General features: G+C 48.4%; 1 long non-coding RNA gene and 2 pseudogenes across 1 annotated transcript; all 3 read left to right on the top strand.

Moving 5' to 3' along the window:
- Positions 1 to 27,693: 27,693 nt before the first annotated feature.
- Positions 27,694 to 35,516, top strand: LOC148390191 (uncharacterized). Its single transcript, XR_015861614.1, has 3 exons — positions 27,694 to 27,768; positions 35,187 to 35,216; positions 35,407 to 35,516. It is a non-coding gene; the product is annotated as an uncharacterized LOC148390191 (long non-coding RNA).
- A 722-nt stretch (positions 35,517 to 36,238) lies between these two features.
- Positions 36,239 to 43,989, top strand: LOC148390192 (janus kinase and microtubule-interacting protein 3-like; annotated as a pseudogene).
- A 21,961-nt stretch (positions 43,990 to 65,950) lies between these two features.
- On the top strand, positions 65,951 to 68,268 carry LOC148390193 (janus kinase and microtubule-interacting protein 3-like; annotated as a pseudogene).
- Positions 68,269 to 72,089: the final 3,821 nt, after the last annotated feature.

A 72,089-nucleotide genomic window follows, 5' to 3' on the forward strand; every position in this document is an offset into this window, starting at 1 on the left:
ACTGAACAACACCATGCCGCACTGAACAACACCATGCCGCACTGAACAACACCATTCCGCACTGAACAACACCATGCCGCACTGAACAACACCATCCTGCACTGAACAACACCATCCCGCACTGAACAACACCATGCCGCATTAAACAACACCATGCCGCACTGAACAACACCATCCTGCACTGAACAACACCATGCCGCACTGAACAACACCATGCCGCACTGAACAACACCATGCCGCACTGAACAACATTATGCCGCACTGAACATTATGCCGCACTAAACAACATTATGTCGCACTGAACAACACCATGCCGCACTGAACAACACCATGCTGCACTGAACAACATTATGCCGCACTGAACAACACGATCCCGCATTGAACAACACCATCCCGCAGTGAACAACACCATGCCGCATTGAACAACACCATGCCGCACTGAACAACACCATGCTGCACTGAACAACATTATGCTGCACTGAACAACACGATCCTGCATTGAACACCATGCCGCACTGAACAACACCATCCTGCACTGAACAACACCATGCCGCACTGAACAACACCATGCCGCACTGAACAACATTATGCCGCACTGAAAAACACCATGCCGCACTGAACAACACCATCCCGCACTGAACAACACCATGCCGCATTGAACAACACCATGCCGCACTGAACAACACCATGCTGCACTGAACAACATTATGCTGCACTGAACAACACGATCCTGCATTGAACAACACCATGCCGCACTGAACAACACCATCCTGCACTGAACAACACCATCCTGCACTGAACAACACCACCCCGCACTGAACAACACGATCCCGCATTGAACAACACCATCCCGCACTGAACAACACCATGCCGCACTGAACAACACCATTCCGCACTGAACAACACCATGCCGCACTGAACAACACCATGCCGCACTGAACAACACCATGCCGCACTGAACAACACCATGCCGCACTGAACAACATTATGCCACACTGAACAACACCATGCCGCACTGAACAACACCATCCCGCACTGAACAACACCATGCTGCATTGAACAACACCATGCCGCACTGAACAACACCATCCTGCACTGAACAACACCATCCCGCACTAAACAACACCATGCCGCACTGAACAACATTATGGCGCACTGGACAACATTATGCCGCACTGAACAACACCATGCCGCACTGAACAACACCATGCCGCACTGAACAACACCATGCCGCACTGAACAACACCATGCCGCACTGAACAACATTATGCCGCACTGAACAACACCATCCCGCACTGAACAACACCATGCCGCACTGAACAACACGATCCCGCATTGAACAACACCATCCTGCACTGAACAACACCATGCCGCACTGAACAACACCATGCCGCACTGAACAACACCATTCCGCACTGAACAACACCATGCCGCACTGAACAACACCATCCTGCACTGAACAACACCATCCCGCACTGAACAACACCATGCCGCATTGAACAACACCATGCCGCACTGAACAACACCATCCTGCACTGAACAACACCATGCCGCACTGAACAACACCATGCCGCACTGAACAACACCATGCCGCACTGAACAACATTATGCCGCACTGAACAACATTACGCCGCACTAAACAACATTATGTCGCACTGAACAACACCATGCCGCACTGAACAACACCATGCTGCACTGAACAACATTATGCCGCACTGAACAACACGATCCCGCATTGAACAACACCATCCCGCAGTGAACAACACCATGCCGCATTGAACAACACCATGCCGCACTGAACAACACCATGCTGCACTGAACAACATTATGCTGCACTGAACAACACGATCCTGCATTGAACAACACCATGCCGCACTGAACAACACCATCCTGCACTGAACAACACCTTTCCACACTGAACAACACCATGCCGCACTGAACAACATTATGCCGCACTGAACAACACCATGCCGCACTGAACAACACCATGCCGCACTGAACAACACCATGCCGCACTGAACAACACCATGCCGCAATGAACAACACCATCCCGCACTGAACAACACCATGCCGCATTGAACAACACCATGCCGCACTGAACAACACCATCCCGCACTGAACAACACCACCCCGCACTGAACAACACGATCCCGCATTGAACAACACCATCCCGGACTGAACAACACCATGCCGCACTGAACAACACCATTCCGCACTGAACAACACCATGCCGCACTGAACAACACCATGCCGCACTGAACAACACCATGCCGCACTGAACAACACCATGCCGCACTGAACAACATTATGCCGCACTGAACAACACCATGCCGCACTGAACAACACCATCCCGCACTGAACAACACCATGCCGCATTGAACAACACCATGCCGCACTGAACAACACCATCCTGCACTGAACAACACCATCCCGCACTGAACAACACCATGCCGCACTGAACAACATTATGGCGCACTGAACAACATTATGCCGCACTGAACAACACCATGCCGCACTGAACAACACCATGCCGCACTGAACAACACCATGCCGCACTGAACAACACCATGCCGCACTGAACAACACCATGCCGCACTGAACAACACGACGTCGCACTGAACAACACGACGCCGCACAGAACAACACGACGCCGCACAGAATAACACAATACCGCACAGAACAACACAATACCGCACAAACAGTTTTAGATAATATTACGACGCAGTCATGTGACGCGGACATGACGTCAATAGGCGGAACTCACGGCAAAATTATAATCCGTGGGCGTGGCTTGCAACAGGAAGTAGGAAAGCGGCAGTTCTGGCAAACAAGACACAGCGGTTAGTAACACGATGACTAACAAGGCAAATATTTTTGTTTTCAGCTTGCAACTTGACCGTCTAGAGCGTACAAGGTAATTACAACTGTTTTTTTTTAGCCCTGAAAAGCGAGGGAGTGTGGCGTTTGGGAGGAATGTCGAACTCGGCGTCTGCTTCCAGCCACAGACGCCAAATTTCGACGATTATTTCGACTGGTCAACGGTTGTAAATTATTGCGTTGACTAAAAACTTTATTTAACTCTACTCTTAACTTTGCCGTTTCAGATATGCGGGTATTACACCGCGGAAATGACGTCAATAGGCTGAACTCTCGCCAAAATTCAAATCTGTGGGCGCAATGGCCTTGAGCGAGACACCGGATACAAACACGACGATTATCAACAGAAATATCTTTATTTTCTGCTTGCAAGTGGACCGTCTAGAGCGTACACGGTAAGTACAACTCATTGTGTTTAAAAAGATTTACGTTTGTGTAGTTTGCGTTGCGTTGTATCTGTGAATGTTGGTTGAGGCTAAATGTTAATGTTTAATTTCATTCCTTTAGGTTCCACGGTGTTTGTTGGCTGTATGTTTTCCACTGCAAGAAGAGGCTCGTATCATTGACCAGCAGGAGCTACAATGGTGAGTACCCCTTTCGTCTTCCATTTATGTTAAACACTTCCTATTTCATGTCTAACAGTACTCGATTTAACAAATAACCATAAATAAATACAGTGTGGGCAGTCACGTTAACATATGTGATTATCCTGCCTAATATGTTTATCACAAATATGTCACTAATCACTAATATGTTTATTTGTTTATCACAACACCTTTGGACCTTCAGCAATCGATTATTTACCTTCATCTACATAGAGACAGAACGATGGTGTCTTAAACATCTCATTCATTTCACCAAATAACTTCACGCAGGTGGATAACGGCCGTCTCGGTCACGCTATGTTGCGTGATGCAGTTTTGAAGAACCAAATGCATTTATTCAATGAATAAGTCAAGCTAGTTCTATGTTTATGATGTTGTAAGTTACGGTACCGATTGAAGTTGAGTTCGAAGCCAGTGGAAAACAGCGCTGCGTTTGTGCTCTCCAGGTACAAATGTTGTGATCTCTGACTGACGACCGGGCGAGACTCGAGTAAGAGATGTCCAAACGAGCTCCGGCAGGGCGGGCCAAGGCGGAGCGAACGGACGCCCTTCAGGCCGCCAATGACGAGCTGAGAACCAAACTGATGGACGTCCAGTTAGAACTTCAGCAGGAGAAGAACAAGGTGAAAACCTCAACAGACAGACACTGCCTGCCTCCCTGCCTGCCTCCCTGCCTGCCTCCCTGCCTGCCTCCCTCCCTCCCAGTTTTCCCGATGTAGATTAGACATGCGTGTGCCATGACTGTGTCAGCCTACATCAACAAATGCACCGAGGACGTCAGCACCACTAAGAATATCATCACCCGGGGCAACCAACGACCCTGGATGACTGAGGAGGTACGTCAAACGCTACGAGCGCGGAACTCTGCCTTCAAGTCTGGCGACAAGGAGACACTGAGGACAGCGAGAGCCAACTTGAACCGTGCCATCAGGATAGCGAAGCGAGACCGCAGTCGAAAATTTCAGGATCGTTTCCACGACGTCAAAAACATCAGGAGTATGTGGCAAGGCATACGGGCGATTACAGACTACAACTCACCCTCCCCCCCCCCCCGGTGGGTGTAGTTGATGCTGACTTTCTAAATGGTCTAAATAACTTCTTTGGGAGGTTCGAGGCACTAAACGGCACTCCAGCAGTTAAAACTGTCCCCCATCAGGAAGAGGAGGTACTCTGCCTTGACTCCGCCGATGTGTTGAAGACCCTGAGGAGAGTCAACCCCTGTAAGGCCCCTGGCCCCGACAACATTCCTGGGCGTGTGTTCAGGGAATGTGCAAGTCATCTGGCTGGGGTCATCACAGACATTTTTAACACCTCGCTGGGCCAAGCCACAGTGCCGGCGTGCTTTAAGACTGCCTCCATCATTCCGGTGCCGAAGAAACCTCAAATCACCTCATTTAATGATTACCGGCCTGTTGCACTGACTCCGGTTATGATGAAGTGCTTCGAAAGGCTGCTTAAAGGTCACATCGTTTCCAGACTCCCCCTATTATTTGACCCGTTCCAGTTTGCCGACCGGCAAAACCGCTCCACTCAGGACGCCATCTCCTCCGTTCTTCACCTGAGCCTGGCTCACCTGGAGGAGAAGAACACCCATGTGCGGAGGCTGTTCCTGGACTTCAGCTCAGCGTTTAACACCATCATCCCACAGCATCTGGTAGGAAAATTGGAACACCTGGGCTTCAACACCCCCCTTCGCAACTGGCTGCTAGACTTCCTCACCAACAGACCTCAGTCAGTCCGGGTCGGACAGAACACCTCTGATGTCATCACCCTCAGCACAGGCTCCCTTCAGGGCTGCGTCCTGAGCCCCCTGCTGTGCACCCTGATGACACACGACTGCGTCCTCAGGTTCACCACCAATCACATCGTGAAGTCAGCAGACGACACAACGGTGGTGGGGCTCATCAGAGACAACAACGACCTGGACTACAGAGAGGAGGTGGAGCAGCTGGTGGGCTGGTGCAGAGAAAACAGCCTGATCCTGAATGAGGAGAAGATGAAGGAGATCATCGTCGACTTCAGGAAAAAACAGCCTCACCACGCTCCACTGATCATCAACAGCTCAGCTGTGGAGGTGGTCAGCACCACCAAATTCCTGGGGGTCCACATCACAGAAGACCTCACCTGGACTATGAACACTACGGCACTGGTCAAGAGGGCACAGAAGCGCTTGTACTTCCTGCGGAGGATGAGGAGAGCCCACCTGCCCCCACCCATCATGAGGACGTTCTACAGGAGCACCATAGAGAGCATTCTGACAAGCTGTCTCTCTGTGTGGTGTGGAGGCTGCAATGACGCAATGAAGAGGATTGCTAGTAGCGGCGTTGACCCCACTTCCAGGGTAGTTTAGGCCCGCCCTTTGGGAATCCCTCAGGGCAGCGATCTGCTGCTCGGCAGCCTGAGTCTGCAGCTGAAGGCGGTGGACGTGGCCGGCCCCAGGGCTTCATCCAAAACACTAACCGCTCTGTCTTTCAGCTTGATCTCATCCGTCTGGATGTACAAACGGGGAGCGCTCAGGCAGGCGGGCAAACTCATTTGCCAGAATTGTGACAAAAGCGAAGCGAGCAACCGGACATTTTCTTCTTGTGAAATAGAATAGAATAGAATGCCTTAGGTGTCATTGCACTGCAGGTATACAACGAAATTGGGAACATAGCCACGCACCGCGCATCTGATCAGTCCTACCAGTCGGCGGATCTCCCTCTCGCAGTCTCTCTTGGTTCGGCTCAGCTCCTCCCGATGCTGGTGATGAGCCGATCGGAGCTCGGCCGCTCGGGACTGCCAGGCCTGCTGGGCCGCTGCCAGGGCTTCTTCCGCGCTCCTGGTGGAGGCGACACCGCTCGGTCTCCCGACACCGCCGCGTCTCCTCCACCTCCGCCAGCAAAGCGCCCCCCCTCCTCACCTGAGCAGACATTGCGCCACACCGGGCCGTTGAGACCGCAACGGAGCGCCGCGACGCTTACTGGGGACAAGCTACACAATACGGTAGCGGCCGCATCGAAGCCCGACGTGGCGTGCGGATAGTCAGACACGGATAGAGCGGATCACCTTGTCCATGGAGCCGTCCCTCAGGCTGAGGACCAAGGCATTCAGTCGCTGGATCTCTCCATCTTTGATTTTGATCACTCTCATCAGCTCCATTTCATGCTGCCGCAGTAATGTCTCCCTGGTAATGGCTAACTCTTTCTGCTTCTCCTCATGGAGTTTGCTTTTGAGTTCCGTCATGGCGGCGGTGGCACGGTGGTGCTCCGCCCGCAGGTCCTGACTTCTCTCTCTCTCCAGACAGCTGACCTGACATGACTTAGACTTAGACAAACTTTATTGTCATCTTGTCTGCACATGGTGCATACAAAACGAAATTCCGTTGCATACGTCTTACAACAAAGTAGTGATATTGCAGTTGAATAGAAGTAACATATCCTATGAAAATATATATATATACATATATACTATATATATATATATATATATTAAAAATAAGTATAAAGTGCAGCAGTGATAATTATGCAATAGTGCAAGTAGGCAAAACAGTATTCAAGAGTGTGCAGAGGAATGCTAAACCATGTATTAAACTTCTATTTAAAGGGTTTATACAAGTTCAGTAAAGTTGGTAGTGCGAGATAGTGCAAGATAGAGGTCCGTAGTGTCATAAAGTACAGTTCTGTGAATGTGTGATGCAGAGTTCAGTTTAGAGCTCAACAGTTCTAGTGTTCAACAGTCTGATGACAGCAGGGAAAAAGCTGTTGCAGAACCTGGTGGACCTGCAGCGGATGCTGCAAACCTCTTCCCAGAGGGCAGCAGGGAGAACAGTCCATGGTGGGGGTGTGATGGGTCATTGATGATGTTACGGGCACGGGACATGCAGCGCTGAGATGAAATGTCCTGAATGGAGGGAAGAGGAGCCCCTATGATCCTCTCTGCTGTCCTCACCACTCTCCTCACGTTCTTCCAATCGGAGGCGGTGCAGCCTCCACACCACACAGAGAGACAGCTTGTCAGAATGCTCTCTATGGTGCTCCTGTAGAACGTCCTCATGATGGGTGGGGGCAGGTGGGCTCTCCTCATCCTCCGCAGGAAGTACAAGCGCTTCTGTGCCCTCTTGACCAGTGCCGTAGTGTTCATAGTCCAGGTGAGGTCTTCTGTGATGTGGACCCCCAGGAATTTGGTGGTGCTGACCACCTCCACAGCTGAGCTGTTGATGATCAGTGGAGCGTGGTGAGGCTGTTTTTTCCTGAAGTCGACGATGATCTCCTTCATCTTCTCCTCATTCAGGATCAGGCTATTTTCTCTGCACCAGCCCACCAGCTGCTCCACCTCCTCTCTGTAGTCCAGGTCGTTGTTGTCTCTGATGAGCCCCACCACCGTTGTGTCGTCTGCTGACTTCACGATGTGATTGGTGGTGAACCTGAGGACGCAGTCGTGTGTCATCAGGGTGCACAGCAGGGGGCTCAGGACGCAGCCCTGAAGGGAGCCTGTGCTGAGGGTGATGACATCAGAGGTGTTCTGTCCGACCCGGACTGACTGAGGTCTGTTGGTGAGGAAGTCTAGCAGCCAGTTGCGAAGGGGGGTGTTGAAGCCCAGGTGTTCCAATTTTCCTACCAGATGCTGTGGGATGATGGTGTTAAACGCTGAGCTGAAGTCCAGGAACAGCCTCCGCACATGGGTGTTCTTCTCCTCCAGGTGAGCCAGGCTCAGGTGAAGAACGGAGGAGATGGCGTCCTGAGTGGAGCGGTTTTGCCGGTCGGCAAACTGGAACGGGTCAAATAATAGGGGGAGTCTGGAAACGATGTGACCTTTAAGCAGCCTTTCGAAGCACTTCATCATAACCGGAGTCAGTGCAACAGGCCGGTAATCATTAAATGAGGTGATTTGAGGTTTCTTCGGCACCGGAATGATGGAGGCAGTCTTAAAGCACGCCGGCACTGTGGCTTGGCCCAGCGAGGTGTTAAAAATGTCTGTGATGACCCCAGCCAGATGACTTGCACATTCCCTGAACACACGCCCAGGAATGTTGTCGGGGCCAGGGGCCTTACAGGGGTTGACTCTCCTCAGGGTCTTCAACACATCGGCGGAGTCAAGGCAGAGTACCTCCTCTTCCTGATGGGGGACAGTTTTAACTGCTGGAGTGCCGTTTAGTGCCTCGAACCTCCCAAAGAAGTTATTTAGACCATTTAGAAAGTCAGCATCAACTACACCCACCGGGGGGGGGGAGGGTGAGTTGTAGTCTGTAATCGCCCGTATGCCTTGCCACATACTCCTGATGTTTTTGACGTCGTGGAAACGATCCTGAAATTTTCGACTGCGGTCTCGCTTCGCTATCCTGATGGCACGGTTCAAGTTGGCTCTCGCTGTCCTCAGTGTCTCCTTGTCGCCAGACTTGAAGGCAGAGTTCCGCGCTCGTAGCGTTTGACGTACCTCCTCAGTCATCCAGGGTCGTTGGTTGCCCCGGGTGATGATATTCTTAGTGGTGCTGACGTCCTCGGTGCATTTGTTGATGTAGGCTGACACAGTCATGGCACACGCATGTCTAATCTACATCGGGAAAACTGGGAGGGAGGGAGGCAGGCAGGGAGGCAGGCAGGGAGGCAGGCAGGGAGGCAGGCAGTGTCTGTCTGTTGAGGTTTTCACCTTGTTCTTCTCCTGCTGAAGTTCTAACTGGACGTCCATCAGTTTGGTTCTCAGCTCGTCATTGGCGGCCTGAAGGGCGTCCGTTCGCTCCGCCTTGGCCCGCCCTGCCGGAGCTCGTTTGGACATCTCTTACTCGAGTCTCGCCCGGTCGTCAGTCAGAGATCACAACATTTGTACCTGGAGAGCACAAACGCAGCGCTGTTTTCCACTGGCTTCGAACTCAACTTCAATCGGTACCGTAACTTACAACATCATAAACATAGAACTAGCTTGACTTATTCATTGAATAAATGCATTTGGTTCTTCAAAACTGCATCACGCAACATAGCGTGACCGAGACGGCCGTTATCCACCTGCGTGAAGTTATTTGGTGAAATGAATGAGATGTTTAAGACACCATCGTTCTGTCTCTATGTAGATGAAGGTAAATAATCGATTGCTGAAGGTCCAAAGGTGTTGTGATAAACAAATAAACATATTAGTGATTAGTGACATATTTGTGATAAACATATTAGGCAGGATAATCACATATGTTAACGTGACTGCCCACACTGTATTTATTTATGGTTATTTGTTAAATCGAGTACTGTTAGACATGAAATAGGAAGTGTTTAACATAAATGGAAGACGAAAGGGGTACTCACCATTGTAGCTCCTGCTGGTCAATGATACGAGCCTCTTCTTGCAGTGGAAAACATACAGCCAACAAACACCGTGGAACCTAAAGGAATGAAATTAAACATTAACATTTAGCCTCAACCAACATTCACAGATACAACGCAACGCAAACTACACAAACGTAAATCTTTTTAAACACAATGAGTTGTACTTACCGTGTACGCTCTAGACGGTCCACTTGCAAGCAGAAAATAAAGATATTTCTGTTGATAATCGTCGTGTTTGTATCCGGTGTCTCGCTCAAGGCCATTGCGCCCACAGATTTGAATTTTGGCGAGAGTTCAGCCTATTGACGTCATTTCCGCGGTGTAATACCCGCATATCTGAAACGGCAAAGTTAAGAGTAGAGTTAAATAAAGTTTTTAGTCAACGCAATAATTTACAACCGTTGACCAGTCGAAATAATCGTCGAAATTTGGCGTCTGTGGCTGGAAGCAGACGCCGAGTTCGACATTCCTCCCAAACGCCACACTCCCTCGCTTTTCAGGGCTAAAAAAAAACAGTTGTAATTACCTTGTACGCTCTAGACGGTCAAGTTGCAAGCTGAAAACAAAAATATTTGCCTTGTTAGTCATCGTGTTACTAACCGCTGTGTCTTGTTTGCCAGAACTGCCGCTTTCCTACTTCCTGTTGCAAGCCACGCCCACGGATTATAATTTTGCCGTGAGTTCCGCCTAATGACGTCATGTCCGCGTCACATGACTGCGACGTAATATTATCTAAAACTGTTTGTGCGGTATTGTGTTGTTCTGTGCGGTATTGTGTTATTCTGTGCGGCGTCGTGTTGTTCTGTGCGGCGTCGTGTTGTTCAGTGCGACGTCGTGTTGTTCAGTGCGGCATGGTGTTGTTCAGTGCGGCATGGTGTTGTTCAGTGCGGCATGGTGTTGTTCAGTGCGGCATAATGTTGTTCAGTGCGGCATAATGTTGTTCAGTGCGGCATGGTGTTGTTCAGTGCGGCATGGTGTTGTTCAGTGCGGCATGGTGTTGTACAGTGCGGCATAATGTTGTTCAGTGCGCCATAATGTTGTTCAGTGCGGCATGGTGTTGTTCAGTGCGGGATGGTGTTGTTCAGTGCAGGATGGTGTTGTTCAGTGCGGCATGGTGTTGTTCAATGCGGCATGGTGTTGTTCAGTGCGGGATGGTGTTGTTCAGTGCGGCATGGTGTTGTTCAGTGCGGCATAATGTTGTTCAGTGCGGCATGGTGTTGTTCAGTGCGGCATGGTGTTGTTCAGTGCGGCATGGTGTTGTTCAGTGCGGCATGGTGTTGTTCAGTGCGGAATGGTGTTGTTCAGTGCGGCATGGTGTTGTTCAGTCCGGGATGGTGTTGTTCAATGCGGGATCGTGTTGTTCAGTGCGGGGTGGTGTTGTTCAGTGCGGGATGGTGTTGTTCAGTGCGGCATGGTGTTGTTCAATGCGGCATGGTGTTGTTCAGTGCGGGATGGTGTTGTTCATTGCGGCATGGTGTTGTTCTTGTTTAAATTGGGCACCATCATGTGGTGAAATTTGGAATTGCATCACATCCAATTTTGCCTGGGAACAAACAGATTAAATAAATCTTAGTTTTGAATAAGCCACTCCTTCTCAAACAAGTAAACTCTGCCCATTTCGCGCAGTAGATGTTCTGTTAATATCTAGTATTTATACAAAGTCATAATTTAAATTGCTTTCAACCTTCATTCATCGGTTCAACCAACATTACTCGCTCTTATTACCAACTTGTATTGATTTAACTAAGCGTTTAATACTTCCTATCAGGTCTCAAGGCAAGATTTGGCAAAATACAATTTCAGCAAATCCAATTTTGCCAGGGAACAAAAATAGATTAAATAAATTAAATAAGTCTTCTTCCCATTAAATAAATCAGAAAAGTCTGTCTTGCAACCAGTCCTCTTCAAACAAGTAAAGTCTGCCCATTTTGTGCCGTAGATTTTGTGTCTATGCCTAGTATTTAAACAAAATCATAATTTAAACGACTTCTTTCCTTCATTCACTTTGGAAATTTGGAATTGCAGCAAATCGAATTTTGCCAGGGAACAAAAATAGATCAATTAAACTAAATAAGTCTTCTTCCCATTAAATAAATTAAAAAAGTCTGTCTTGTAACCAGTCCTTTTCAAACAAGTAAAGTCTGCCCATTTTGTGCCGTCGATTTTGTGTTAATGCCTAGTATTTATACAAAATCATAATTTAAAGGACTTCATTCCTTCATTCACTTTGGAAATTTGGAATTGCAGCACATCAAATTTTGCCTGGGAAGAAAAGTAGATTAAATAAATTTAATAAGTCTTACTACTTCCCATTAAATAAATTAAATACGTCTTACTTGTTCCCACTCCTTTTCAAAAAAGTAGTTTAAAACGAGGTCCCTTCACTCAACCTTTAACCCTATTTATTCACCTTCTAGGCTAAGTGTTAAAGGCTAAGTGTTAAAGGCTAAGTGTTAAAGGCTAAGTGTTAGAGGCTAAGTGCCAGAGGCTAGGCGCCAGAGGCGAGTTTTTGTGGGCTGAAGTTTTAGTGGGGTTAGTGTGAATACAATCCAAAAGAATACAACAGAATACAATACAATAGAATATAATACATAGATTAAATTCAATAGCTCTTACTACTTCCCATTAAATAAATTAAATACGTCTTACTTGTTCCCAATCCTTTTCAAAAAAGTAGTTTAAAACGAGGGCCCTTCACTCAACCTTTAACCTCAACCCCGCACGTCACATTGTGTTGTATCTGTGAATGTTGGTTGTGGCCAAATGATAGTTTTCTTTCATTCGTTTAGGTTCCACGGTGTTTGTTGGCTATGTTTTCCACTGTCAGAAGGATGAAAATACAAAGTACAACGCTTGGACGTGGGCGAAGACGTCACCGGTGAGTCCTTCCTTCCTATTTATTTACCTTCTAGATGCTAGAGGCTAAGTGTTAGAGGCTAAGTGTTAGAGGCTAAGTGTTAAACACAATACGAACAACACAACGGTACTGCACTGAACAACACGATACCGCACTGAGAAACACGATACCGCACTGAACAACACGATACCGCACTGAACAACACCATGCCGCACTGAACACCATGCCACACTGAACAACACCATCCCGCACTGAACAACACCATGCCGCACTAAACACCATGCCGCACTGAACAACACCATGCCTCACTGAACGACACCATGCCGCACTGAAAGACACCATGCCGCACTGAACGACACCATGCCGCACTGAAAGACACCATCCCGCACTGAACACCATGCCGCACTGAACAACACCATCCTGCACTGAACAACACCATCCCGCACTGAACAACACCATGCCGCACTGAACAACATTATGCCGCACTGAACATTATGCCGCACTGAACAACACCATGCCGCACTGAACAACACCATGCCGCACTAAACATTATGCCGCACTGAACAACACCATGCCGCACTGAACAACACCATGCCGCACTGAACAACACCATGCCGCACTGAACAACATTATGCCGCACTGAACAACACCATGCCGCACTGAACAACACCATCCTGCACTGAACAACACCATTCCGCATTGAACACCATGCCGCACTGAACAACACCATCCCGCACTGAACAACACCATCCCGCACTGAACAACACCATGCCGCACTGAACAACATTATGCCGCACTGAACAACATTATGCCGCACTGAACAACACCATGCCGCACTGAACAACACCATGCCGCACTGAACAACACCATGCCGCACTGAACAACATTATAACGCACTGAACAACACCATCCCGCACTGAACAACACCATGCCGCACTAAACAACATTATGCCGCACTGAACAACATTATGCCGAAATGAACAACACCATGCCGCACTGAACAACACCATGCCGCACTGAACAACACCATCCTGCACTGAACAACACCATCCCGCACTGAACAACACCATGCCGCACTGAACAACACCATGCCGCACTGAACAACACCATGCCGCAATGAACAACACCATCCCGCACTGAACAACATTATGCCGCACTGAACAACATTATGCCGCACTGAACAACATTATGCCGCACTGAACAACATTATGCCGCACTGAACAACATTATGCCGCACTGAACAACACCATGCCGCACTGAACAACACCATGCCGCACTGAACAACACCATGCCGCACTGAACAACACCATGCCGCACTGAACAACACGATCCCGCATTGAACAACACCATGCCGCACTGAACAACACCATCCTGCACTGAACAACACCATCCCGCACTGAACAACACCATGCCGCACTGAACAACATTATGGCGCACTGAACAACATTATGCCGCACTGAACAACACCATGCCGCACTGAACAACACCATGCCGCACTGAACAACACCATGCCGCAATGAAAAACACCATCCCGCACTGAACAACACCATGCCGCACTGAGCAACACCATGCCGCACTGAACAACACCATCCCGCACTGAACAAAACCATGCCGCACTGAACAACACCATTCCGCACTGAACAACACCATGCCGCACTGAACAACATTACGCTGCACTGAACAACACCATGCCGCACTGAACAACACCATGCCGCAATGAACAACACCATCCCGCACTGAACAACACCATGCCGCACTGAGCAACACCATGCCGCACTGAACAACACCATCCCGCACTGAACAACACCATGCCGCACTGAACAACACCATTCCGCACTGAACAACACCATGCCGCACTGAACAACATTACGCTGCACTGAACAACACCATGCCGCACTGAACAACACCATGCCGCACTGAACAACACCATGCCGCATTGAACAACACCATGCCGCATTGAACAACACCATGCCGCACTGAACAACATTATGCCGCACTGAACAACATTATGCCGCACTGAACAACACCATGCCGCACTGAACAACACCATGCCGCACTGAACAACACCATGCCGCACTGAACAACATTATAACGCACTGAACAACACCATCCCGCACTGAACAACACCATGCCGCACTAAACAACATTATGCCGCACTGAACAACACCATGCCGCACTGAACAACACCATCCTGCACTGAACAACACCATTCTGCATTGAACACCATGCCGCACTGAACAACACCATCCCGCACTGAACAACACCATCCCGCACTGAACAACACCATGCCGCACTGAACAACATTATGCCGCACTGAACAACATTATGCCGCACTGAACAACACCATGCCGCACTGAACAACACCATGCCGCACTGAACAACACCATGCCGCACTGAACAACATTATAACGCACTGAACAACACCATCCCGCACTGAACAACACCATGCCGCACTAAACAACATTATGCCGCACTGAACAACATTATGCCGAAATGAACAACACCATGCCGCACTGAACAACACCATGCCGCACTGAACAACACCATCCTGCACTGAACAACACCATCCCGCACTGAACAACACCATGCCGCACTGAACAACACCATGCCGCACTGAACAACACCATGACGCAATGAACAACACCATCCCGCACTGAACAACATTATGCCGCACTAAACAACATTATGTCGCACTGAACAACACCATGCCGCACTGAACAACACCATGCTGCACTGAACAACATTATGCCGCACTGAACAACACGATCCCGCATTGAACAACACCATCCCGCAGTGAACAACACCATGCCGCATTGAACAACACCATGCCGCACTGAACAACACCATGCTGCACTGAACAACATTATGCTGCACTGAACAACACGATCCTGCATTGAACACCATGCCGCACTGAACAACACCATCCTGCACTGAACAACACCATGCCGCACTGAACAACACCATGCCGCACTGAACAACATTATGCCGCACTGAAAAACACCATGCCGCACTGAACAACACCATCCCGCACTGAACAACACCATGCCGCATTGAACAACACCATGCCGCACTGAACAACACCATGCTGCACTGAACAACATTATGCTGCACTGAACAACACGATCCTGCATTGAACAACACCATGCCGCACTGAACAACACCATCCTGCACTGAACAACACCATCCTGCACTGAACAACACCACCCCGCACTGAACAACACGATCCCGCATTGAACAACACCATCCCGCACTGAACAACACCATGCCGCACTGAACAACACCATTCCGCACTGAACAACACCATGCCGCACTGAACAACACCATGCCGCACTGAACAACACCATGCCGCACTGAACAACACCATGCCGCACTGAACAACATTATGCCACACTGAACAACACCATGCCGCACTGAACAACACCATCCCGCACTGAACAACACCATGCTGCATTGAACAACACCATGCCGCACTGAACAACACCATCCTGCACTGAACAACACCATCCCGCACTAAACAACACCATGCCGCACTGAACAACATTATGGCGCACTGGACAACATTATGCCGCACTGAACAACACCATGCCGCACTGAACAACACCATGCCGCACTGAACAACACCATGCCGCACTGAACAACACCATGCCGCACTGAACAACATTATGCCGCACTGAACAACACCATCCCGCACTGAACAACACCATGCCGCACTGAACAACACGATCCCGCATTGAACAACACCATCCTGCACTGAACAACACCATGCCGCACTGAACAACACCATGCCGCACTGAACAACACCATTCCGCACTGAACAACACCATGCCGCACTGAACAACACCATCCTGCACTGAACAACACCATCCCGCACTGAACAACACCATGCCGCATTGAACAACACCATGCCGCACTGAACAACACCATCCTGCACTGAACAACACCATGCCGCACTGAAGAACACCATGCCGCACTGAACAACACCATGCCGCACTGAACAACATTATGCCGCACTGAACAACATTACGCCGCACTAAACAACATTATGTCGCACTGAACAACACCATGCCGCACTGAACAACACCATGCTGCACTGAACAACATTATGCCGCACTGAACAACACGATCCCGCATTGAACAACACCATCCCGCAGTGAACAACACCATGCCGCATTGAACAACACCATGCCGCACTGAACAACACCATGCTGCACTGAACAACATTATGCTGCACTGAACAACACGATCCTGCATTGAACAACACCATGCCGCACTGAACAACACCATCCTGCACTGAACAACACCTTTCCACACTGAACAACACCATGCCGCACTGAACAACATTATGCCGCACTGAACAACACCATGCCGCACTGAACAACACCATGCCGCACTGAACAACACCATGCCGCACTGAACAACACCATGCCGCAATGAACAACACCATCCCGCACTGAACAACACCATGCCGCATTGAACAACACCATGCCGCACTGAACAACACCATCCCGCACTGAACAACACCACCCCGCACTGAACAACACGATCCCGCATTGAACAACACCATCCCGGACTGAACAACACCATGCCGCACTGAACAACACCATTCCGCACTGAACAACACCATGCCGCACTGAACAACACCATGCCGCACTGAACAACACCATGCCGCACTGAACAACACCATGCCGCACTGAACAACATTATGCCGCACTGAACAACACCATGCCGCACTGAACAACACCATCCCGCACTGAACAACACCATGCCGCATTGAACAACACCATGCCGCACTGAACAACACCATCCTGCACTGAACAACACCATCCCGCACTGAACAACACCATGCCGCACTGAACAACATTATGGCGCACTGAACAACATTATGCCGCACTGAACAACACCATGCCGCACTGAACAACACCATGCCGCACTGAACAACACCATGCCGCACTGAACAACACCATGCCGCACTGAACAACACCATGCCGCACTGAACAACACCATGCCGCACTGAACAACACGACGTCGCACTGAACAACACGACGCCGCACAGAACAACACGACGCCGCACAGAATAACACAATACCGCACAGAACAACACAATACCGCACAAACAGTTTTAGATAATATTACGACGCAGTCATGTGACGCGGACATGACGTCAATAGGCGGAACTCACGGCAAAATTATAATCCGTGGGCGTGGCTTGCAACAGGAAGTAGGAAAGCGGCAGTTCTGGCAAACAAGACACAGCGGTTAGTAACACGATGACTAACAAGGCAAATATTTTTGTTTTCAGCTTGCAACTTGACCGTCTAGAGCGTACAAGGTAATTACAACTGTTTTTTTTTAGCCCTGAAAAGCGAGGGAGTGTGGCGTTTGGGAGGAATGTCGAACTCGGCGTCTGCTTCCAGCCACAGACGCCAAATTTCGACGATTATTTCGACTGGTCAACGGTTGTAAATTATTGCGTTGACTAAAAACTTTATTTAACTCTACTCTTAACTTTGCCGTTTCAGATATGCGGGTATTACACCGCGGAAATGACGTCAATAGGCTGAACTCTCGCCAAAATTCAAATCTGTGGGCGCAATGGCCTTGAGCGAGACACCGGATACAAACACGACGATTATCAACAGAAATATCTTTATTTTCTGCTTGCAAGTGGACCGTCTAGAGCGTACACGGTAAGTACAACTCATTGTGTTTAAAAAGATTTACGTTTGTGTAGTTTGCGTTGCGTTGTATCTGTGAATGTTGGTTGAGGCTAAATGTTAATGTTTAATTTCATTCCTTTAGGTTCCACGGTGTTTGTTGGCTGTATGTTTTCCACTGCAAGAAGAGGCTCGTATCATTGACCAGCAGGAGCTACAATGGTGAGTACCCCTTTCGTCTTCCATTTATGTTAAACACTTCCTATTTCATGTCTAACAGTACTCGATTTAACAAATAACCATAAATAAATACAGTGTGGGCAGTCACGTTAACATATGTGATTATCCTGCCTAATATGTTTATCACAAATATGTCACTAATCACTAATATGTTTATTTGTTTATCACAACACCTTTGGACCTTCAGCAATCGATTATTTACCTTCATCTACATAGAGACAGAACGATGGTGTCTTAAACATCTCATTCATTTCACCAAATAACTTCACGCAGGTGGATAACGGCCGTCTCGGTCACGCTATGTTGCGTGATGCAGTTTTGAAGAACCAAATGCATTTATTCAATGAATAAGTCAAGCTAGTTCTATGTTTATGATGTTGTAAGTTACGGTACCGATTGAAGTTGAGTTCGAAGCCAGTGGAAAACAGCGCTGCGTTTGTGCTCTCCAGGTACAAATGTTGTGATCTCTGACTGACGACCGGGCGAGACTCGAGTAAGAGATGTCCAAACGAGCTCCGGCAGGGCGGGCCAAGGCGGAGCGAACGGACGCCCTTCAGGCCGCCAATGACGAGCTGAGAACCAAACTGATGGACGTCCAGTTAGAACTTCAGCAGGAGAAGAACAAGGTGAAAACCTCAACAGACAGACACTGCCTGCCTCCCTGCCTGCCTCCCTGCCTGCCTCCCTGCCTGCCTCCCTCCCTCCCAGTTTTCCCGATGTAGATTAGACATGCGTGTGCCATGACTGTGTCAGCCTACATCAACAAATGCACCGAGGACGTCAGCACCACTAAGAATATCATCACCCGGGGCAACCAACGACCCTGGATGACTGAGGAGGTACGTCAAACGCTACGAGCGCGGAACTCTGCCTTCAAGTCTGGCGACAAGGAGACACTGAGGACAGCGAGAGCCAACTTGAACCGTGCCATCAGGATAGCGAAGCGAGACCGCAGTCGAAAATTTCAGGATCGTTTCCACGACGTCAAAAACATCAGGAGTATGTGGCAAGGCATACGGGCGATTACAGACTACAACTCACCCTCCCCCCCCCCCCCGGTGGGTGTAGTTGATGCTGACTTTCTAAATGGTCTAAATAACTTCTTTGGGAGGTTCGAGGCACTAAACGGCACTCCAGCAGTTAAAACTGTCCCCCATCAGGAAGAGGAGGTACTCTGCCTTGACTCCGCCGATGTGTTGAAGACCCTGAGGAGAGTCAACCCCTGTAAGGCCCCTGGCCCCGACAACATTCCTGGGCGTGTGTTCAGGGAATGTGCAAGTCATCTGGCTGGGGTCATCACAGACATTTTTAACACCTCGCTGGGCCAAGCCACAGTGCCGGCGTGCTTTAAGACTGCCTCCATCATTCCGGTGCCGAAGAAACCTCAAATCACCTCATTTAATGATTACCGGCCTGTTGCACTGACTCCGGTTATGATGAAGTGCTTCGAAAGGCTGCTTAAAGGTCACATCGTTTCCAGACTCCCCCTATTATTTGACCCGTTCCAGTTTGCCGACCGGCAAAACCGCTCCACTCAGGACGCCATCTCCTCCGTTCTTCACCTGAGCCTGGCTCACCTGGAGGAGAAGAACACCCATGTGCGGAGGCTGTTCCTGGACTTCAGCTCAGCGTTTAACACCATCATCCCACAGCATCTGGTAGGAAAATTGGAACACCTGGGCTTCAACACCCCCCTTCGCAACTGGCTGCTAGACTTCCTCACCAACAGACCTCAGTCAGTCCGGGTCGGACAGAACACCTCTGATGTCATCACCCTCAGCACAGGCTCCCTTCAGGGCTGCGTCCTGAGCCCCCTGCTGTGCACCCTGATGACACACGACTGCGTCCTCAGGTTCACCACCAATCACATCGTGAAGTCAGCAGACGACACAACGGTGGTGGGGCTCATCAGAGACAACAACGACCTGGACTACAGAGAGGAGGTGGAGCAGCTGGTGGGCTGGTGCAGAGAAAACAGCCTGATCCTGAATGAGGAGAAGATGAAGGAGATCATCGTCGACTTCAGGAAAAAACAGCCTCACCACGCTCCACTGATCATCAACAGCTCAGCTGTGGAGGTGGTCAGCACCACCAAATTCCTGGGGGTCCACATCACAGAAGACCTCACCTGGACTATGAACACTACGGCACTGGTCAAGAGGGCACAGAAGCGCTTGTACTTCCTGCGGAGGATGAGGAGAGCCCACCTGCCCCCACCCATCATGAGGACGTTCTACAGGAGCACCATAGAGAGCATTCTGACAAGCTGTCTCTCTGTGTGGTGTGGAGGCTGCAATGACGCAATGAAGAGGATTGCTAGTAGCGGCGTTGACCCCACTTCCAGGGTAGTTTAGGCCCGCCCTTTGGGAATCCCTCAGGGCAGCGATCTGCTGCTCGGCAGCCTGAGTCTGCAGCTGAAGGCGGTGGACGTGGCCGGCCCCAGGGCTTCATCCAAAACACTAACCGCTCTGTCTTTCAGCTTGATCTCATCCGTCTGGATGTACAAACGGGGAGCGCTCAGGCAGGCGGGCAAACTCATTTGCCAGAATTGTGACAAAAACAAAGAGAGCAACCGGCCAATTTTGTTCTTGAATCGACTAGAACACCTTTGCTGTGACAAAAGCGAAGCGAGCAACCGGACATTTTCTTCTTGTGAAATAGAATAGAATAGAATGCCTTAGGTGTCATTGCACTGCAGGTATACAACGAAATTGGGAACATAGCCACGCACCGCGCATCTGATCAGTCCTACCAGTCGGCGGATCTCCCTCTCGCAGTCTCTCTTGGTTCGGCTCAGCTCCTCCCGATGCTGGTGATGAGCCGATCGGAGCTCGGCCGCTCGGGACTGCCAGGCCTGCTGGGCCGCTGCCAGGGCTTCTTCCGCGCTCCTGGTGGAGGCGACACCGCTCGGTCTCCCGACACCGCCGCGTCTCCTCCACCTCCGCCAGCAAAGCGCCCCCCCTCCTCACCTGAGCAGACATTGCGCCACACCGGGCCGTTGAGACCGCAACGGAGCGCCGCGACGCTTACTGGGGACAAGCTACACAATACGGTAGCGGCCGCATCGAAGCCCGACGTGGCGTGCGGATAGTCAGACACGGATAGAGCGGATCACCTTGTCCATGGAGCCGTCCCTCAGGCTGAGGACCAAGGCATTCAGTCGCTGGATCTCTCCATCTTTGATTTTGATCACTCTCATCAGCTCCATTTCATGCTGCCGCAGTAATGTCTCCCTGGTAATGGCTAACTCTTTCTGCTTCTCCTCATGGAGTTTGCTTTTGAGTTCCGTCATGGCGGCGGTGGCACGGTGGTGCTCCGCCCGCAGGTCCTGACTTCTCTCTCTCTCCAGACAGCTGACCTGACATGACTTAGACTTAGACAAACTTTATTGTCATCTTGTCTGCACATGGTGCATACAAAACGAAATTCCGTTGCATACGTCTTACAACAAAGTAGTGATATTGCAGTTGAATAGAAGTAACATATCCTATGAAAATATATATATATACATATATACTATATATATATATATATATATTAAAAATAAGTATAAAGTGCAGCAGTGATAATTATGCAATAGTGCAAGTAGGCAAAACAGTATTCAAGAGTGTGCAGAGGAATGCTAAACCATGTATTAAACTTCTATTTAAAGGGTTTATACAAGTTCAGTAAAGTTGGTAGTGCGAGATAGTGCAAGATAGAGGTCCGTAGTGTCATAAAGTACAGTTCTGTGAATGTGTGATGCAGAGTTCAGTTTAGAGCTCAACAGTTCTAGTGTTCAACAGTCTGATGACAGCAGGGAAAAAGCTGTTGCAGAACCTGGTGGACCTGCAGCGGATGCTGCAAACCTCTTCCCAGAGGGCAGCAGGGAGAACAGTCCATGGTGGGGGTGTGATGGGTCATTGATGATGTTACGGGCACGGGACATGCAGCGCTGAGATGAAATGTCCTGAATGGAGGGAAGAGGAGCCCCTATGATCCTCTCTGCTGTCCTCACCACTCTCCTCACGTTCTTCCAATCGGAGGCGGTGCAGCCTCCACACCACACAGAGAGACAGCTTGTCAGAATGCTCTCTATGGTGCTCCTGTAGAACGTCCTCATGATGGGTGGGGGCAGGTGGGCTCTCCTCATCCTCCGCAGGAAGTACAAGCGCTTCTGTGCCCTCTTGACCAGTGCCGTAGTGTTCATAGTCCAGGTGAGGTCTTCTGTGATGTGGACCCCCAGGAATTTGGTGGTGCTGACCACCTCCACAGCTGAGCTGTTGATGATCAGTGGAGCGTGGTGAGGCTGTTTTTTCCTGAAGTCGACGATGATCTCCTTCATCTTCTCCTCATTCAGGATCAGGCTGTTTTCTCTGCACCAGCCCACCAGCTGCTCCACCTCCTCTCTGTAGTCCAGGTCGTTGTTGTCTCTGATGAGCCCCACCACCGTTGTGTCGTCTGCTGACTTCACGATGTGATTGGTGGTGAACCTGAGGACGCAGTCGTGTGTCATCAGGGTGCACAGCAGGGGGCTCAGGACGCAGCCCTGAAGGGAGCCTGTGCTGAGGGTGATGACATCAGAGGTGTTCTGTCCGACCCGGACTGACTGAGGTCTGTTGGTGAGGAAGTCTAGCAGCCAGTTGCGAAGGGGGGTGTTGAAGCCCAGGTGTTCCAATTTTCCTACCAGATGCTGTGGGATGATGGTGTTAAACGCTGAGCTGAAGTCCAGGAACAGCCTCCGCACATGGGTGTTCTTCTCCTCCAGGTGAGCCAGGCTCAGGTGAAGAACGGAGGAGATGGCGTCCTGAGTGGAGCGGTTTTGCCGGTCGGCAAACTGGAACGGGTCAAATAATAGGGGGAGTCTGGAAACGATGTGACCTTTAAGCAGCCTTTCGAAGCACTTCATCATAACCGGAGTCAGTGCAACAGGCCGGTAATCATTAAATGAGGTGATTTGAGGTTTCTTCGGCACCGGAATGATGGAGGCAGTCTTAAAGCACGCCGGCACTGTGGCTTGGCCCAGCGAGGTGTTAAAAATGTCTGTGATGACCCCAGCCAGATGACTTGCACATTCCCTGAACACACGCCCAGGAATGTTGTCGGGGCCAGGGGCCTTACAGGGGTTGACTCTCCTCAGGGTCTTCAACACATCGGCGGAGTCAAGGCAGAGTACCTCCTCTTCCTGATGGGGGACAGTTTTAACTGCTGGAGTGCCGTTTAGTGCCTCGAACCTCCCAAAGAAGTTATTTAGACCATTTAGAAAGTCAGCATCAACTACACCCACCGGGGGGGGGGAGGGTGAGTTGTAGTCTGTAATCGCCCGTATGCCTTGCCACATACTCCTGATGTTTTTGACGTCGTGGAAACGATCCTGAAATTTTCGACTGCGGTCTCGCTTCGCTATCCTGATGGCACGGTTCAAGTTGGCTCTCGCTGTCCTCAGTGTCTCCTTGTCGCCAGACTTGAAGGCAGAGTTCCGCGCTCGTAGCGTTTGACGTACCTCCTCAGTCATCCAGGGTCGTTGGTTGCCCCGGGTGATGATATTCTTAGTGGTGCTGACGTCCTCGGTGCATTTGTTGATGTAGGCTGACACAGTCATGGCACACGCATGTCTAATCTACATCGGGAAAACTGGGAGGGAGGGAGGCAGGCAGGGAGGCAGGCAGGGAGGCAGGCAGGCAGGGAGGCAGGCAGTGTCTGTCTGTTGAGGTTTTCACCTTGTTCTTCTCCTGCTGAAGTTCTAACTGGACGTCCATCAGTTTGGTTCTCAGCTCGTCATTGGCGGCCTGAAGGGCGTCCGTTCGCTCCGCCTTGGCCCGCCCTGCCGGAGCTCGTTTGGACATCTCTTACTCGAGTCTCGCCCGGTCGTCAGTCAGAGATCACAACATTTGTACCTGGAGAGCACAAACGCAGCGCTGTTTTCCACTGGCTTCGAACTCAACTTCAATCGGTACCGTAACTTACAACATCATAAACATAGAACTAGCTTGACTTATTCATTGAATAAATGCATTTGGTTCTTCAAAACTGCATCACGCAACATAGCGTGACCGAGACGGCCGTTATCCACCTGCGTGAAGTTATTTGGTGAAATGAATGAGATGTTTAAGACACCATCGTTCTGTCTCTATGTAGATGAAGGTAAATAATCGATTGCTGAAGGTCCAAAGGTGTTGTGATAAACAAATAAACATATTAGTGATTAGTGACATATTTGTGATAAACATATTAGGCAGGATAATCACATATGTTAACGTGACTGCCCACACTGTATTTATTTATGGTTATTTGTTAAATCGAGTACTGTTAGACATGAAATAGGAAGTGTTTAACATAAATGGAAGACGAAAGGGGTACTCACCATTGTAGCTCCTGCTGGTCAATGATACGAGCCTCTTCTTGCAGTGGAAAACATACAGCCAACAAACACCGTGGAACCTAAAGGAATGAAATTAAACATTAACATTTAGCCTCAACCAACATTCACAGATACAACGCAACGCAAACTACACAAACGTAAATCTTTTTAAACACAATGAGTTGTACTTACCGTGTACGCTCTAGACGGTCCACTTGCAAGCAGAAAATAAAGATATTTCTGTTGATAATCGTCGTGTTTGTATCCGGTGTCTCGCTCAAGGCCATTGCGCCCACAGATTTGAATTTTGGCGAGAGTTCAGCCTATTGACGTCATTTCCGCGGTGTAATACCCGCATATCTGAAACGGCAAAGTTAAGAGTAGAGTTAAATAAAGTTTTTAGTCAACGCAATAATTTACAACCGTTGACCAGTCGAAATAATCGTCGAAATTTGGCGTCTGTGGCTGGAAGCAGACGCCGAGTTCGACATTCCTCCCAAACGCCACACTCCCTCGCTTTTCAGGGCTAAAAAAAAACAGTTGTAATTACCTTGTACGCTCTAGACGGTCAAGTTGCAAGCTGAAAACAAAAATATTTGCCTTGTTAGTCATCGTGTTACTAACCGCTGTGTCTTGTTTGCCAGAACTGCCGCTTTCCTACTTCCTGTTGCAAGCCACGCCCACGGATTATAATTTTGCCGTGAGTTCCGCCTAATGACGTCATGTCCGCGTCACATGACTGCGACGTAATATTATCTAAAACTGTTTGTGCGGTATTGTGTTGTTCTGTGCGGTATTGTGTTATTCTGTGCGGCGTCGTGTTGTTCTGTGCGGCGTCGTGTTGTTCAGTGCGACGTCGTGTTGTTCAGTGCGGCATGGTGTTGTTCAGTGCGGCATGGTGTTGTTCAGTGCGGCATGGTGTTGTTCAGTGCGGCATAATGTTGTTCAGTGCGGCATAATGTTGTTCAGTGCGGCATGGTGTTGTTCAGTGCGGCATGGTGTTGTTCAGTGCGGCATGGTGTTGTACAGTGCGGCATAATGTTGTTCAGTGCGCCATAATGTTGTTCAGTGCGGCATGGTGTTGTTCAGTGCGGGATGGTGTTGTTCAGTGCAGGATGGTGTTGTTCAGTGCGGCATGGTGTTGTTCAATGCGGCATGGTGTTGTTCAGTGCGGGATGGTGTTGTTCAGTGCGGCATGGTGTTGTTCAGTGCGGCATAATGTTGTTCAGTGCGGCATGGTGTTGTTCAGTGCGGCATGGTGTTGTTCAGTGCGGCATGGTGTTGTTCAGTGCGGCATGGTGTTGTTCAGTGCGGAATGGTGTTGTTCAGTGCGGCATGGTGTTGTTCAGTCCGGGATGGTGTTGTTCAATGCGGGATCGTGTTGTTCAGTGCGGGGTGGTGTTGTTCAGTGCGGGATGGTGTTGTTCAGTGCGGCATGGTGTTGTTCAATGCGGCATGGTGTTGTTCAGTGCGGGATGGTGTTGTTCATTGCGGCATGGTGTTGTTCTTGTTTAAATTGGGCACCATCATGTGGTGAAATTTGGAATTGCATCACATCCAATTTTGCCTGGGAACAAACAGATTAAATAAATCTTAGTTTTGAATAAGCCACTCCTTCTCAAACAAGTAAACTCTGCCCATTTCGCGCAGTAGATGTTCTGTTAATATCTAGTATTTATACAAAGTCATAATTTAAATTGCTTTCAACCTTCATTCATCGGTTCAACCAACATTACTCGCTCTTATTACCAACTTGTATTGATTTAACTAAGCGTTTAATACTTCCTATCAGGTCTCAAGGCAAGATTTGGCAAAATACAATTTCAGCAAATCCAATTTTGCCAGGGAACAAAAATAGATTAAATAAATTAAATAAGTCTTCTTCCCATTAAATAAATCAGAAAAGTCTGTCTTGCAACCAGTCCTCTTCAAACAAGTAAAGTCTGCCCATTTTGTGCCGTAGATTTTGTGTCTATGCCTAGTATTTAAACAAAATCATAATTTAAACGACTTCTTTCCTTCATTCACTTTGGAAATTTGGAATTGCAGCAAATCGAATTTTGCCAGGGAACAAAAATAGATCAATTAAACTAAATAAGTCTTCTTCCCATTAAATAAATTAAAAAAGTCTGTCTTGTAACCAGTCCTTTTCAAACAAGTAAAGTCTGCCCATTTTGTGCCGTCGATTTTGTGTTAATGCCTAGTATTTATACAAAATCATAATTTAAAGGACTTCATTCCTTCATTCACTTTGGAAATTTGGAATTGCAGCACATCAAATTTTGCCTGGGAAGAAAAGTAGATTAAATAAATTTAATAAGTCTTACTACTTCCCATTAAATAAATTAAATACGTCTTACTTGTTCCCACTCCTTTTCAAAAAAGTAGTTTAAAACGAGGTCCCTTCACTCAACCTTTAACCCTATTTATTCACCTTCTAGGCTAAGTGTTAAAGGCTAAGTGTTAAAGGCTAAGTGTTAAAGGCTAAGTGTTAGAGGCTAAGTGCCAGAGGCTAGGCGCCAGAGGCGAGTTTTTGTGGGCTGAAGTTTTAGTGGGGTTAGTGTGAATACAATCCAAAAGAATACAACAGAATACAATACAATAGAATATAATACATAGATTAAATTCAATAGCTCTTACTACTTCCCATTAAATAAATTAAATACGTCTTACTTGTTCCCAATCCTTTTCAAAAAAGTAGTTTAAAACGAGGGCCCTTCACTCAACCTTTAACCTCAACCCCGCACGTCACATTGTGTTGTATCTGTGAATGTTGGTTGTGGCCAAATGATAGTTTTCTTTCATTCGTTTAGGTTCCACGGTGTTTGTTGGCTATGTTTTCCACTGTCAGAAGGATGAAAATACAAAGTACAACGCTTGGACGTGGGCGAAGACGTCACCGGTGAGTCCTTCCTTCCTATTTATTTACCTTCTAGATGCTAGAGGCTAAGTGTTAGAGGCTAAGTGTTAGAGGCTAAGTGTTAAACACAATACGAACAACACAACGGTACTGCACTGAACAACACGATACCGCACTGAGAAACACGATACCGCACTGAACAACACGATACCGCACTGAACAACACCATGCCGCACTGAACACCATGCCACACTGAACAACACCATCCCGCACTGAACAACACCATGCCGCACTAAACACCATGCCGCACTGAACAACACCATGCCTCACTGAACGACACCATGCCGCACTGAAAGACACCATGCCGCACTGAACGACACCATGCCGCACTGAAAGACACCATCCCGCACTGAACACCATGCCGCACTGAACAACACCATCCTGCACTGAACAACACCATCCCGCACTGAACAACACCATGCCGCACTGAACAACATTATGCCGCACTGAACATTATGCCGCACTGAACAACACCATGCCGCACTGAACAACACCATGCCGCACTGAACATTATGCCGCACTGAACAACACCATGCCGCACTGAACAACACCATGCCGCACTGAACAACACCATGCCGCACTGAACAACATTATGCCGCACTGAACAACACCATGCCGCACTGAACAACACCATCCTGCACTGAACAACACCATTCCGCATTGAACACCATGCCGCACTGAACAACACCATCCCGCACTGAACAACACCATCCCGCACTGAACAACACCATGCCGCACTGAACAACATTATGCCGCACTGAACAACATTATGCCGCACTGAACAACACCATGCCGCACTGAACAACACCATGCCGCACTGAACAACACCATGCCGCACTGAACAACATTATAACGCACTGAACAACACCATCCCGCACTGAACAACACCATGCCGCACTAAACAACATTATGCCGCACTGAACAACATTATGCCGAAATGAACAACACCATGCCGCACTGAACAACACCATGCCGCACTGAACAACACCATCCTGCACTGAACAACACCATCCCGCACTGAACAACACCATGCCGCACTGAACAACACCATGCCGCACTGAACAACACCATGCCGCAATGAACAACACCATCCCGCACTGAACAACATTATGCCGCACTGAACAACATTATGCCGCACTGAACAACATTATGCCGCACTGAACAACATTATGCCGCACTGAACAACATTATGCCGCACTGAACAACACCATGCCGCACTGAACAACACCATGCCGCACTGAACAACACCATGCCGCACTGAACAACACCATGCCGCACTGAACAACACGATCCCGCATTGAACAACACCATGCCGCACTGAACAACACCATCCTGCACTGAACAACACCATCCCGCACTGAACAACACCATGCCGCACTGAACAACATTATGGCGCACTGAACAACATTATGCCGCACTGAACAACACCATGCCGCACTGAACAACACCATGCCGCACTGAACAACACCATGCCGCAATGAAAAACACCATCCCGCACTGAACAACACCATGCCGCACTGAGCAACACCATGCCGCACTGAACAACACCATCCCGCACTGAACAAAACCATGCCGCACTGAACAACACCATTCCGCACTGAACAACACCATGCCGCACTGAACAACATTACGCTGCACTGAACAACACCATGCCGCACTGAACAACACCATGCCGCAATGAACAACACCATCCCGCACTGAACAACACCATGCCGCACTGAGCAACACCATGCCGCACTGAACAACACCATCCCGCACTGAACAACACCATGCCGCACTGAACAACACCATTCCGCACTGAACAACACCATGCCGCACTGAACAACATTACGCTGCACTGAACAACACCATGCCGCACTGAACAACACCATGCCGCACTGAACAACACCATGCCGCATTGAACAACACCATGCCGCATTGAACAACACCATGCCGCACTGAACAACATTATGCCGCACTGAACAACATTATGCCGCACTGAACAACACCATGCCGCACTGAACAACACCATGCCGCACTGAACAACACCATGCCGCACTGAACAACATTATAACGCACTGAACAACACCATCCCGCACTGAACAACACCATGCCGCACTAAACAACATTATGCCGCACTGAACAACACCATGCCGCACTGAACAACACCATCCTGCACTGAACAACACCATTCTGCATTGAACACCATGCCGCACTGAACAACACCATCCCGCACTGAACAACACCATCCCGCACTGAACAACACCATGCCGCACTGAACAACATTATGCCGCACTGAACAACATTATGCCGCACTGAACAACACCATGCCGCACTGAACAACACCATGCCGCACTGAACAACACCATGCCGCACTGAACAACATTATAACGCACTGAACAACACCATCCCGCACTGAACAACACCATGCCGCACTAAACAACATTATGCCGCACTGAACAACATTATGCCGAAATGAACAACACCATGCCGCACTGAACAACACCATGCCGCACTGAACAACACCATCCTGCACTGAACAACACCATCCCGCACTGAACAACACCATGCCGCACTGAACAACACCATGCCGCACTGAACAACACCATGACGCAATGAACAACACCATCCCGCACTGAACAACATTATGCCGCACTGAACAACATTATGCCGCACTGAACAACATTATGCCGCACTGAACAACATTATGCCGCACTGAACAACATTATGCCGCACTGAACAACACCATGCCGCACTGAACAACACCATGCCGCACTGAACAACACCATGCCGCACTGAACAACACGATCCCGCATTGAACAACACCATGCCGCACTGAACAACACCATCCTGCACTGAACAACACCATCCCGCACTGAACAACACCATGCCGCACTGAACAACATTATGGCGCACTGAACAACATTATGCCGCACTGAACAACACCATGCCGCACTGAACAACACCATGCCGCACTGAACAACACCATGCCGCAATGAACAACACCATCCCGCACTGAACAACACCATGCCGCACTGAGCAACACCATGCCGCACTGAACAACACCATCCCGCACTGAACAACACCATGCCGCACTGAACAACACCATTCCGCACTGAACAACACCATGCCGCACTGAACAACATTACGCTGCACTGAACAACACCATGCCGCACTGAACAACACCATGCCGCACTGAACAACACCATGCCGCATTGAACAACACCATGCCGCATTGAACAACACCATGCCGCACTGAACAACACCATCCTGCACTGAACAACACCATGCCGCATTGAACAACACAATGCCGCACTGAACAACACCATCCTGCACTGAACAACACCATCCCGCACTGAACAACACCATCCCGCATTGAACAACACCATCCTGCACGGAACAACACCATGCCGCACTGAACAACACCATGCCGCACTGAACAACACCATTCCGCACTGAACAACACCATGCCGCACTGAACAACACCATCCTGCACTGAACAACACCATCCCGCACTGAACAACACCATGCCGCATTGAACAACACCATCCTGCACTGAACAACACCATCCTGCACTGAACAACACCATGCCGCACTGAACAACACCATGCCGCACTGAACAACACCATGCCGCACTGAACAACACCATGCCGCACTGAACAACATTATGCCGCACTGAACAACATTATGTCGCACTGAACAACACCATGCCGCACTGAACAACACCATGCCGCACTGAACAACATTATGCCGCACTGAAAAACACCATGCCGCACTGAAACACACCATCCCGCACTGAACAACACCATGCCGCATTGAACAACACCATGCCGCACTGAACAACACCATGCTGCACTGAACAACATTATGCTGCACTGAACAACACGATCCTGCATTGAACAACACCATGCCGCACTGAACAACACCATCCTGCACTGAACAACACCATCCTGCACTGAACAACACCACCCCGCACTGAACAACACGATCCCGCATTGAACAACACCATCCCGCACTGAACAACACCATGCCGCACTGAACAACACCATTCCGCACTGAACAACACCATGCCGCACTGAACAACACCATGCCGCACTGAACAACACCATGCCGCACTGAACAACACCATGCCGCACTGAACAACATTATGCCGCACTGAACAACACCATGCCGCACTGAACAACACCATCCCGCACTGAACAACACCATGCCGCATTGAACAACACCATGCCGCACTGAACAACACCATCCTGCACTGAACAACACCATCCCGCACTAAACAACACCATGCCGCACTGAACAACATTATGGCGCACTGGACAACATTATGCCGCACTGAACAACACCATGCCGCACTGAACAACACCATGCCGCACTGAACAACACCATGCCGCACTGAACAACACCATGCCGCACTGAACAACATTATGCCGCACTGAACAACACCATGCCGCACTGAACAACACCATGCCGCACTGAACAACACGATCCCGCATTGAACAACACCATCCTGCACTGAACAACACCATGCCGCACTGAACAACACCATGCCGCACTGAACAACACCATTCCGCACTGAACAACACCATGCCGCACTGAACAACACCATCCTGCACTGAACAACACCATCCCGCACTGAACAACACCATGCCGCATTAAACAACACCATGCCGCACTGAACAACACCATCCTGCACTGAACAACACCATGCCGCACTGAACAACACCATGCCGCACTGAACAACACCATGCCGCACTGAACAACATTATGCCGCACTGAACAACATTATGCCGCACTAAACAACATTATGTCGCACTGAACAACACCATGCCGCACTGAACAACACCATGCTGCACTGAACAACATTATGCCGCACTGAACAACACGATCCCGCATTGAACAACACCATCCCGCAGTGAACAACACCATGCCGCATTGAACAACACCATGCCGCACTGAACAACACCATGCTGCACTGAACAACATTATGCTGCACTGAACAACACGATCCTGCATTGAACACCATGCCGCACTGAACAACACCATCCTGCACTGAACAACACCATGCCGCACTGAACAACACCATGCCGCACTGAACAACATTATGCCGCACTGAAAAACACCATGCCGCACTGAACAACACCATCCCGCACTGAACAACACCATGCCGCATTGAACAACACCATGCCGCACTGAACAACACCATGCTGCACTGAACAACATTATGCTGCACTGAACAACACGATCCTGCATTGAACAACACCATGCCGCACTGAACAACACCATCCTGCACTGAACAACACCATCCTGCACTGAACAACACCACCCCGCACTGAACAACACGATCCCGCATTGAACAACACCATCCCGCACTGAACAACACCATGCCGCACTGAACAACACCATTCCGCACTGAACAACACCATGCCGCACTGAACAACACCATGCCGCACTGAACAACACCATGCCGCACTGAACAACACCATGCCGCACTGAACAACATTATGCCACACTGAACAACACCATGCCGCACTGAACAACACCATCCCGCACTGAACAACACCATGCTGCATTGAACAACACCATGCCGCACTGAACAACACCATCCTGCACTGAACAACACCATCCCGCACTAAACAACACCATGCCGCACTGAACAACATTATGGCGCACTGGACAACATTATGCCGCACTGAACAACACCATGCCGCACTGAACAACACCATGCCGCACTGAACAACACCATGCCGCACTGAACAACACCATGCCGCACTGAACAACATTATGCCGCACTGAACAACACCATCCCGCACTGAACAACACCATGCCGCACTGAAAAACACGATCCCGCATTGAACAACACCATCCTGCACTGAACAACACCATGCCGCACTGAACAACACCATGCCGCACTGAACAACACCATTCCGCACTGAACAACACCATGCCGCACTGAACAACACCATCCTGCACTGAACAACACCATCCCGCACTGAACAACACCATGCCGCATTGAACAACACCATGCCGCACTGAACAACACCATCCTGCACTGAACAACACCATGCCGCACTGAACAACACCATGCCGCACTGAACAACACCATGCCGCACTGAACAACATTATGCCGCACTGAACAACATTACGCCGCACTAAACAACATTATGTCGCACTGAACAACACCATGCCGCACTGAACAACACCATGCTGCACTGAACAACATTATGCCGCACTGAACAACACGATCCCGCATTGAACAACACCATCCCGCAGTGAACAACACCATGCCGCATTGAACAACACCATGCCGCACTGAACAACACCATGCTGCACTGAACAACATTATGCTGCACTGAACAACACGATCCTGCATTGAACAACACCATGCCGCACTGAACAACACCATCCTGCACTGAACAACACCTTTCCACACTGAACAACACCATGCCGCACTGAACAACATTATGCCGCACTGAACAACACCATGCCGCACTGAACAACACCATGCCGCACTGAACAACACCATGCCGCACTGAACAACACCATGCCGCAATGAACAACACCATCCCGCACTGAACAACACCATGCCGCATTGAACAACACCATGCCGCACTGAACAACACCATCCCGCACTGAACAACACCACCCCGCACTGAACAACACGATCCCGCATTGAACAACACCATCCCGGACTGAACAACACCATGCCGCACTGAACAACACCATTCCGCACTGAACAACACCATGCCGCACTGAACAACACCATGCCGCACTGAACAACACCATGCCGCACTGAACAACACCATGCCGCACTGAACAACATTATGCCGCACTGAACAACACCATGCCGCACTGAACAACACCATCCCGCACTGAACAACACCATGCCGCATTGAACAACACCATGCCGCACTGAACAACACCATCCTGCACTGAACAACACCATCCCGCACTGAACAACACCATGCCGCACTGAACAACATTATGGCGCACTGAACAACATTATGCCGCACTGAACAACACCATGCCGCACTGAACAACACCATGCCGCACTGAACAACACCATGCCGCACTGAACAACACCATGCCGCACTGAACAACACCATGCCGCACTGAACAACACCATGCCGCACTGAACAACACGACGTCGCACTGAACAACACGACGCCGCACAGAACAACACGACGCCGCACAGAATAACACAATACCGCACAGAACAACACAATACCGCACAAACAGTTTTAGATAATATTACGACGCAGTCATGTGACGCGGACATGACGTCAATAGGCGGAACTCACGGCAAAATTATAATCCGTGGGCGTGGCTTGCAACAGGAAGTAGGAAAGCGGCAGTTCTGGCAAACAAGACACAGCGGTTAGTAACACGATGACTAACAAGGCAAATATTTTTGTTTTCAGCTTGCAACTTGACCGTCTAGAGCGTACAAGGTAATTACAACTGTTTTTTTTTAGCCCTGAAAAGCGAGGGAGTGTGGCGTTTGGGAGGAATGTCGAACTCGGCGTCTGCTTCCAGCCACAGACGCCAAATTTCGACGATTATTTCGACTGGTCAACGGTTGTAAATTATTGCGTTGACTAAAAACTTTATTTAACTCTACTCTTAACTTTGCCGTTTCAGATATGCGGGTATTACACCGCGGAAATGACGTTAATAGGCTGAACTCTCGCCAAAATTCAAATCTGTGGGCGCAATGGCCTTGAGCGAGACACCGGATACAAACACGACGATTATCAACAGAAATATCTTTATTTTCTGCTTGCAAGTGGACCGTCTAGAGCGTACACGGTAAGTACAACTCATTGTGTTTAAAAAGATTTACGTTTGTGTAGTTTGCGTTGCGTTGTATCTGTGAATGTTGGTTGAGGCTAAATGTTAATGTTTAATTTCATTCCTTTAGGTTCCACGGTGTTTGTTGGCTGTATGTTTTCCACTGCAAGAAGAGGCTCGTATCATTGACCAGCAGGAGCTACAATGGTGAGTACCCCTTTCGTCTTCCATTTATGTTAAACACTTCCTATTTCATGTCTAACAGTACTCGATTTAACAAATAACCATAAATAAATACAGTGTGGGCAGTCACGTTAACATATGTGATTATCCTGCCTAATATGTTTATCACAAATATGTCACTAATCACTAATATGTTTATTTGTTTATCACAACACCTTTGGACCTTCAGCAATCGATTATTTACCTTCATCTACATAGAGACAGAACGATGGTGTCTTAAACATCTCATTCATTTCACCAAATAACTTCACGCAGGTGGATAACGGCCGTCTCGGTCACGCTATGTTGCGTGATGCAGTTTTGAAGAACCAAATGCATTTATTCAATGAATAAGTCAAGCTAGTTCTATGTTTATGATGTTGTAAGTTACGGTACCGATTGAAGTTGAGTTCGAAGCCAGTGGAAAACAGCGCTGCGTTTGTGCTCTCCAGGTACAAATGTTGTGATCTCTGACTGACGACCGGGCGAGACTCGAGTAAGAGATGTCCAAACGAGCTCCGGCAGGGCGGGCCAAGGCGGAGCGAACGGACGCCCTTCAGGCCGCCAATGACGAGCTGAGAACCAAACTGATGGACGTCCAGTTAGAACTTCAGCAGGAGAAGAACAAGGTGAAAACCTCAACAGACAGACACTGCCTGCCTCCCTGCCTGCCTCCCTGCCTGCCTCCCTGCCTGCCTCCCTCCCTCCCAGTTTTCCCGATGTAGATTAGACATGCGTGTGCCATGACTGTGTCAGCCTACATCAACAAATGCACCGAGGACGTCAGCACCACTAAGAATATCATCACCCGGGGCAACCAACGACCCTGGATGACTGAGGAGGTACGTCAAACGCTACGAGCGCGGAACTCTGCCTTCAAGTCTGGCGACAAGGAGACACTGAGGACAGCGAGAGCCAACTTGAACCGTGCCATCAGGATAGCGAAGCGAGACCGCAGTCGAAAATTTCAGGATCGTTTCCACGACGTCAAAAACATCAGGAGTATGTGGCAAGGCATACGGGCGATTACAGACTACAACTCACCCTCCCCCCCCCCGGTGGGTGTAGTTGATGCTGACTTTCTAAATGGTCTAAATAACTTCTTTGGGAGGTTCGAGGCACTAAACGGCACTCCAGCAGTTAAAACTGTCCCCCATCAGGAAGAGGAGGTACTCTGCCTTGACTCCGCCGATGTGTTGAAGACCCTGAGGAGAGTCAACCCCTGTAAGGCCCCTGGCCCCGACAACATTCCTGGGCGTGTGTTCAGGGAATGTGCAAGTCATCTGGCTGGGGTCATCACAGACATTTTTAACACCTCGCTGGGCCAAGCCACAGTGCCGGCGTGCTTTAAGACTGCCTCCATCATTCCGGTGCCGAAGAAACCTCAAATCACCTCATTTAATGATTACCGGCCTGTTGCACTGACTCCGGTTATGATGAAGTGCTTCGAAAGGCTGCTTAAAGGTCACATCGTTTCCAGACTCCCCCTATTATTTGACCCGTTCCAGTTTGCCGACCGGCAAAACCGCTCCACTCAGGACGCCATCTCCTCCGTTCTTCACCTGAGCCTGGCTCACCTGGAGGAGAAGAACACCCATGTGCGGAGGCTGTTCCTGGACTTCAGCTCAGCGTTTAACACCATCATCCCACAGCATCTGGTAGGAAAATTGGAACACCTGGGCTTCAACACCCCCCTTCGCAACTGGCTGCTAGACTTCCTCACCAACAGACCTCAGTCAGTCCGGGTCGGACAGAACACCTCTGATGTCATCACCCTCAGCACAGGCTCCCTTCAGGGCTGCGTCCTGAGCCCCCTGCTGTGCACCCTGATGACACACGACTGCGTCCTCAGGTTCACCACCAATCACATCGTGAAGTCAGCAGACGACACAACGGTGGTGGGGCTCATCAGAGACAACAACGACCTGGACTACAGAGAGGAGGTGGAGCAGCTGGTGGGCTGGTGCAGAGAAAACAGCCTGATCCTGAATGAGGAGAAGATGAAGGAGATCATCGTCGACTTCAGGAAAAAACAGCCTCACCACGCTCCACTGATCATCAACAGCTCAGCTGTGGAGGTGGTCAGCACCACCAAATTCCTGGGGGTCCACATCACAGAAGACCTCACCTGGACTATGAACACTACGGCACTGGTCAAGAGGGCACAGAAGCGCTTGTACTTCCTGCGGAGGATGAGGAGAGCCCACCTGCCCCCACCCATCATGAGGACGTTCTACAGGAGCACCATAGAGAGCATTCTGACAAGCTGTCTCTCTGTGTGGTGTGGAGGCTGCACCGCCTCCGATTGGAAGAACGTGAGGAGAGTGGTGAGGACAGCAGAGAGGATCATAGGGGCTCCTCTTCCCTCCATTCAGGACATTTCATCTCAGCGCTGCATGTCCCGTGCCCGTAACATCATCAATGACCCATCACACCCCCACCATGGACTGTTCTCCCTGCTGCCCTCTGGGAAGAGGTTTGCAGCATCCGCTGCAGGTCCACCAGGTTCTGCAACAGCTTTTTCCCTGCTGTCATCAGACTGTTGAACACTAGAACTGTTGAGCTCTAAACTGAACTCTGCATCACACATTCACAGAACTGTACTTTATGACACTACGGACCTCTATCTTGCACTATCTCGCACTACCAACTTTACTGAACTTGTATAAACCCTTTAAATAGAAGTTTAATACATGGTTTAGCATTCCTCTGCACACTCTTGAATACTGTTTTGCCTACTTGCACTATTGCATAATTATCACTGCTGCACTTTATACTTATTTTTAATATATATATATATATATATATATATATATATATAGTATATATGTATATATATATATTTTCATAGGGTATGTTACTTCTATTCAACTGCAATATCACTACTTTGTTGTAAGACGTATGCAACGGAATTTCGTTTTGTATGCACCATGTGCAGACAAGATGACAATAAAGTTTGTCTAAGTCTAAGTCATGTCAGGTCAGCTGTCTGGAGAGAGAGAGAAGTCAGGACCTGCGGGCGGAGCACCACCGTGCCACCGCCGCCATGACGGAACTCAAAAGCAAACTCCATGAGGAGAAGCAGAAAGAGTTAGCCATTACCAGGGAGACATTACTGCGGCAGCATGAAATGGAGCTGATGAGAGTGATCAAAATCAAAGATGGAGAGATCCAGCGACTGAATGCCTTGGTCCTCAGCCTGAGGGACGGCTCCATGGACAAGGTGATCCGCTCTATCCGTGTCTGACTATCCGCACGCCACGTCGGGCTTCGATGCGGCCGCTACCGTATTGTGTAGCTTGTCCCCAGTAAGCGTCGCGGCGCTCCGTTGCGGTCTCAACGGCCCGGTGTGGCGCAATGTCTGCTCAGGTGAGGAGGGGGGGCGCTTTGCTGGCGGAGGTGGAGGAGACGCGGCGGTGTCGGGAGACCGAGCGGTGTCGCCTCCACCAGGAGCGCGGAAGAAGCCCTGGCAGCGGCCCAGCAGGCCTGGCAGTCCCGAGCGGCCGAGCTCCGATCGGCTCATCACCAGCATCGGGAGGAGCTGAGCCGAACCAAGAGAGACTGCGAGAGGGAGATCCGCCGACTGGTAGGACTGATCAGATGCGCGGTGCGTGGCTATGTTCCCAATTTCGTTGTATACCTGCAGTGCAATGACACCTAAGGCATTCTATTCTATTCTATTTCACAAGAAGAAAATGTCCGGTTGCTCGCTTCGCTTTTGTCACAGCAAAGGTGTTCTAGTCGATTCAAGAAAAAAATTGGCCGGTTGCTCTCTTTGTTTTTGTCACAATTCTGGCAAATGAGTTTGCCCGCCTGCCTGAGCGCTCCCCGTTTGTACATCCAGACGGATGAGATCAAGCTGAAAGACAGAGCGGTTAGTGTTTTGGATGAAGCCCTGGGGCCGGCCACGTCCACCGCCTTCAGCTGCAGACTCAGGCTGCCGAGCAGCAGATCGCTGCCCTGAGGGATTCCCAAAGGGCGGGCCTAAACTACCCTGGAAGTGGGGTCAACGCCGCTACTAGCAATCCTCTTCATTGCGTAAGCCACCTCATCACACACTTGCAGTACGCATGACTTAGTTCGTTGCTGGAGGAAGGTAGCACAAAAACAGTTTTGAACTTTGAACGAGTGCTTGTGTGTGTGTGTTGCGGGGCGTTTTCAGTCTCAGGAGGATCGGGACACGCGACGGTTTCATCTGAAAATCGCTGAGCTCAGCGCAGTCATCAGGAAACTGGAGGATCGAAACGCCCTGCTTTCTGAAGAGCGCAATGAACTGGTAATTTATTGACGGCACGCTTGAAGGTTTGCGCTACGTTTGATGCGCGCCATCCAGCGAGGCACCCATTGCGCTTGCTTATTAGTTGAGCGGCGCGGCGAGTCGGTTGCCTGGTAGATGTCTTTTATTGGGAGCCAAAGCCACGATTCCGTTCAAACCGATGCAAAAGGAATGGATACGTTCTGGCCCGCGTGTTGTGCGTCTTTCACATCCCGCACTTCATGCTTGCAGCTAAAGCGACTGAGAGAAACAGAAAGCCAGTTTCTGCCACTCCTGTACAAAAACAAACGCCTGAGCAGGAAGAATGAAGAACTCTCGCTGGTGCTGTGTCGCCTTGAAAACAAAGTGCGCTTTGTCACCCAGGAGAACGAGGAGATGGCAAGCTTGGTAAGTCGACGCGGACAACGGCGGCGTGCCAACAGAGTCCACTGCATTTGTGTTCCACAGAGAAGGCCTAGTTCGCTCAATGACCTGGACCGCGGTTGCGGCCAGCGGGACGGTGAAATGGAGTTCCTTCAAGTTGTGGAGCAGCGGCACATCATCGACGACTTGTCCAAGGTCTTCAGGCAGGCGACTCGGTGCACGTACGGCAGCGCCGCGCTCGCTCGCTGTCGCCAGGAAACCTTTTCCGTCCAAAGCTTGGCCGGCGGCCGCCATCCAAAAAATTGGCCCCTTAAATTCCGACCTTTCAAGCAGGAGCATTGTGCGCACGCGTTTGAACACGCTTTAGACTTGTTTTGCCGTTTTCAGCAGCTCAAAGCTCCCGTTTTGTCAGCGCCTTTGCCACTCGCTGTGCGCTGAAAACGACGGACTTGCCCGGCTGCTCAGCCCGTCAACCATGAGCCGCGAGCGCGACGTCATTGTCCGTAGGCAGCTAGTGGCAAAATGCACCCTGTTAGAGTTGCGCTCGCTCCAACTTATTTTGCAAGAACCACACGGGAGACAAGTAAGTTCTTTTGGACACCTGCAGGTGGAGAGTCCATCCGTTGTACGAATGAAGTCTGACTCTCGGCTCCTGCACGAGCATTTTAATTAAGAGAAACAGGGTGGGTGTAAGAGTGGATTGAATAGAGGAAGCCCTTGACCTCTAGTCAAAACATAGCAAGGGGTGTTTTACGACTTTGTGTAGGAAGGGATAAGCGATAGGGATAAATAAGGGATAAATAATATTATTTATTACAGGTCGCAGTCAAAGTCAAAGCAACACAATGATACGATAAAGATAATCTGGAAAACCCTGACACACCCTGTAGTTGTCACTTTTGGAAAAGACGAGCGTCCCTCCAATCATCGCCGGTGACGTGTTTTTCAGGCTCTGGAGACAGGAGCTCATGTCAGAAATGTCATTGTGAGTCGCGTTTGTTTCTGCGCCGGAGCCGTTCGTTCCCTTTGCATCCAAAGAATCTCAAAGGCGGATTATTTGTGTCGACAGGAGAGAGATTTGCTGCTACGATACCGACGTCGAGAATCTCTGAGGAGGAACAAAGCGTGAGGTCCTGCAAGGTGAGTCTGTTTGTTTGCGGCTGCTTGGTGTTGCGCAAGATGAAATGGCCTTTTTCTCGCTATCGTTCCTCTCGTCGATTCATCGTGAGGTGTCGCTTCAGTTTGTTCAGAGAGATGTTTGCTTCCGCGCCCGCAGGTCATCGAAACATTTTACGGCTACGACGAAGACGTGTTGGTGGACTCGGACGGATCGTCCTTGTCTTTTCACACCGACAGAACCCCCGACACGGAACCTGAAGAGGTAGCCCGCCATTTCTGCCAGCGTATTGGCACCAAACATTCCTCTTCAGCCTGGAATCGGACTCGTCTTTGCGTCGCGGGTGCTTTGTCGCCGGTCTGACTGATTCTGGTACTAGTGCTGTGTTGCATTGGTGTGTGCATGAAGAGGCGGAGCTTCGCTACCGCCAGCTGACGCAAGAATATCAAGCGCTGCAACGAGCCTACGCTCTGCTAGCCCAGACCAGCGAAAGGGGACTACGACGCCGAGAAGGAGATCAAGGTGGCGCCCCTTCCCGCAACCCCCGGCCGGGTCGCAGCCTCCCCGTTCTCACCCAGCCTCGGGTGTTCTCTGGTCTGAAAGGAGGAGGAGGAGCCTCCCTCCTCCTCCTTTCAGACCAGAGAAAAGCTGATGGTAGAAATGGGTCACTATCAAAGCAGAGTAGCAGATCTGGAGTCAGCGCTGAAGCAACAAGGACAGGTAAGCTCATCAATGAGCACACCTTTTTCTCAGACAAAATAGCTACATTCTTCAGTCACTCATCCGTCTGGCATTACTGGACCAACCCCCCCCCCCCGAACGTGGCTGGGAAAATGCGGAGAAAAGCAAATGTCATTTTCCAGTCAACCAAAGAATTTGTGGATGAAAATGACACAACATTCCAAAGCTGTCCACGCGTTTGTCTCTTCTAGAATGTCAAGTGGGTGGAGGAGAAGCAGCTGCTGCGTCAGAGCAATCAGCAGTTGGCCGAAAAGGTGACGGAAAGAAAGGCGCTGGGCGGAGTCGCTTGGCGTCACACCTGTCGGGAAGCCCCGCAGATGAGGTCTGACTGTCTTTTCAGGTCAGGCGGATGGAGGCGGAAGAAGCGCGTCTGAAAGAGCACATCCAGGATATCCGAGACCAAAACGAACTGCTTGAGTTCCGCATCCTGGAGCTGGAGGTGGGAAGACTCGCACAAGCGTGTTGAGGCCAGAGATGTGACGGACGGACGGACGGACGGACGGATGCATGCCTCTGCCTTTCAGGAGAGGGAGTGGCGCTCCCCCGTCTTGAAGTTTCTGCAAGTCCGTTTCCCAGACGGCCTCAGCCCTTTGCAGATCTACTGCGAGGCCGAGGGCGTGAGCGTAGGTAAGGCGTCCCTCGCAACCCTAACCTTAACCCGAGGTCCCAGAACACCTTACATTGCTCCTTGCGCCTTTCCCCCGGACATCGTCATCAGTGATCTGATGAAGAAGCTGGACATCCTGGGCTATAACGCCGTAAGTGTATGTCGAACTCCTTATGTTCGCACTCCACGAGACTCGGCGGCTCAAATGTGACTTTTGGAAGGCTTTGCGCTGAAAGAAGCTTGTTGACGCTGTGCCTTTGGGCTCTTGCAGAATCTCACCAACGAGGAGCAGGTGGTCGTGATTCACGCCAGGACCCTTCTCACCCTAGCCGAGAAGGTAACGCGCACGTCCACGCACGCTCTCGCATTCTGCTTATGTGACAGCAGCCTTTCCTCAGTGGTTAGAATACATCAAAGTGACCAAGTCAACACTTCAACAGAAGATGTTGGACATTGAAAGTGAGAAGGTAGACAGACACGCGACATCAGCCAAGGGGAACTCCGGCAATGTGCCCCAACAATTCTGACCTTGAGCTGTGCTAGGATATGTTCTGCAAGCAGAAGGGCTACCTGGATGAAGAGTTGGACTTCAGGAAGTGTTCCATGGACCAGGCTCATAAGGTAAGCCGCCCTCAAATCTCCCGCCGGACCACTGATGGACGAGGATTGCGGCCCAGAGGATCCTGGAGCTGGAGGCCATGTTGTACGAGGCGCTACCGCAGCGGGACTGCCCCGCCACGGACGGCGAAAAAGCCAGCCACGCTGGCGTGAATGACGTGCTGACGGCGGATCAGAGAGAAGAGCTTAGGAGCGCCGTGGACCAATGGAAGCGAGCCCTGATGTGCGAGTTGAGGGAGCGCGACGCTTGCATCCTCCAAGAGAGAATGGATCTGCTGCACAGCGCGCAACAGGTAAGGGCCCAAAGCCAGCCCGGCACTTACTTGCACGCTTACTGGCTTTTGAATGCCACTTTCCATTTGTCCGTCCTAGAGGAACAAAGAGCTGAAAGAATTCATCGAAGCTCAGAAGAGACAAATCAAACAATTGGAGGAGAAGTTTCTGTTTCTCTTTCTATTCTTCTCCTTGGCCTTCATTCTGTGGCCCTAACACCAGCTGGTGAGTGAGCTCCAGCGGCACCGCACTCGACACCTCCGATACACTGCCAGCCGGTCTCAGACGTTGGCAGACGCTCCGATGCCAACGTATACCCCCCGCCACGGTGACAGAGGCACCGCGTCACACCGGCGCTCATCCAATCAGAAGGCAGGAAAAGCAAATTCACATGCAGGGCACTTTTGAACCAGAAGAGAGCGCCACAAAAAACGGTTGTTGCCCCAAACGCGCACTAAAAAGGGTCAGAATAACAAGAGTCCCACTGGCCAGCCGGGGCCACCCGTCCAGCTGTTTCTTCAGGGGGGAAAAAAATTGGAGTCACCGGTGAGTACATTTTGCATTTAGCTCTGCTTTTCTGCTTCTGTCTTCAAGTGTGTGGCATCCTGCGATCAAAGAGTCAGCCAACCCCAAAGCGGTTGACCTCAACGTCCCACCACCATGCCTACCAGAGCAGGTGACGTGATGCTTTGGACATCCTTCCGTCTCAGATGCCCAAAAGTACTCTTTGCCACATCTGCGGCAATACGGTGTCTTTTCAAAGGTGCAAATAAATCCAGCGTGGGCGGAACACGCACGTCTTCGGTTTTTCCCGCTTTGTTTGTGTGACAGCTGTTGTGAAAATTTTATACAAATAAAGTTGTATAGTACAGGTTTGGCCAAGCCGCAACTCCCGAACCGCATGCGGCTCTTTTATGTTCATATCAACATTTGTGTGTGTGTGTGTGTGTGTGGGGGGGGGGGGGGGTTGTGCGTGTTGGCTTCACTTGAGTTCAATTTGGTATTTTGGTCAAAAGCGCATGTGGTGAAATTCCACAAAGTAGGATGGGCAAACACATTTCTTTAAACTATGAGTGTCAATTGGGCTCTCGAAATGGCAGGGAAAAGATGCACAGCAAAACGAAAATACGTAGATGAACACAGGACGTTTTAATCAGAGTGGGAAAGTTTCTATTTTTTGTTGAACGTGATGGCAAACCATTCTGCCTGATATGTCAGACCTCAGCGCATTTCAAAGATTCAAATCTTCAGCGCCATGCACTTCAGCTCACTCCATGCTAACATTGATCAGGCGTCGAACCCGCATCATCATGCTTAAGAGGTGGCCATGCTAACCAGTGCGCCATTATGTCAACGCATAATAACTAAGTCTACTGGTCAAAACAGCGGTTACTATATGACGTCGCTACGTCGTGGTCACGTGACGCAGACAAGACGTCAATGGACGTGGGCAGAGTTAACTTGTTTAAAAGGGAGTAGGCAGAAGAAATATTTAATTTATTTAAATCTATTTTGAGTGCACACCATTATGCCAATGCATAACAACTGTAAATCTACTAAACAAAACAGCGGTTGCTATATGACATCTGCCACGTCGTGGTCACGTGACATACGTGACGTCGATGGGCGTAACTTTCGCCGGAATTCAAATCCGCGGGGAGAGTTAACTTGTTTAAAAGAGAGTGGGCAGAAGAATTATTTAATTTATTTAAATCTATTTGGTGTGTGCGCCATTATGTCAATGCATAACAACTGTAAGTCTACTAAACAAAACAGCGGTTGCTATATGACGTCTGCCACGTCGTGGTCACGTGACGCGGACGTGACGTCGACGCCTACTTTACATCCCACCGATCACAGGACCCCTCGGCTGCATAACCGTGCCCCCTTCCCAACCAATCGGATTTGCTATACGCGAAAACGACGCCAATGGAAAGAGCTTCCGCCCAAATTTAAATCCGTGGGCGTGGCTCGCAGCAGGAAGTAGGAAAATGGCGGCGATGTTGACAAAGACACAGCGGATGGTAACAAACGACTAACGAGAGAAATATTTTTATTTTCTGCTTGCAACTGGACCGTCCAGAGCGTACACGGTAAGTACAACTCATCGTTTTTAAAAAGAAGTACTTTTGTTGCCCTGAAAAGCGAGTGAGCGTGGCGTTTGTGGGGGACGTCGAATTTCGACGATTCTTTCTGGTCAACGGTTGTAAATGATTGTGTTGATTAAAAAAGAAAACTTGATGTAACTCTACTTTTAACTGCCGTTTCAGATAGATTTGGAATTGCATCACATCCAATTTTGCCTAGAGCGTACACGGTAAGTAACACTCGTTGTGTTTAAGGAGATTTACGTTTGTAATAGCAGAAGTGTAGCCGCGTTGCGTTGTACGTGTGAATGTTGGTCCGGGCGAAATGTTAATGTTTAATTTCATTCCTTTAGGTTCCACGGTGTTTGTTGGCTGCAAGTTTTCCACTGCAAGAAGAGGCTCATATCATTGACCAGGAGCGAGCTACAATGGTGAGTAGCCATAACATTTATGTTAAACACTTCCTATTTCATGTCTAACAGTACTTGATTTAACAAATAACCATAAATAAATACAGTGTGGGCACTGAAGTTAACATATGTGATTATACTGCCTAATCTGTCACCGAGTAGATTGTTGCAAAGTAATATAAGATCCAAAGTTGTAATTCAGAATAGTTTTCAAAAGAAGGCCATTAGAATTATATACAAGTCTGATTACCCTGAACAAGCTATTAATTAAATCACAAATTCTTCAATTCAAAGATTTGGTAGATTATCAGACAAATAATGTCTAACAGTAATTGATTTAACACATCACGATAAGTAGATTGAGTGTGGGCACTCTCAAGTTAACATATGTGATTATACTGCCTAATCTGTTACAGAGTATGTTGTTGCCAAGTAATGTAGAATAGATCCAAAGTAGTAATCCAGAATAGTTTTGAAGAGGCCATTAGAATGATAAACAAATCTGATTACCTTGAACATAATAACAAGCTAAGTGTTTAATATGTCCTATGAAGTCAAAATTGGGCACCATCATGTGGTGAAATTTGGAATTGCATCACATCCAATTTTGCCTGGGAACAAACAGATTACATAAATCTTAGTTTTGAATAAGCCACTCCTTCTCAAACAAGTAAACTCTGCCCATTTTGCGCAGTAGATGTTCTGTTAATATCTAGTATTTATACAAAGTCATAATTTAAATTGCTTTCAACCTTCATTCATCGGTTCAACCAACATTACTCGCTCTTATTACCAACTTGTATTGATTTAACTAAGCGTTTAATACTTCCTATCAGGTCTCAAATCGAGATTTGGCAAAATACAATTTCAGCAAATCCAATTTTGCCAGGGAACAAAAATAGATTAAATAAACTAAATAAGTCCTCTTCCCATTAAATAAATCAGAAAAGTCTGTCTTGTAACCAGTCCTCTTCAAACAAGTAAAGTCTGCCCATTTTGTGCCGTAGATTTTGTGTCTATGCCTAGTATTTAAACAAAATCATAATTTAAACGACTTCTTTCCTTCATTCACTTTGGAAATTTGGAATTGCAGCAAATCGAATTTTGGCAGGGAACAAAAATAGATCAATTAAACTAAATAAGTCTTCTTCCCATTAAATAAATTAAAAAAGTCTGTCTTGTAACCAGTCCTTTTCAAACAAGTAAAGTCTGCCCATTTTGTGCCGTCGATTTTGTGTTAATGCCTAGTATTTATACAAAATCATAATTTAAAGGACTTCATTCCTTCATTCACTTTGGAAATTTGGAATTGCAGCACATCAAATTTTGCCTGGGAAGAAAAGTAGATTAAATAAATTTAATAAGTCTTACTACTTCCCATTAAATAAATTAAATACGTCTTACTTGTTCCCACTCCTTTTCAAAACAGTAGTTTAAAACGAGGGCCCTTCACTCAATCTTTAACCCCAACCCCGCACGTTGTGTTGTATCTGTGAATGTTGGTTGTGGCCAAATGATAGTTTTCTTTCATTCGTTTAGGTTCCAAGAAAACTTGATGTAACTCTACTTTTAACTGCCGTTTCAGATAAGCGGGTATTACGTCGCAGTCAAATGCCGCGGATATGACGTAATTGCCCGAACCTCCGCCAAAATTCAAATCTGTTGGCGCGATGGCCGTGAGCCACTGAGCAGCGACGATTATCAACAGAAATATCTTTATTTTCTGCTTGCAACTGGACCGTCTAGAGCGTACACGGTAAGTAACACTCATTGTGTTTAAGGAGATTTACGTTTGTAATAGCAGAAGTGTAGCCGCGTTGCGTTGTACGTGTGAAAATTGGTCGAGGCGAAATGTTAATGTTTAATTTCATTCCTTTAGGTTCCACGGTGTTTGTTGGCTGCAAGTTTTCCACTGCAAGAAGAGGCTCGTATCATTGACCAGGAGCGAGCTACAATGGTGAGTAGCCATAACATTTATGTTAAACACTTCCTATTTCATGTCTAACAGTACTTGATTTAACAAATAACCATAAATAAATACAGTGTGGGCACTGAAGTTAACATATGTGATTATACTGCCTAATCTGTCACGGAGTAGATTGTTGCAAAGTAATATAAGATCCAAAGTTGTAATTCAGAATAGTTTTCAAAAGAAGGCCATTAGAATTATATACAAGTCTGATTACCCTGAACAAGCTATTAATTAAATCACAAATTCTTCAATTCAAAGATTTGGTAGATTATCAGACAAATAATGTCTAACAGTAATTGATTTAACACATCACGATAAGTAGATTGAGTGTGGGCACTCTCAAGTTAACATATGTGATTATACTGCCTAATCTGTTACAGAGTATGTTGTTGCCAAGTAATGTAGAATAGATCCAAAGTAGTAATCCAGAATAGTTTTGAAGAGGCCATTAGAATGATAAACAAATCTGATTACCTTGAACATAATAACAAGCTAAGTGTTTAATATGTCCTATGAAGTCAAAATTGGGCACCATCATGTGGTGAAATTTGGAATTGCATCACATCCAATTTTGCCTGGGAACAAACAGATTACATAAATCTTAGTTTTGAATAAGCCACTCCTTCTCAAACAAGTAAACTCTGCCCATTTTGCGCAGTAGATGTTCTGTTAATATCTAGTATTTATACAAAGTCATAATTTAAATTGCTTTCAACCTTCATTCATCGGTTCAACCAACATTACTCGCTCTTATTACCAACTTGTATTGATTTAACTAAGCGTTTAATACTTCCTATCAGGTCTCAAATCGAGATTTGGCAAAATACAATTTCAGCAAATCCAATTTTGCCAGGGAACAAAAATAGATTAAATAAACTAAATAAGTCCTCTTCCCATTAAATAAATCAGAAAAGTCTGTCTTGTAACCAGTCCTCTTCAAACAAGTAAAGTCTGCCCATTTTGTGCCGTAGATTTTGTGTCTATGCCTAGTATTTAAACAAAATCATAATTTAAACGACTTCTTTCCTTCATTCACTTTGGAAATTTGGAATTGCAGCAAATCGAATTTTGGCAGGGAACAAAAATAGATCAATTAAACTAAATAAGTCTTCTTCCCATTAAATAAATTAAAAAAGTCTGTCTTGTAACCAGTCCTTTTCAAACAAGTAAAGTCTGCCCATTTTGTGCCGTCGATTTTGTGTTAATGCCTAGTATTTATACAAAATCATAATTTAAAGGACTTCATTCCTTCATTCACTTTGGAAATTTGGAATTGCAGCACATCAAATTTTGCCTGGGAAGAAAAGTAGATTAAATAAATTTAATAAGTCTTACTACTTCCCATTAAATAAATTAAATACGTCTTACTTGTTCCCACTCCTTTTCAAAACAGTAGTTTAAAACGAGGGCCCTTCACTCAATCTTTAACCCCAACCCCGCACGTTGTGTTGTATCTGTGAATGTTGGTTGTGGCCAAATGATAGTTTTCTTTCATTCGTTTAGGTTCCAAGAAAACTTGATGTAACTCTACTTTTAACTGCCGTTTCAGATAAGCGGGTATTACGTCGCAGTCATGTGCCGTGGATATGACGTAATTGCCCGAACCTCCGCCAAAATTCAAATCTGTTGGCGCGATGGCCGTGAGCCACTGAGCAGCGACGATTATCAACAGAAATATCTTTATTTTCTGCTTGCAACTGGACCGTCTAGAGCGTACACGGTAAGTAACACTCATTGTGTTTAAGGAGATTTACGTTTGTAATAGCAGAAGTGTAGCCGCGTTGCGTTGTACGTGTGAAAATTGGTCGAGGCGAAATGTTAATGTTTAATTTCATTCCTTTAGGTTCCACGGTGTTTGTTGGCTGCAAGTTTTCCACTGCAAGAAGAGGCTCGTATCATTGACCAGGAGCGAGCTACAATGGTGAGTAGCCATAACATTTATGTTAAACACTTCCTATTTCATGTCTAACAGTACTTGATTTAACAAATAACCATAAATAAATACAGTGTGGGCACTGAAGTTAACATATGTGATTATACTGCCTAATCTGTCACGGAGTAGATTGTTGCAAAGTAATATAAGATCCAAAGTTGTAATTCAGAATAGTTTTCAAAAGAAGGCCATTAGAATTATATACAAGTCTGATTACCCTTAACATAACAACAAGCTATTAATTAAATCACAAATTCTTCAATTCAAAGATTTGGTAGATTATCAGACAAATAATGTCTAACAGTAATTGATTTAACACATCACGATAAGTAGATTGAGTGTGGGCACTCTCAAGTTAACAGATATGATTATACTGCCTAATCTGTTACAGAGTATGTTGTTGCCAAGTAATGTAGAATAGATCCAAAGTAGTAATCCAGAATAGTTTTGAAGAGGCCATTAGAATAATAAACAAATCTGATTACCTTGAACATAATAACAAGCTAAGTGTTTAATATGTCCTATGAAGTCAAAATTGGGCACCATCATGTGGTGAAATTTGGAATTGCATCACATCCAATTTTGCCTGGGAACAAACAGATTAAATAAATCTTAGTTTTGAATAAGCCACTCCTTCTCAAACAAGTAAACTCTGCCCATTTCGCGCAGTAGATGTTCTGTTAATATCTAGTATTTATACAAAGTCATAATTTAAATTGCTTTCAACCTTCATTCATCGGTTCAACCAACATTACTCGCTCTTATTACCAACTTGTATTGATTTAACTAAGCGTTTAATACTTCCTATCAGGTCTCAAGGCAAGATTTGGCAAAATACAATTTCAGCAAATCCAATTTTGCCAGGGAACAAAAATAGATTAAATAAACTAAATAAGTCTTCTTCCCATTAAATAAATCAGAAAAGTCTGTCTTGTAACCAGTCCTCTTCAAACAAGTAAAGTCTGCCCATTTTGTGCCGTAGATTTTGTGTCTATGCCTAGTATTTAAACAAAATCATAATTTAAACGACTTCTTTCCTTCATTCACTTTGGAAATTTGGAATTGCAGCAAATCGAATTTTGGCAGGGAACAAAAATAGATCAATTAAACTAAATAAGTCTTCTTCCCATTAAATAAATTAAAAAAGTCTGTCTTGTAACCAGTCCTTTTCAAACAAGTAAAGTCTGCCCATTTTGTGCCGTCGATTTTGTGTTAATGCCTAGTATTTATACAAAATCATAATTTAAAGGACTTCATTCCTTCATTCACTTTGGAAATTTGGAATTGCAGCACATCAAATTTTGCCTGGGAAGAAAAGTAGATTAAATAAATTTAACAAGTCTTACTACTTCCCATTAAATAAATTAAATACGTCTTACTTGTTCCCACTCCTTTACAAAAAAGTAGTTTAAAACGAGGTCCCTTCACTCAACCTTTAACCCTATTTATTCACCTTCTAGGCTAAGTGTTAAAGGCTAAGTGTTAAAGGCTAAGTGTTAAAGGCTAAGTGTTAGAGGCTAAGTGCCAGAGGCTAGGCGCCAGAGGCGAGTTTTTGTGGGCTGAAGTTTTAGTGGGGTTAGTGTGAATACAATCCAAAAGAATACAACAGAATACAATACAATAGAATATAATACATAGATTAAATTCAATAGCTCTTACTACTTCCCATTAAATAAATTAAATACGTCTTACTTGTTCCCAATCCTTTTCAAAAAAGTAGTTTAAAACGAGGGCCCTTCACTCAACCTTTAACCTCAACCCCGCACGTCACATTGTGTTGTATCTGTGAATGTTGGTTGTGGCCAAATGATAGTTTTCTTTCATTCGTTTAGGTTCCACGGTGTTTGTTGGCTATGTTTTCCACTGTCAGAAGGATGAAAATACAAAGTACAACACTTGGACGTGGGCGAAGACGTCACCGGTGAGTCCTTCCTTCCTATTTATTTACCTTCTAGATGCTAGAGGCTAAGTGTTAGAGGCTAAGTGTTAGAGGCTAAGTGTTAAACACAATACGAACAACACAACGATACTGCACTGAACAACACGATACCGCACTGAGAAACACGATACCGCACTGAACAACACGATACCGCACTGAACAACACCATGCCGCACTGAACAACACCATGCCGCACTGAACAACATTATGCCGCACTGAACAACACCATGCCGCACTAAACAACACCATGCCGCACTGAACAACACCATGCCTCACTGAACGACACCATGCCGCACTGAAAGACACCATGCCGCACTGAACGACACCATGCCGCACTGAAAGACACCATCCCGCACTGAACACCATGCCGCACTGAACAACACCATCCTGCACTGAACAACACCATCCCGCACTGAACAACACCATGCCGCACTGAACAACATTATGCCGCACTGAACATTATGCCGCACTGAACAACACCATGCCGCACTGAACAACACCATGCCCCACTGAACAACATTATGCCGCACTGAACAACACCATGCCGCACTGAACAACACCATGCCGCACTGAACAACACCATGCCGCACTGAACAACATTATGCCGCACTGAACAACACCATGCCGCACTGAACAACACCATCCTGCACTGAACAACACCATTCCGCATTGAACACCATGCCGCACTGAACAACACCATCCCGCACTGAACAACACCATCCCGCACTGAACAACACCATGCCGCACTGAACAACATTATGCCGCACTGAACAACATTATGCCGCACTGAACAACACCATGCCGCACTGAACAACACCATGCCGCACTGAACAACACCATGCCGCACTGAACAACATTATAACGCACTGAACAACACCATCCCGCACTGAACAACACCATGCCGCACTAAACAACATTATGCCGCACTGAACAACATTATGCCGAAATGAACAACACCATGCCGCACTGAACAACACCATGCCGCACTGAACAACACCATCCTGCACTGAACAAAACCATCCCGCACTGAACAACACCATGCCGCACTGAACAACACCATGCCGCACTGAACAACACCATGCCGCAATGAACAACACCATCCCGCACTGAACAACATTATGCCGCACTGAACAACATTATGCCGCACTGAACAACATTATGCCGCACTGAACAACATTATGCCGCACTGAACAACACCATGCCGCACTGAACAACACCATGCCGCACTGAACAACACCATGCCGCACTGAACAACACCATGCCGCACTGAACAACACGATCCCGCATTGAACAACACCATGCCGCACTGAACAACACCATCCTGCACTGAACAACACCATCCCGCACTGAACAACACCATGCCGCAATGAACAACACCATCCCGCACTGAACAACACCATGCCGCACTGAGCAACACCATGCCGCACTGAACAACACCATCCTGCACTGAACAACACCATGCCGCACTGAACAACACCATTCCGCACTGAACAACACCATGCCGCACTGAACAACATTACGCTGCACTGAACAACACCATGCCGCACTGAACAACACCATGCCGCACTGAACAACACCATGCCGCATTGAACAACACCATGCCGCATTGAACAACACCATGCCGCACTGAACAACACCATCCTGCACTGAACAACACCATGCCGCATTGAACAACACCATGCCGCACTGAACAACACCATCCTGCACTGAACAACACCATCCCGCACTGAACAACACCATCCCGCATTGAACAACACCATCCTGCACTGAACAACACCATGCCGCACTGAACAACACCATGCCGCACTGAACAACACCATTCCGCACTGAACAACACCATGCCGCACTGAACAACACCATCCTGCACTGAACAACACCATCCCACACTGAAAAACACCATGCCGCATTGAACAACACCATCCTGCACTGAACAACACCATCCTGCACTGAACAACACCATGCCGCACTGAACAACACCATGCCGCACTGAACAACACCATGCCGCACTGAACAACACCATGCCGCACTGAACAACATTATGCCGCACTGAACAACATTATGTCGCACTGAACAACACCATGCCGCACTGAACAACACCATGCCGCACTGAACAACATTATGCCGCACTGAAAAACACCATGCCGCACTGAACAACACCATCCCGCACTGAACAACACCATGCCGCATTGAACAACACCATGCCGCACTGAACAACACCATGCTGCACTGAACAACATTATGCTGCACTGAACACGATCCTGCATTGAACAACACCATGCCGCACTGAACAACACCATCCTGCACTGAACAACACCATCCTGCACTGAACAACACCACCCCGCACTGAACAACACGATCCCGCATTGAACACCATCCCGCACTGAACAACACCATGCCGCACTGAACAACACCATTCCGCACTGAACAACACCATGCCGCACTGAACAACACCATGCCGCACTGAACAACACCATGCCGCACTGAACAACACCATGCCGCACTGAACAACATTATGCCGCACTGAACAACACCATGCCGCACTGAACAACACCATCCCGCACTGAACAACACCATGCCGCATTGAACAACACCATGCCGCACTGAACAACACCATCCTGCACTGAACAACACCATCCCGCACTAAACAACACCATGCCGCACTGAACAACATTATGGCGCACTGGACAACATTATGCCGCACTGAACAACACCATGCCGCACTGAACAACACCATGCCGCACTGAACAACACCATGCCGCACTGAACAACACCATGCCGCACTGAACAACATTATGCCGCACTGAACAACACCATGCCGCACTGAACAACACCATGCCGCACTGAACAACACGATCCCGCATTGAACAACACCATCCTGCACTGAACAACACCATGCCGCACTGAACAACACCATGCCGCACTGAACAACACCATTCCGCACTGAACAACACCATGCCGCACTGAACAACACCATCCTGCACTGAACAACACCATCCCGCACTGAACAACACCATGCCGCATTAAACAACACCATGCCGCACTGAACAACACCATCCTGCACTGAACAACACCATGCCGCACTGAACAACACCATGCCGCACTGAACAACACCATGCCGCACTGAACAACATTATGCCGCACTGAACAACATTATGCCGCACTAAACAACATTATGTCGCACTGAACAACACCATGCCGCACTGAACAACACCATTCTGCACTGAACAACATTATGCCGCACTGAACAACACGATCCCGCATTGAACAACACCATCCCGCAGTGAACAACACCATGCCGCATTGAACAACACCATGCCGCACTGAACAACACCATGCTGCACTGAACAACATTATGCTGCACTGAACAACACGATCCTGCATTGAACAACACCATGCCGCACTGAACAACACCATCCTGCACTGAACAACACCATGCCGCACTGAACAACACCATGCCGCACTGAACAACATTATGCCGCACTGAAAAACACCAGGCCGCACTGAACAACACCATCCCGCACTGAACAACACCATGCCGCATTGAACAACACCATGCCGCACTGAACAACACCATGCTGCACTGAACAACATTATGCTGCACTGAACAACACGATCCTGCATTGAACAACACCATGCCGCACTGAACAACACCATCCTGCACTGAACAACACCATCCTGCACTGAACAACACCACCCCGCACTGAACAACATGATCCCGCATTGAACAACACCATCCCGCACTGAACAACACCATGCCGCACTGAACAACACCATTCCGCACTGAACAACACCATGCCGCACTGAACAACACCATGCCGCACTGAACAACACCATGCCGCACTGAACAACACCATGCCGCACTGAACAACATTATGCCGCACTGAACAACACCATGCCGCACTGAACAACACCATCCCGCACTGAACAACACCATGCCGCATTGAACAACACCATGCCGCACTGAACAACACCATCCTGCACTGAACAACACCATCCCGCACTAAACAACACCATGCCGCACTGAACAACATTATGGCGCACTGGACAACATTATGCCGCACTGAACAACACCATGCTGCACTGAACAACATTATGCTGCACTGAAAAACACGATCCTGCATTGAACAACACCATGCCGCACTGAACAACACCATCCTGCACTGAACAACACCATGCCGCACTGAACAACACCATGCCGCACTGAACAACATTATGCCGCACTGAAAAACACCATGCCGCACTGAACAACACCATCCCGCACTGAACAACACCATGCCGCATTGAACAACACCATGCCGCACTGAACAACACCATGCTGCACTGAACAACATTATGCTGCACTGAACAACACGATCCTGCATTGAACAACACCATGCCGCACTGAACAACACCATCCTGCACTGAACAACACCATCCTGCACTGAACAACACCACCCCGCACTGAACAACATGATCCCGCATTGAACAACACCATCCCGCACTGAACAACACCATGCCGCACTGAACAACACCATTCCGCACTGAACAACACCATGCCGCACTGAACAACACCATGCCGCACTGAACAACACCATGCCGCACTGAACAACACCATGCCGCACTGAACAACACCATGCCGCACTGAACAACACCATGCTGCACTGAACAACACCATGCCGCACTGAACAACATTATGCCGCACTGAACAACACCATGCCGCACTTAACAACACCATCCCGCACTGAACAACACCATGCCGCATTGAACAACACCATGCCGCACTGAACAACACCATCCTGCACTGAACAACACCATCCCGCACTAAACAACACCATGCCGCACTGAACAACATTATGGCGCACTGGACAACATTATGCCGCACTGAACAACACCATGCTGCACTGAACAACATTATGCTGCACTGAACAACACGATCCTGCATTGAACAACACCATGCCGCACTGAACAACACCATCCTGCACTGAACAACACCATGCCGCACTGAACAACACCATGCCGCACTGAACAACATTATGCCGCACTGAAAAACACCATGCCGCACTGAACAACACCATCCCGCACTGAACAACACCATGCCGCATTGAACAACACCATGCCGCACTGAACAACACCATGCTGCACTAAACAACATTATGCTGCACTGAACAACACGATCCTGCATTGAACAACACCATGCCGCACTGAACAACACCATCCTGCACTGAACAACACCATCCTGCACTGAACAACACCACCCCGCACTGAACAACATGATCCCGCATTGAACAACACCATCCCGCACTGAACAACACCATGCCGCACTGAACAACACCATTCCGCACTGAACAACACCATGCCGCACTGAACAACACCATGCCGCACTGAACAACACCATGCCGCACTGAACAACACCATGCCGCACTGAACAACATTATGCCGCACTGAACAACACCATGCCGCACTGAACAACACCATCCCGCACTGAACAACACCATGCCGCATTGAACAACACCATGCCGCACTGAACAGCACCATCCTGCACTGAACAACACCATCCCGCACTAAACAACACCATGCCACACTGAACAACATTATGGCGCACTGGACAACATTATGCCGCACTGAACAACACCATGCCGCACTGAACAACACCATGCCGCACTGAACAACACCATGCCGCACTGAACAACACCATGCCGCACTGAACAACATTATGCCGCACTGAACAACACCATGCCGCACTGAACAACACCATGCCGCACTGAACAACACGATCCCGCATCGAACAACACCATCCTGCACTGAACAACACCATGCCGCACTGAACAACACCATGCCGCACTGAACAACACCATTCCACACTGAACAACACCATGCCGCACTGAACAACACCATCCTGCACTGAACAACACCATCCCGCACTGAACAACACCATGCCGCATTGAACAACACCATGCCGCACTGAACAACACCATCCTGCACTGAACAACACCATGCCGCACTGAACAACACCATGCCGCACTGAACAACACCATGCCGCACTGAACAACATTATGCCGCACTGAACAACATTATGCCGCACTAAACAACATTATGTCGCACTGAACAACACCATGCCGCACTGAACAACACCATGCTGCACTGAACAACATTATGCCGCACTGAACAACACGATCCCGCATTGAACAACACCATCCCGCAGTGAACAACACCATGCCGCATTGAACAACACCATGCCGCACTGAACAACACCATGCTGCACTGAACAACATTATGCTGCACTGAACAACACGATCCTGCATTGAACAACACCATGCCGCACTGAACAACACCATCCTGCACTGAACAACACCTTTCCACACTGAACAACACCATGCCGCACTGAACAACATTATGCCGCACTGAACAACACCATGCCGCACTGAACAACACCATGCCGCACTGAACAACACCATGCCGCACTGAACAACACCATGCCGCAATGAACAACACCATCCCGCACTGAACAACACCATGCCGCATTGAACAACACCATGCCGCACTGAACAACACCATCCCGCACTGAACAACACCACCCCGCACTGAACAACACGATCCCGCATTGAACAACACCATCCCGGACTGAACAACACCATGCCGCACTGAACAACACCATGCCGCACTGAACAACACCATGCCGCACTGAACAACACCATGCCGCACTGAACAACACCATGCCGCACTGAACAACACCATGCCGCACTGAACAACATTATGCCCTACTGAACAACACCATGCCGCACTGAACAACACCATCCCGCACTGAACAACACCATGCCGCATTGAACAACACCATGCCGTACTGAACAACACCATCCTGCACTGAACAACACCATCCCGCACTGAACAACACCATGCCGCACTGAACAACATTATGGCGCACTGAACAACATTATGCCGCACTGAACAACACCATGCCGCACTGAACAACACCATGCCGCACTGAACAACACCATGCCGCACTGAACAACATTATGCCGCACTGAACAACATTATGCCGCACTGAACAACACCATGCCGCACTGAACAACACCATGCCGCACTGAACAACACCATGCCGCACTGAACAACACGACGTCGCACTGAACAACACGACGCCGCACAGAACAACACGACGCCGCACAGAATAACACAATACCGCACAGAACAACACAATACCGCACAAAGAGTTTTAGATAATATTACGTCGCAGTCATGTGACGCGGACATGACGTCAATAGGCGGAACTCACGGCAAAATTATAATCCGTGGGCGTGGCTTGCAACAGGAAGTAGGAAAGCGGCAGTTCTGGCAAACAAGACACAGCGGTTAGTAACACGATGACTAACAAGGCAAATATTTTTGTTTTCAGCTTGCAACTTGACCGTCTAGAGCGTACAAGGTAATTACAACTGTTTTTTTTTAGCCCTGAAAAGCGAGGGAGTGTGGCGTTTGGGAGGAATGTCGAACTCGGCGTCTGCTTCCAGCCACAGACGCCAAATTTCGACGATTATTTCGACTGGTCAACGGTTGTAAATTATTGCGTTGACTAAAAACTTTATTTAACTCTACTCTTAACTTTGCCGTTTCAGATATGCGGGTATTACACCGCGGAAATGACCTCAATAGGCTGAACTCTCACCAAAATTCAAATCTGTGGGCGCAATGGCCTTGAGCGAGACACCGGATACAAACACGACGATTATCAACAGAAATATCTTTATTTTCTGCTTGCAAGTGGACCGTCTAGAGCGTACACGGTAAGTACAACTCATTGTGTTTAAAAAGATTTACGTTTGTGTAGTTTGCGTTGCGTTGTATCTGTGAATGTTGGTTGAGGCTAAATGTTAATGTTTAATTTCATTCCTTTAGGTTCCACGGTGTTTGTTGGCTGTATGTTTTCCACTGCAAGAAGAGGCTCGTATCATTGACCAGCAGGAGCTACAATGGTGAGTACCCCTTTCGTCTTCCATTTATGTTAAACACTTCCTATTTCATGTCTAACAGTACTCGATTTAACAAATAACCATAAATAAATACAGTGTGGGCAGTCACGTTAACATATGTGATTATCCTGCCTAATATGTTTATCACAAATATGTCACTAATCACTAATATGTTTATTTGTTTATCACAACACCTTTGGACCTTCAGCAATCGATTATTTACCTTCATCTACATAGAGACAGAACGATGGTGTCTTAAACATCTCATTCATTTCACCAAATAACTTCACGCAGGTGGATAACGGCCGTCTCGGTCACGCTATGTTGCGTGATGCAGTTTTGAAGAACCAAATGCATTTATTCAATGAATAAGTCAAGCTAGTTCTATGTTTATGATGTTGTAAGTTACGGTACCGATTGAAGTTGAGTTCGAAGCCAGTGGAAAACAGCGCTGCGTTTGTGCTCTCCAGGTACAAATGTTGTGATCTCTGACTGACGACCGGGCGAGACTCGAGTAAGAGATGTCCAAACGAGCTCCGGCAGGGCGGGCCAAGGCGGAGCGAACGGACGCCCTTCAGGCCGCCAATGACGAGCTGAGAACCAAACTGATGGACGTCCAGTTAGAACTTCAGCAGGAGAAGAACAAGGTGAAAACCTCAACAGACAGACACTGCCTGCCTCCCTGCCTGCCTCCCTGTCTGCCTCCCTGCCTGCCTCCCTCCCTCCCAGTTTTCCCGATGTAGATTAGACATGCGTGTGCCATGACTGTGTCAGCCTACATCAACAAATGCACCGAGGACGTCAGCACCACTAAGAATATCATCACCCGGGGCAACCAACGACCCTGGATGACTGAGGAGGTACGTCAAACGCTACGAGCGCGGAACTCTGCCTTCAAGTCTGGCGACAAGGAGACACTGAGGACAGCGAGAGCCAACTTGAACCGTGCCATCAGGATAGCGAAGCGAGACCGCAGTCGAAAATTTCAGGATCGTTTCCACGACGTCAAAAACATCAGGAGTATGTGGCAAGGCATACGGGCGATTACAGACTACAACTCACCCTCCCCCCCCCCGGTGGGTGTAGTTGATGCTGACTTTCTAAATGGTCTAAATAACTTCTTTGGGAGGTTCGAGGCACTAAACGGCACTCCAGCAGTTAAAACTGTCCCCCATCAGGAAGAGGAGGTACTCTGCCTTGACTCCGCCGATGTGTTGAAGACCCTGAGGAGAGTCAACCCCTGTAAGGCCCCTGGCCCCGACAACATTCCTGGGCGTGTGTTCAGGGAATGTGCAAGTCATCTGGCTGGGGTCATCACAGACATTTTTAACACCTCGCTGGGCCAAGCCACAGTGCCGGCGTGCTTTAAGACTGCCTCCATCATTCCGGTGCCGAAGAAACCTCAAATCACCTCATTTAATGATTACCGGCCTGTTGCACTGACTCCGGTTATGATGAAGTGCTTCGAAAGGCTGCTTAAAGGTCACATCGTTTCCAGACTCCCCCTATTATTTGACCCGTTCCAGTTTGCCGACCGGCAAAACCGCTCCACTCAGGACGCCATCTCCTCCGTTCTTCACCTGAGCCTGGCTCACCTGGAGGAGAAGAACACCCATGTGCGGAGGCTGTTCCTGGACTTCAGCTCAGCGTTTAACACCATCATCCCACAGCATCTGGTAGGAAAATTAGAACACCTGGGCTTCAACACCCCCCTTCGCAACTGGCTGCTAGACTTCCTCACCAACAGACCTCAGTCAGTCCGGGTCGGACAGAACACCTCTGATGTCATCACCCTCAGCACAGGCTCCCTTCAGGGCTGCGTCCTGAGCCCCCTGCTGTGCACCCTGATGACACACGACTGCGTCCTCAGGTTCACCACCAATCACATCGTGAAGTCAGCAGACGACACAACGGTGGTGGGGCTCATCAGAGACAACAACGACCTGGACTACAGAGAGGAGGTGGAGCAGCTGGTGGGCTGGTGCAGAGAAAACAGCCTGATCCTGAATGAGGAGAAGATGAAGGAGATCATCGTCGACTTCAGGAAAAAACAGCCTCACCACGCTCCACTGATCATCAACAGCTCAGCTGTGGAGGTGGTCAGCACCACCAAATTCCTGGGGGTCCACATCACAGAAGACCTCACCTGGACTATGAACACTACGGCACTGGTCAAGAGGGCACAGAAGCGCTTGTACTTCCTGCGGAGGATGAGGAGAGCCCACCTGCCCCCACCCATCATGAGGACGTTCTACAGGAGCACCATAGAGAGCATTCTGACAAGCTGTCTCTCTGTGTGGTGTGGAGGCTGCACCGCCTCCGATTGGAAGAACGTGAGGAGAGTGGTGAGGACAGCAGAGAGGATCATAGGGGCTCCTCTTCCCTCCATTCAGGACATTTCATCTCAGCGCTGCATGTCCCGTGCCCGTAACATCATCAATGACCCATCACACCCCCACCATGGACTGTTCTCCCTGCTGCCCTCTGGGAAGAGGTTTGCAGCATCCGCTGCAGGTCCACCAGGTTCTGCAACAGCTTTTTCCCTGCTGTCATCAGACTGTTGAACACTAGAACTGTTGAGCTCTAAACTGAACTCTGCATCACACATTCACAGAACTGTACTTTATGACACTACGGACCTCTATCTTGCACTATCTCGCACTACCAACTTTACTGAACTTGTATAAACCCTTTAAATAGAAGTTTAATACATGGTTTAGCATTCCTCTGCACACTCTTGAATACTGTTTTGCCTACTTGCACTATTGCATAATTATCACTGCTGCACTTTATACTTATTTTTAATATATATATATATATATATATATATAGTATATATGTATATATATATATTTTCATAGGATATGTTACTTCTATTCAACTGCAATATCACTACTTTGTTGTAAGACGTATGCAACGGAATTTCGTTTTGTATGCACCATGTGCAGACAAGATGACAATAAAGTTTGTCTAAGTCTAAGTCTAAGTCATGTCAGGTCAGCTGTCTGGAGAGAGAGAGAAGTCAGGACCTGCGGGCGGAGCACCACCGTGCCACCGCCGCCATGACGGAACTCAAAAGCAAACTCCATGAGGAGAAGCAGAAAGAGTTAGCCATTACCAGGGAGACATTACTGCGGCAGCATGAAATGGAGCTGATGAGAGTGATCAAAATCAAAGATGGAGAGATCCAGCGACTGACCTGAGGGACGGCTCCATGGACAAGGTGATCCGCTCTATCCGTGTCTGACTATCCGCACGCCACGTCGGGCTTCGATGCGGCCGCTACCGTATTGTGTAGCTTGTCCCCAGTAAGCGTCGCGGCGCTCCGTTGCGGTCTCAACGGCCCGGTGTGGCGCAATGTCTGCTCAGGTGAGGAGGGGGGGCGCTTTGCTGGCGGAGGTGGAGGAGACGCGGCGGTGTCGGGAGACCGAGCGGTGTCGCCTCCACCAGGAGCGCGGAAGAAGCCCTGGCAGCGGCCCAGCAGGCCTGGCAGTCCCGAGCGGCCGAGCTCCGATCGGCTCATCACCAGCATCGGGAGGAGCTGAGCCGAACCAAGAGAGACTGCGAGAGGGAGATCCGCCGACTGGTAGGACTGATCAGATGCGCGGTGCGTGGCTATGTTCCCAATTTCGTTGTATACCTGCAGTGCAATGACACCTAAGGCATTCTATTCTATTCTATTTCACAAGAAGAAAATGTCCGGTTGCTCGCTTCGCTTTTGTCACAGCAAAGGTGTTCTAGTCGATTCAAGAAAAAAATTGGCCGGTTGCTCTCTTTGTTTTTGTCACAATTCTGGCAAATGAGTTTGCCCGCCTGCCTGAGCGCTCCCCGTTTGTACATCCAGACGGATGAGATCAAGCTGAAAGACAGAGCGGTTAGTGTTTTGGATGAAGCCCTGGGGCCGGCCACGTCCACCGCCTTCAGCTGCAGACTCAGGCTGCCGAGCAGCAGATCGCTGCCCTGAGGGACTCCCAAAGGGCGGGCCTAAACTACCCTGGAAGTGGGGTCAACGCCGCTACTAGCAATCCTCTTCATTGCGTAAGCCACCTCATCACACACTTGCAGTACGCATGACTTAGTTCGTTGCTGGAGGAAGGTAGCACAAAAACAGTTTTGAACTTTGAACGAGTGCTTGTGTGTGTGTGTTGCGGGGCGTTTTCAGTCTCAGGAGGATCGGGACACGCGACGGTTTCATCTGAAAATCGCTGAGCTCAGCGCAGTCATCAGGAAACTGGAGGATCGAAACGCCCTGCTTTCTGAAGAGCGCAATGAACTGGTAATTTATTGACGGCACGCTTGAAGGTTTGCGCTACGTTTGATGCGCGCCATCCAGCGAGGCACCCATTGCGCTTGCTTATTAGTTGAGCGGCGCGGCGAGTCGGTTGCCTGGTAGATGTCTTTTATTGGGAGCCAAAGCCACGATTCCGTTCAAACCGATGCAAAAGGAATGGATACGTTCTGGCCCGCGTGTTGTGCGTCTTTCACATCCCGCACTTCATGCTTGCAGCTAAAGCGACTGAGAGAAACAGAAAGCCAGTTTCTGCCACTCCTGTACAAAAACAAACGCCTGAGCAGGAAGAATGAAGAACTCTCGCTGGTGCTGTGTCGCCTTGAAAACAAAGTGCGCTTTGTCACCCAGGAGAACGAGGAGATGGCAAGCTTGGTAAGTCGACGCGGACAACGGCGGCGTGCCAACAGAGTCCACTGCATTTGTGTTCCACAGAGAAGGCCTAGTTCGCTCAATGACCTGGACCGCGGTTGCGGCCAGCGGGACGGTGAAATGGAGTTCCTTCAAGTTGTGGAGCAGCGGCACATCATCGACGACTTGTCCAAGGTCTTCAGGCAGGCGACTCGGTGCACGTACGGCAGCGCCGCGCTCGCTCGCTGTCGCCAGGAAACCTTTTCCGTCCAAAGCTTGGCCGGCGGCCGCCATCCAAAAAATTGGCCCCTTAAATTCCGACCTTTCAAGCAGGAGCATTGTGCGCACGCGTTTGAACACGCTTTAGACTTGTTTTGCCGTTTTCAGCAGCTCAAAGCTCCCGTTTTGTCAGCGCCTTTGCCACTCGCTGTGCGCTGAAAACGACGGACTTGCCCGGCTGCTCAGCCCGTCAACCATGAGCCGCGAGCGCGACGTCATTGTCCGTAGGCAGCTAGTGGCAAAATGCACCCTGTTAGAGTTGCGCTCGCTCCAACTTATTTTGCAAGAACCACACGGGAGACAAGTAAGTTCTTTTGGACACCTGCAGGTGGAGAGTCCATCCGTTGTACGAATGAAGTCTGACTCTCGGCTCCTGCACGAGCATTTTAATTAAGAGAAACAGGGTGGGTGTAAGAGTGGATTGAATAGAGGAAGCCCTTGACCTCTAGTCAAAACATAGCAAGGGGTGTTTTACGACTTTGTGTAGGAAGGGATAAGCGATAGGGATAAATAAGGGATAAATAATATTATTTATTACAGGTCGCAGTCAAAGTCAAAGCAACACAATGATACGATAAAGATAATCTGGAAAACCCTGACACACCCTGTAGTTGTCACTTTTGGAAAAGACGAGCGTCCCTCCAATCATCGCCGGTGACGTGTTTTTCAGGCTCTGGAGACAGGAGCTCATGTCAGAAATGTCATTGTGAGTCGCGTTTGTTTCTGCGCCGGAGCCGTTCGTTCCCTTTGCATCCAAAGAATCTCAAAGGCGGATTATTTGTGTCGACAGGAGAGAGATTTGCTGCTACGATACCGACGTCGAGAATCTCTGAGGAGGAACAAAGCGTGAGGTCCTGCAAGGTGAGTCTGTTTGTTTGCGGCTGCTTGGTGTTGCGCAAGATGAAATGGCCTTTTTCTCGCTATCGTTCCTCTCGTCGATTCATCGTGAGGTGTCGCTTCAGTTTGTTCAGAGAGATGTTTGCTTCCGCGCCCGCAGGTCATCGAAACATTTTACGGCTACGACGAAGACGTGTTGGTGGACTCGGACGGATCGTCCTTGTCTTTTCACACCGACAGAACCCCCGACACGGAACCCGAAGAGGTAGCCCGCCATTTCTGCCAGCGTATTGGCACCAAACATTCCTCTTCAGCCTGGAATCGGACTCGTCTTTGCGTCGCGGATGCTTTGTCGCCGGTCTGACTGATTCTGGTACTAGTGCTGTGTTGCATTGGTGTGTGCATGAAGAGGCGGAGCTTCGCTACCGCCAGCTGACGCAAGAATATCAAGCGCTGCAACGAGCCTACGCTCTGCTAGCCCAGACCAGCGAAAGGGGACTACGACGCCGAGAAGGAGATCAAGGTGGCGCCCCTTCCCGCAACCCCCGGCCGGGTCGCAGCCTCCCCGTTCTCACCCAGCCTCGGGTGTTCTCTGGTCTGAAAGGAGGAGGAGGAGCCTCCCTCCTCCTCCTTTCAGACCAGAGAAAAGCTGATGGTAGAAATGGGTCACTATCAAAGCAGAGTAGCAGATCTGGAGTCAGCGCTGAAGCAACAAGGACAGGTAAGCTCATCAATGAGCACACCTTTTTCTCAGACAAAATAGCTACATTCTTCAGTCACTCATCCGTCTGGCATTACTGGACCAACCCCCCCCCCCCGAACGTGGCTGGGAAAATGCGGAGAAAAGCAAATGTCATTTTCCAGTCAACCAAAGAATTTGTGGATGAAAATGACACAACATTCCAAAGCTGTCCACGCGTTTGTCTCTTCTAGAATGTCAAGTGGGTGGAGGAGAAGCAGCTGCTGCGTCAGAGCAATCAGCAGTTGGCCGAAAAGGTGACGGAAAGAAAGGCGCTGGGCGGAGTCGCTTGGCGTCACACCTGTCGGGAAGCCCCGCAGATGAGGTCTGACTGTCTTTTCAGGTCAGGCGGATGGAGGCGGAAGAAGCGCGTCTGAAAGAGCACATCCAGGATATCCGAGACCAAAACGAACTGCTTGAGTTCCGCATCCTGGAGCTGGAGGTGGGAAGACTCGCACAAGCGTGTTGAGGCCAGAGATGTGACGGACGGACGGACGGACGGACGGATGCATGCCTCTGCCTTTCAGGAGAGGGAGTGGCGCTCCCCCGTCTTGAAGTTTCTGCAAGTCCGTTTCCCAGACGGCCTCAGCCCTTTGCAGATCTACTGCGAGGCCGAGGGCGTGAGCGTAGGTAAGGCGTCCCTCGCAACCCTAACCTTAACCCGAGGTCCCAGAACACCTTACATTGCTCCTTGCGCCTTTCCCCCGGACATCGTCATCAGTGATCTGATGAAGAAGCTGGACATCCTGGGCTATAACGCCGTAAGTGTATGTCGAACTCCTTATGTTCGCACTCCACGAGACTCGGCGGCTCAAATGTGACTTTTGGAAGGCTTTGCGCTGAAAGAAGCTTGTTGACGCTGTGCCTTTGGGCTCTTGCAGAATCTCACCAACGAGGAGCAGGTGGTCGTGATTCACGCCAGGACCCTTCTCACCCTAGCCGAGAAGGTAACGCGCACGTCCACGCACGCTCTCGCATTCTGCTTATGTGACAGCAGCCTTTCCTCAGTGGTTAGAATACATCAAAGTGACCAAGTCAACACTTCAACAGAAGATGTTGGACATTGAAAGTGAGAAGGTAGACAGACACGCGACATCAGCCAAGGGGAACTCCGGCAATGTGCCCCAACAATTCTGACCTTGAGCTGTGCTAGGATATGTTCTGCAAGCAGAAGGGCTACCTGGATGAAGAGTTGGACTTCAGGAAGTGTTCCATGGACCAGGCTCATAAGGTAAGCCGCCCTCAAATCTCCCGCCGGACCACTGATGGACGAGGATTGCGGCCCAGAGGATCCTGGAGCTGGAGGCCATGTTGTACGAGGCGCTACCGCAGCGGGACTGCCCCGCCACGGACGGCGAAAAAGCCAGCCACGCTGGCGTGAATGACGTGCTGACGGCGGATCAGAGAGAAGAGCTTAGGAGCGCCGTGGACCAATGGAAGCGAGCCCTGATGTGCGAGTTGAGGGAGCGCGACGCTTGCATCCTCCAAGAGAGAATGGATCTGCTGCACAGCGCGCAACAGGTAAGGGCCCAAAGCCAGCCCGGCACTTACTTGCACGCTTACTGGCTTTTGAATGCCACTTTCCATTTGTCCGTCCTAGAGGAACAAAGAGCTGAAAGAATTCATCGAAGCTCAGAAGAGACAAATCAAACAATTGGAGGAGAAGTTTCTGTTTCTCTTTCTATTCTTCTCCTTGGCCTTCATTCTGTGGCCCTAACACCAGCTGGTGAGTGAGCTCCAGCGGCACCGCACTCGACACCTCCGATACACTGCCAGCCGGTCTCAGACGTTGGCAGACGCTCCGATGCCAACGTATACCCCCCGCCACGGTGACAGAGGCACCGCGTCACACCGGCGCTCATCCAATCAGAAGGCAGGAAAAGCAAATTCACATGCAGGGCACTTTTGAACCAGAAGAGAGCGCCACAAAAAACGGTTGTTGCCCCAAACGCGCACTAAAAAGGGTCAGAATAACAAGAGTCCCACTGGCCAGCCGGGGCCACCCGTCCAGCTGTTTCTTCAGGGGGGAAAAAAATTGGAGTCACCGGTGAGTACATTTTGCATTTAGCTCTGCTTTTCTGCTTCTGTCTTCAAGTGTGTGGCATCCTGCGATCAAAGAGTCAGCCAACCCCAAAGCGGTTGACCTCAACGTCCCACCACCATGCCTACCAGAGCAGGTGACGTGATGCTTTGGACATCCTTCCGTCTCAGATGCCCAAAAGTACTCTTTGCCACATCTGCGGCAATACGGTGTCTTTTCAAAGGTGCAAATAAATCCAGCGTGGGCGGAACACGCACGTCTTCGGTTTTTCCCGCTTTGTTTGTGTGACAGCTGTTGTGAAAATTTTATACAAATAAAGTTGTATAGTACAGGTTTGGCCAAGCCGCAACTCCCGAACCGCATGCGGCTCTTTTATGTTCATATCAACATTTGTGTGTGTGTGTGTGTGTGGGGGGGGGGGGGGGGGGGGGGTTGTGCGTGTTGGCTTCACTTGAGTTCAATTTGGTATTTTGGTCAAAAGCGCATGTGGTGAAATTCCACAAAGTAGGATGGGCAAACACATTTCTTTAAACTATGAGTGTCAATTGGGCTCTCGAAATGGCAGGGAAAAGATGCACAGCAAAACGAAAATACGTAGATGAACACAGGACGTTTTAATCAGAGTGGGAAAGTTTCTATTTTTTGTTGAACGTGATGGCAAACCATTCTGCCTGATATGTCAGACCTCAGCGCATTTCAAAGATTCAAATCTTCAGCGCCATGCACTTCAGCTCACTCCATGCTAACATTGATCAGGCGTCGAACCCGCATCATCATGCTTAAGAGGTGGCCATGCTAACCAGTGCGCCATTATGTCAACGCATAATAACTAAGTCTACTGGTCAAAACAGCGGTTACTATATGACGTCGCTACGTCGTGGTCACGTGACGCAGACAAGACGTCAATGGACGTGGGCAGAGTTAACTTGTTTAAAAGGGAGTAGGCAGAAGAAATATTTAATTTATTTAAATCTATTTTGAGTGCACACCATTATGCCAATGCATAACAACTGTAAATCTACTAAACAAAACAGCGGTTGCTATATGACATCTGCCACGTCGTGGTCACGTGACATACGTGACGTCGATGGGCGTAACTTTCGCCGGAATTCAAATCCGCGGGGAGAGTTAACTTGTTTAAAAGAGAGTGGGCAGAAGAATTATTTAATTTATTTAAATCTATTTGGTGTGTGCGCCATTATGTCAATGCATAACAACTGTAAGTCTACTAAACAAAACAGCGGTTGCTATATGACGTCTGCCACGTCGTGGTCACGTGACGCGGACGTGACGTCGACGCCTACTTTACATCCCACCGATCACAGGACCCCTCGGCTGCATAACCGTGCCCCCTTCCCAACCAATCGGATTTGCTATACGCGAAAACGACGCCAATGGAAAGAGCTTCCGCCCAAATTTAAATCCGTGGGCGTGGCTCGCAGCAGGAAGTAGGAAAATGGCGGCGATGTTGACAAAGACACAGCGGATGGTAACAAACGACTAACAAGAGAAATATTTTTATTTTCTGCTTGCAACTGGACCGTCCAGAGCGTACACGGTAAGTACAACTCATCGTTTTTAAAAAGAAGTACTTTTGTTGCCCTGAAAAGCGAGTGAGCGTGGCGTTTGTGGGGGACGTCGAATTTCGACGATTCTTTCTGGTCAACGGTTGTAAATGATTGTGTTGATTAAAAAAGAAAACTTGATGTAACTCTACTTTTAACTGCCGTTTCAGATAGATTTGGAATTGCATCACATCCAATTTTGCCTAGAGCGTACACGGTAAGTAACACTCGTTGTGTTTAAGGAGATTTACGTTTGTAATAGCAGAAGTGTAGCCGCGTTGCGTTGTACGTGTGAATGTTGGTCCGGGCGAAATGTTAATGTTTAATTTCATTCCTTTAGGTTCCACGGTGTTTGTTGGCTGCAAGTTTTCCACTGCAAGAAGAGGCTCATATCATTGACCAGGAGCGAGCTACAATGGTGAGTAGCCATAACATTTATGTTAAACACTTCCTATTTCATGTCTAACAGTACTTGATTTAACAAATAACCATAAATAAATACAGTGTGGGCACTGAAGTTAACATATGTGATTATACTGCCTAATCTGTCACCGAGTAGATTGTTGCAAAGTAATATAAGATCCAAAGTTGTAATTCAGAATAGTTTTCAAAAGAAGGCCATTAGAATTATATACAAGTCTGATTACCCTGAACAAGCTATTAATTAAATCACAAATTCTTCAATTCAAAGATTTGGTAGATTATCAGACAAATAATGTTTAACAGTAATTGATTTAACACATCACGATAAGTAGATTGAGTGTGGGCACTCTCAAGTTAACATATGTGATTATACTGCCTAATCTGTTACAGAGTATGTTGTTGCCAAGTAATGTAGAATAGATCCAAAGTAGTAATCCAGAATAGTTTTGAAGAGGCCATTAGAATGATAAACAAATCTGATTACCTTGAACATAATAACAAGCTAAGTGTTTAATATGTCCTATGAAGTCAAAATTGGGCACCATCATGTGGTGAAATTTGGAATTGCATCACATCCAATTTTGCCTGGGAACAAACAGATTACATAAATCTTAGTTTTGAATAAGCCACTCCTTCTCAAACAAGTAAACTCTGCCCATTTTGCGCAGTAGATGTTCTGTTAATATCTAGTATTTATACAAAGTCATAATTTAAATTGCTTTCAACCTTCATTCATCGGTTCAACCAACATTACTCGCTCTTATTACCAACTTGTATTGATTTAACTAAGCGTTTAATACTTCCTATCAGGTCTCAAATCGAGATTTGGCAAAATACAATTTCAGCAAATCCAATTTTGCCAGGGAACAAAAATAGATTAAATAAACTAAATAAGTCCTCTTCCCATTAAATAAATCAGAAAAGTCTGTCTTGTAACCAGTCCTCTTCAAACAAGTAAAGTCTGCCCATTTTGTGCCGTAGATTTTGTGTCTATGCCTAGTATTTAAACAAAATCATAATTTAAACGACTTCTTTCCTTCATTCACTTTGGAAATTTGGAATTGCAGCAAATCGAATTTTGGCAGGGAACAAAAATAGATCAATTAAACTAAATAAGTCTTCTTCCCATTAAATAAATTAAAAAAGTCTGTCTTGTAACCAGTCCTTTTCAAACAAGTAAAGTCTGCCCATTTTGTGCCGTCGATTTTGTGTTAATGCCTAGTATTTATACAAAATCATAATTTAAAGGACTTCATTCCTTCATTCACTTTGGAAATTTGGAATTGCAGCACATCAAATTTTGCCTGGGAAGAAAAGTAGATTAAATAAATTTAATAAGTCTTACTACTTCCCATTAAATAAATTAAATACGTCTTACTTGTTCCCACTCCTTTTCAAAACAGTAGTTTAAAACGAGGGCCCTTCACTCAATCTTTAACCCCAACCCCGCACGTTGTGTTGTATCTGTGAATGTTGGTTGTGGCCAAATGATAGTTTTCTTTCATTCGT

Source organism: Syngnathus floridae, chromosome 12 (assembly GCF_059516105.1).
Source record: "Syngnathus floridae isolate MCC-2025c chromosome 12, RoL_Sflo_1.0, whole genome shotgun sequence".
Taxonomy (NCBI): Eukaryota; Metazoa; Chordata; class Actinopteri; order Syngnathiformes; family Syngnathidae; genus Syngnathus; species Syngnathus floridae.